This window comes from Mustela lutreola, chromosome 3, assembly GCF_030435805.1.
Source record: "Mustela lutreola isolate mMusLut2 chromosome 3, mMusLut2.pri, whole genome shotgun sequence".
Lineage (NCBI taxonomy): Eukaryota > Metazoa > Chordata > Mammalia > Carnivora > Mustelidae > Mustela > Mustela lutreola.
This window is the reverse complement of record NC_081292.1, coordinates 17,923,865-17,995,953: the sequence shown is the minus strand read 5'-3', so window position 1 is coordinate 17,995,953 and position 72,089 is coordinate 17,923,865. Positions and strand designations below refer to the sequence as shown.

At 38.0% G+C, this 72,089-nt stretch overlaps 1 long non-coding RNA gene and 1 pseudogene across 2 annotated transcripts; one reads left to right on the top strand and one right to left on the bottom strand.

Annotated features, from left to right (window-relative positions):
* Positions 1 to 38,303: 38,303 nt before the first annotated feature.
* LOC131827745 (metalloendopeptidase OMA1, mitochondrial-like) lies at positions 38,304 to 40,380 on the bottom strand (annotated as a pseudogene).
* Positions 40,381 to 55,814: 15,434 nt separating this feature from the next.
* On the top strand, positions 55,815 to 58,551 carry LOC131826447 (uncharacterized). Of its 2 annotated transcripts, none has more exons than XR_009351601.1 (3): positions 55,815 to 56,147; positions 56,800 to 56,958; positions 58,226 to 58,551. It is a non-coding gene; the product is annotated as an uncharacterized LOC131826447 (long non-coding RNA). The 2 variants fall into 2 exon arrangements; XR_009351600.1 differs by having other exon boundaries at positions 56,800 to 57,121.
* Positions 58,552 to 72,089: the final 13,538 nt, after the last annotated feature.

The window sequence follows — 72,089 nt, the reverse complement described above, 5'->3', positions numbered from 1 at the left end:
CGCCTGTAGCTAAAAAGTGAGAACAAAATTGTATTCATAGAGATTGTTGAGGATTAAAATATGGAGAAAGATGTTAAAATATGTCAAAATTACAAAGGCTTGCAACTCCCCATTTCCTGCTCTCTCCAGCCCTTGACAACACCATTCTTTTCTTTGCCTCTATGAATTCAACTTTCTTAGATACCTCATATAAAGTGGACACACACAGTGTTGATCTTTATGTGACAGACTTGTTTTCATCTAGCACAACACCCTAAAGATTCATCTGTGTCATCACACGTTACAGGATTTCTTTCCTTTTTTAAGGTTGCATGCTATTCCACTGATGTACAATGTGGTGTCTGCAGACAGCAATTCTGTACACTTAAAACTGTTGAGAGGGCAGATATTACAGTCAGCATTTTTACAAAAATATGTTTCTTAAAGGAAAAAGTCTCAAGGGCTTAAAGCTGGATACATAGACAATATTAAAGAAAAGGGGACATGCACAAATGGGAGATCCAAGAGGTTAGGAAGGGCAGATGCAGTGGCATTTTGAGTGGGCATTCCAAATCCATTTACCAACTGGGACATGGTATTGGTTTTGTAAATGATAAAATTAGAGTCAGTATTTAATCAGAATATTTTAATATTTTGAACCATATTCAGTTTTCAATAGCACATCGTTCAAGAAGTTTGCAAAGGAATTTTCTACTGAATTCAGAAAGGAAATTCATTTATGTTGGCCTTATAATAAGCATGCCTCCCACAAGATAGGGTAAAAAGGCAATAATCATCTGTGTAATTTTTAGACATTATATTACAGAAAAATATTTGTTGAGTGGTATGCACAGGGTTGAATCTTTGATAATTCTGCTTATGGTAGGAATGCAGTAGGAAAAGGAATTGTATTTTTTTGAATTTTAACAGAGGCTTTGCCCACACACAAGAAGCCTTTTTAAAAGTGTGAAACCCAGTCAGTCACTAAATATTTTGTAATTTTCCTTTTAGTTAAAAGTTTTGCTGAATCATCCACATTTTCCTCCAAATTTCAGGTTTTTTAAAATATTGTTTTTTTTAATTTTAAAGAGAACCCTCTAAATCATATTAAGTGAGAGGTACCATATTTTGCTGGATTTGTACTACTAGTCTGTAGTCTAGTCTACAGAGTGAAAATTTTAGATTTAGTTATTTTGTTTCTACTTGTCTGGTTGGTAGTGAACTCATCCATTAGCAACTTTCATGTTTTTTATCAGTTACCTGCACAGCTGCAAAATATGAGAATGCTGGATTTTCTTCTAATATACTAGAATTCAATGAGCTAACTCATATATAATAACTTAGGGTTATGTGCATTTGTATTGGCAATTGTGGAGGATGGAAAGTTAAGTCCAAGTGTGTGGACCTTCAGGCTTCTGGAGGCAAGAGGCGGTGGTAGGGAGACTGACCTACCAAAGAAGTGTACACATATAGGAACAGGATTCTCTCTTATTTGCAAAATTACATAAAGAAAATATTTTATATTTGGTAAATGAATGAAAGGTATTGTTTCATAATGAAGATTAAAGGAAAAAATTTACAAAGATGTTTGAGAATTACTAAGTAGTCTGTTAAAACCACTGTAGGTTAATAGGCTTAAAAATCAAATATTATATACAAGTTCCTGGTAGCCCTTCCTCTATGTCACTATAGGCATTCCTCTGTCATTTGCCTTGGCATGGATGGTTTATTTCTTTATTCTACATCTCTCTCCCACCATTTTAGCAAGTTGTACTGGATGAAAGCTGTGTTGGACAAGAGAACCATTAATCTCCTAAAGAAAACAAGTGCCCACCCACCCCACAGCATACCAGAAAACAGCCAAACTGTGGAGTGAGAAAACTCTGAGTCAATATCACAAATCCACAATCACAATTTTATTGCACTACGTTGGATAAGATTGACGACTAAATTGAAGGTAATTTTTTTGAGGATTCATGAGAAAACTATGGGAAAAGAGGTATGTGGGAGATCAATTTTCTTTGAAGTTTAATAAAGCATAGTTGTATTATTAGTAATAACAATACTACTAATATTATTACAGTAATAGAATAGGAATAACAGGAAGAGTAATAATGATAATTATTGTTCTCCACTGTTGAAGTCACCCTTGGCAATAGCTATTTTGGAAACCAAAAATCACAAGAATAAGCCAGTTAATTATGAAAATTTGAAGCAAATACACATTCTTTTCTCTTGAGGAAACCCTCAAGCAGCAAAGTAATCTACTATCAGGTGCTTCAATGTGAAATGTTTAATATTCTCTTCAGGAATATAATCTGGTGCATTAATGTAAACAGAACCAGACAGTTACAACTTTTTTCTCTTAGTTTTTCAATTTTCAAATACTCATTTTTGTTTGCTTTTGGGAGGTGTGTATGTGCGTGTGTGTGTGTGTGTGTGTGTGTGTAAGAGACAAATTCAAGACTGGTCCTTCCTTCACGGCAGAATGTCACAGGGCTCCAGGAACCAAATTCTTGGGCCTCACACATATTTAAGATCAAATTGCCCACTCTTTGAGATGTATAACAGGGGCTTCCTCAAGTGGTTGCAAGATCCATAAGTACAAAGACCAGGTTTGTTCTTGTTTGATTTTGTTATTATTTGTAGTCATGGACTACCACTATCTAGTGCATTGCCTGGTACTGGAAATTACTATACCTGTTGAATAAATAGATGACATAATTTCAAATGAGTGAATATTCACCAAAGCGTTCACCTTGAGTAAACAGATGTTGTCATCTACATCCATCCAGAGGGCAGAACTGATTTATTCCTAAGCTTATGGAAGGAAGTTCTACCATTTTGGGGGCTAAGAAGAAGTTGAGTCTGGACCCTAAGGAATAGAAATGAAAAGTGCTTCTTATTACTGGGAATTAGCTTACCTTCAGTTCATAGAAGTAACAGGGCTTGGGAAGGGACTGTGAGGGTGAATTTGGTCTTTATTTCTTAAGAGTATTCATTTGTAATAGCAAAGTGTTCAACCAATTAATTATTAGTCTGCTTTATATATGTATGAAATCAGATAACTATATAGTTATATATAATATATATATACATATATATGGTTACAGAATTATCTATGCTTTGAAGAAATCACCTTAAGATTTTTAAAAACATGATAATCTTGAGCTAGTAGCAATTAGCCTGAAGTCATCAGATTTTATGTGATTTTTGGAAAGTTAGCTCAAAGGAGGATAGCCAGCTGGAGAGACAAGTGAGACACAGGAAAAAGTTTCAGAGCACATACATGATTTCGAGGGGAAATATCAGACACATCTCCAGGAGAGGAGCCTGGTAGAACCAGGAAAGATAAAGATTTATATTAGTGGAAATCTAGGCAGGTGTGAAACAGAAATGTTACCTTCTTCCTTTTTTTTTTTTTTAAGGATTTAATTTATTTATTTATTTGACAGAGAGAGAGAGAGAGAGAGATCACAAGTAGGAGGAGAGGCAGGCAGAGAGAGAGGAGGAAGCAGGCTCTCTGCTGAGCAGAGAGCCTGATGTGGGGCTCGATCCTAGGACCCTGAGATCATGACCCGAGCCGAAGGCAGAGGCTTAACCAACTGAGCCACCCAGGTGTCCCAGAAATGTTACCTTATTTCTAAACAAAGGTTGGTAAGATCTGAGGGTACACCTGTGACATACATGGAAGGCATCCCTAGAAAAACAGCGTCTGGCGTGTAGCAGGTTCTCCTACACTGGTCATCATTGCCACTATTATCATGTTTGTACATATTACTCTGATTGGTGTTATTATTTTTTAACTATGACTCTGATTCACATTGTGTCCAGCCAAATAATATATATAAAAGCACTTACTCAATATCCTGTACTTCTGTAGTTGTGAACCAAAACTTGGTAATACCTGCAGTAAAAAATGTAAATTCATCCTTTCAGATAAGATGTGTGTTCTGAAAAGATCTCATCAACAAAGACATAAAGCATATAATAAAAGAGAAATGTATTTACTACTACAGGCTAGGGAAGCTCATTCTTTTTCAGAGTGCTCTGAGTCATGACTAATTCTGGAAAGAAGTGGTCATGGGCTCCCAGAGAGAACTCATCTTGTCTCCAGTTGTGGCTAAGTCAAAAATCAAAAGACTTATCCTATTAGTTTTGCAGCCCACAGAAACCCAAAGTTGAATGGACACTTAAGCAGGACATGGATTTCAGGTCTTACTGAATTTCAGGTCTACTTTGCCAAAGCAAACAAATGTCATTTTATTCCTCCTCCTCCCCAGCCGCCGCCTCCTTTTTTAACGGAGACATAAAAAATTGTAAGGAAGCTATTATTGCTGCAAAGGGATCCAGATAGTGAAAATCCATGGAAAAATGAGGCATCTTTTTCAAGGTCTATAAATTTCTGATTCCTTCCCCAAGAGCTGAGAACAAGTGTGGTTCTTCAATGTGCAGGGTGTTCTAATTAGGAAATGAGCTAACAATTTCCTTTCGAGTAGCCCTCTGTGCTGCTGACTGTCTGAAGCAGAAGTGTTCAGAGAGGCCAAATCTGTGTTCATGTGCAATGTGAAATGGCAACACAGGAGACAATATTTCAGCCAATAAATTCAGGCCAAACCAATTTTTTTGTTATGAATTATGCAAAGAGAATATAAATCTTCTGTTTTCCTTATATGTCAAGCCAGCGTTCCTTGAAAAACAATATTTTATAGCTTTCTTTTGGATCATAGACTTGTCAGTGGGAAGGCAGGAGAGGACTCTAGAGATATAAAGCTTAATATCTTTTCTCTCTGAAGATGTAATTAAAGGCTTTTTAAGTGTTTTTTTTTGAAGTTTTGTTTATGCTTATTATCATCCTAGTATAAAAGGGAAAAATGGATTGACTTTTTTTTTTTAAGATTTTATTTATTTATTTGACAGACAGAGATCACAAGTAGGCAGAGAGGCAGGCAGAGAGAGAGGGGGAAGCAGGCTCCCTGCTGAACAGGGAGCCCGATGCAGGGCTGGATGTGGGGCTCTATCCCAGGACCCTGAGATCATGACCTAAGCCGAAGGCAGAGGCTTCAACCCACTGAGCCATCCAGGCACCCCATGGATTGAGTTTCTTAAGGAATGTTTTAAGAACTGCAAACACGATAACTGGAAGCTTTAGTTTATAAGTTTCCAAGTGGAAAATGTATTGTTCTCTGGTTACCTAACAGGTGTTCATCATAAATGCTTACTATAAGCTAAAGAAAATAACTTGTATGGAACTGGAAATGGAAAAAGTGAACTGTAGTTAAGCGGCAGGAAAAAATTTAAAGGTAATCAAATTAGAAATTCGTGTAAGCAATTTGGAGGAGAATAGTGAGCTTCTCCTTCTGATTTGATAAGTAAGAACTGAAACAGGAAGGGTTTATTTAAGTAGTTAGTATGTGGAAAGTACATAATTAATAAATAAGAGGCTAAGGCAGACACCAAAAAAAGAAAAATGTCGCTTACAATAGGCTAAAGAGAGAAAACTGAGAATACATTATTTTTTTTTCTTTTAAAAAAAGATTCTTTATTTTTAAAACTTTTTAAAGATTTTATTTATTTATTTGACAGAGAGAGATGCAGCAAGAGAGGGAATGCGCCCGATCTCGTCTGATCTCGGAAGCTAAGCAGGGTCGGGCCTGGTTAGTACTTGGATGGGAGAATACATTATTAATTTATTTATTCAGTCACCAAATATAACTGGGCACCCACTAGTATTTAAAATTGCCCTAGGTTCTAGGAGGGGAAAACAAACAAACAAACAAACAAAAAGCCAGTGTGCCAAAATGGGGAAAAAAAAAAGTAACATTTAGAATTAATATCTAGGCAAAAATAAGCTTTCACAACTACCCAGGACCCCAACAGTAAAGAGAAAATCTGATGAACATGAGAAGATGTGTTGTATAAAGGCAGTCTGCCCTTCGCTTTCAAATTGGTGACCTTTGGGATATATTTTATGTGCAGTTTTTAGGGTTCTGTGATTCCAAGGATCTCAGAAGAATTGATAAGTCAAAACTGGACCAGATGCAAAGGACAAATGCAGTTTTCTCTTGGTCTAATGTATTCAAAGTATGCTATTGGGGATCTTTGACCTATTTCCGTCAATTCAGAGAACACAAGTATCATACAAGAAAACACACCATTATATAGTCTTCATAGCTACCCAAATATACTCCACATTACCTTATGGTTACAGGATTCTTGATCTTCTACTTTCTACTGTAGTGTTGATTTTATTGTTACCAGATGTTTGGCCCCATGCCTTGGGTTACCCAGGTTCACTGGCCCAACAAACAAAACAAAATTGGAATCATACTGAGTACATACATTTGATGAAATAATGATATGTAAGAGAAATGAGAAGGATAGTGCCAAAGGGGGAAAAATTGAAGTGCTGTCTTATGAGGGTAGAAACACAAATGCCAAGAAGCTTCAAGAAGAAACTTCGCATTCTAAAGAAAGCTTTAATGTGTGAGCAAATTCCAGTGGCTACCAGGACAAACTGTACTTTTATATGATTCACAAGGCTTTGTTTTAAGGCACTGGGAGAGGGAGTGACTGTGCAAGCAATGAAATGCACATTCCCTTCACGTCCAAAAACCCATTGCAGTAATCTTTGTCATAGCTTGCCCGCATGAAATTAGAGTTTTAATACATTTTTATATTTATGTTAGATTGATCTTGGCAGATGGTTCTTAGTAAATCCCAACATTCAGTAAATCATGCCGAACAACTTACCTTAGAGCACAGACTCTGCTGTTGCTCAAATAAACAATAGCTGTGTGTTTGGTAATTTAAGAGAAGAGTTTTCAGACAGTCCAGTTGAAATTGATCACCCGGCTTGCCACCTTTTCTGGATTCTACATGCTAGTCCTACTGAGCACTCTTCAGTTAGCCTCTTGGATTTCTACCTCCTGAAGGAGGACAGATTGGAGACATCAGGGACATATGTAGGGTAATGCATAAGAAAGGTGTCACTTGGAGCCAGAAAACAATAGGCAGAGGAAGAGCTCTGCCATTTCCAAGCTGTGTGACTTTGGAAAACCACTACCTCTCTGAGCTCCAGTTCTGATATTTTATCTATGAAAAAGGGATTGTAATATACTCCTTGTCTATCTAATAAGGGAGGTATTATGACTGAATGAGAACATGTGTGGAAAAGCTTTGTAAGTGAGAAAGGGCCTCACTATTGCTATCTACTTACAATGTGTGAAAATAATATTTAAATCTGAAACTTGAAATTGTGAACATTTGACAGGGTGCCGTTAATATGTCAATAAGTATTTTAGAGACATTTGAACACATCCTGTCTCATGTGCTTCAATTTATTTGATTCCATTTGATTTAAGAGAACCTTGCCCTACTTGTTAAAATGCCCGTGTAATTGTATATTCAGATATACGATGGGCTAACGACAAGTGTTAAGCTACCCCATGTTTCCACTGAGATGAATTTCTGGGAAACACAGTTTATAACAAAAGCCAGAACTGTGGCCTTCGACTTCCCAATTACAGCGACCATTTTCTTAGCCAAAACATGGAAAGGTGTTTAATCGTGTATGTGTGTGTGGCAAAAAAATAAATAAATAAACAACATTAAATCTCACCTTAACCATTTTTTAAGTGTACGATTCCAATAGAGTGAAGTATAGTCACATTGTTGTGCAAAAAATCCCTATAAATTTTATGTCTTGTAAAACTGAAACTGTATGTTGTTCATTAAACACTAATTTTCCTTCTTGTCTCCCCACATCCTTGTTTCTAAGATTCTAACTGCTTTAGATACTTAATATGTGTGGATCATATAGTATTTGCCCACCTATGACTAGTTTATTTTGTTTAGCATGATGTCCTTAAGGTCCATCTATATTGTAACATGGGACAGGGTTCCTTCTTTTTTAAAGTGACATAATATACCACTGTACATTCCACATGTTCTTATCCATCTGTCAAAGAACGTTTGGTTTGGTTTCCTTCTATCTCTTGCCTATTAGAATAATGTGGTGAATATTGGCGTGTTAAAATCTCTTTGAGATCCTGCTGTCAGTTCATTTGAATAGATCTTCATAAGTAGGGTTGTTAGATCATATGCTAATTCTATTTTTAATTTTTTGAGTAACCTCCATGATGCTCCCCATAAAGGTTACACCATTTCATATTCTCACTAACACTGTACAAGGGTGACCATTCCTCCACATCCTAGCCAACTCTTGTTATTTTCCGTTCTTTTGACAGTGGCCATACTAAAGGATATAAGGAGATATCTCATTTTGGTTTTGATTTGCATTTCTTTTGCAATTAGTAATGTTGAATATCTATTCATATGCTTGCTGGTCATTTGTATATCTTCTTTGGATAACTGTCTAGTTAAGTCCTTTGCTCATTTTTTAAATTGAGTTATTTGCTTTTCGGTTTTTTGTTTGCTTGGTGGTTTTTGTTTTTTTTTGTTTTTGTTTTTGTTTTTACTTTTGCTTTTGTTTTTGCTATTGAATTGTACAAGTGCCTTATACATTTCATGATATTAATTCATTATCAAATATAAGATATGCAAATGTTTTTACCCATTCCATAGATTGGCTTTTCACTCAATTGGTTGTTTCCTTTGGTGTACAGGTGTTTCTGAATTTAAGACTGTTAAAATATACATTCTATGGGTACTATATATAGATTCAATGCATTCCATATCAAAATCTCAAAGGCATTCTTTGCAGAAATAGAAAAATATTATCCTAAAATTCATATGGAATCTCAAGGGACCCTGAAGAGCAAAAACAATCTTGAAAGAGAACAAAGTTGAAGGACTCACACTTCCTGATTTCAAAACATATTATACTGTAATCAAGATGGTGTGGTTTTGGCATAAAGACAGATATATAAACCAATGGCACAGAATAGAGAGTCCATAAATAAACTCTTACAGATATGGCCAAATGATTTTCGACAGGATGACACAATGGTGAAAGCATGGTCTCTTTGACAAATGGAATTGAGAATTCTACCACTGGAATTGAAAAAACTGGAATATTTACATGCAAAAGATGAACTTGGACCTTCATACCCTACATAAAAGTTAATCCAAAATGTGTTAAAACCCTAAGTATAAGACCCAAAACTATAAAACCCTGAAGAAAACAGGCAAAATGTTTAGGACATTCGATTTGGCAATGGTTTCTTGGACATGACACCAAGAGTACAGGCAACAAAAGCAAAAACAGATAAATGGCATATCAAACTAATACACATTTTAAACTAACAAAAATACAGGGTAATGAAAATTATGGTATGAAACCTCATAATATGTCAAATAACCACAGTAGTTAACACTCTAAATCACATAGGGGCCTGTTGGCAAAGCATTGGGGAAAATGTTGGCATTGGCTAAGTGAAGTCAGAAGAGGTGGACACGTCCGGAACCATGTGTGATGGTTTAGAAACCTGAGACCATATGACCCAAGCAAGGAGGTTTAAGTAATCTGGTTTGGCTGGAGCAAAGCATACATGTAAGTGAAAGAGATTGCAACCTGCCTTATTTTCTAGGGGATGTCATATCGAGTTCCCATACTATTTATCTCCCAATTCATTATGGCCTGAAGTAAGTACAATTATTCTTGCTCAATTCCTCTCTATCTTCATTTATGACAGATAATATAAAATCTTTATTCATTTCAACATTTCGTGAGTACTTCTTATATAGGAGAGGGCTAGGACTGCACTAAGATATAAATCTTCTAAAATCCATATTCCCTGAAAGCCTCTTCATGTTCTTAAATCTAGTTCACTCATAGATTTATTGAGTTTCTGGTAACTATCAGGCCACATGAAAGGCACTGGGAGTACAAAGAGAAATAAATTTAAGTTCTTTTCATTTGTATCCATAGGTTCTACTTACAATGTTTTATCTTTTCTCTGAGTCAGGCCCAGATTGTTCACGAACATCCTAGATTATACAGCTCGGTCCTAGATGTAATGCTCTTCTCTGTGTCTGGCAAATGGAATTTGTTAGATACTTGCTTGTGTTGGATTCAGTAGACACTGAGCAACCTTACACATGAGGCATCGATGTGCACTAGACAAATGAAGATAAAGAAGGTGCTACCTCTCCCCTTGGAATATGAAAGGACAAAATGATGGCATAGGAATATCTAGCCCTTATCTTCCCAGAAACATCATTCTAAACAAGTATCTGCAGACTCCTGCAAAACCAGGCTCCCTTCGCCCAGTACTTGCAGGCTCTGGTAGTGCCAGGCAGTTCTTGGGACCCCAGGAAACGTCCTTGCTACCACATTCCCAGTGGCTTCTGCAAACCCATGCCGCTCGTTCACCCTAGCTCCTGCTATTTCCAGGGGTCCCAGGCAACTCTAACAGCCCAGGCAGCTCCTATGGCACCAAGCTCCTAGCTGGCTCCTGTGAATCCAGGCTTCCTGGGAGTGACTACCAACTCCAGGGGTTCCAGGAGGATCCTACAGCTCCAAGTGACTTCCTAGTTCCAGGCTCCCAGAGGGCCCTTATGGCTAGCTACCTCCAGGGGCCTCAGGAAGCTGGGGAAGCCCCAGTCAGCTTCCACGGCATGAGGCCCCCAGAGGCTTACACATACCCAGGCTACTGGCCATCCTAGTACCAGTTGGGCCCCAGGCCCAGGGCCGCTTCTATGATGACAAGCTCCCAATCAGCCCCCACACACCAGGTTCCCAGCCAGGCCCACCTCTAGGCCAAATACCATGGATACAGGTTTTTAATGTATCCCAGTATTGGGCTCGCCCCACGGACATAGATTTCAGACTGGCTCCTGCAGACTCAGGCTCCCACCTACTTCACTACCAGGTGAACCTTGTGGTCACAGCCTAGAGGTTGGTTCCCACAGATACAGGTTTCCAGCTATCCCAGCACAAGACTGGCCCTGCATATGCAGCCTCCAGGTTGACCCCTGAGGCCTCAAGTCACAGGCCTCACTTCCCTCATTTGTAAAAAGAAAGATGGTACAGAGCATTCTTCTCTCAGATAATCTGGTTGTACAACCAGCTACGATATGTAAGATTTCTGAGTGGTGCCTGGCACTGGTATGTACATGTTCAATAAATGTTTGCTGTTACCTTTAATTTGTCCTAAGTATGAACTGTGTTTTCTTTTTCTTTTTCAAATGTAAAGGCTTGCAAATGTAGGAGTGTGATTTATAAAGAAATACATTTCATCTTTGTTTTTATTGCTGTCAGATGTAACAGCTCACCCCATTTTCCTTATAAGAATAATAAACTTTTCTGCACCAGAGTGTGAAATTCCTTGGCCCAAAGATAGAGTAAAAGAACTTGGTACAATATGTGAATGATGGAATTCATTGTGAACCATACCATCTGAGAGGAGAATATCTGGGCCATGGATGTACACTGATGCACTTTACTCAGAGGAGACAGGAGTGGTACATTCCCTGAATGAAAAAGATGCATGATCACACAGGAGACATTAACTCAGATCACGTGACACAAGAATACCTGGGGGCACCCAACAGTTAGGAACTGGGCCTTGGACTCTGGCCCAGGGGCATGGAGAAAGTGGGTTCCACGGGTAGCATAGAAATTGTACGCTAATCCTCAAGCAGAAATGGACACCATTTCTGTATGACTAGAATGGATAAAAAACTATAGCTCTTTTCCCCCAAATGATCTACATGGCAAAAGCATTAGCATTTATGTGTTTTGTTGTGAATCATAGAGAGCATTTGGATTCCCAATGCATAGATGAACCACAATTTCCAGCCTAACTTGAGAAAGATTTATTTTGATAAAGCAAAATAAGGTGATTATTTTTTTATCTGATAATCATAGAGCATAAATATACCCATTATATTCAACAACCCGAGAAAAATATCATATTGAGCCCATGCCAATGTCATGTTATCCAGCATTGTCCTGCCTCTCTTCATGGGTCTGTTCTTTATTGTGGTGATGGAAATGAGTGGAAATGAAACTAGTAACATCAAATGTTCTTTCCACAAACACCAAAAATAAAGAGGCAATAAATTGGAACCATGTTGGATCTCAGGTCATGCTTACTTAGAATGAAGGGATGAGAAAGAGGTGGAGGCGCTGGAGGATGAGAAAGACCCCCCATTTGGATGAGCAACTCAAAAATTAAATGGTCACATGTTGGAAAAAAAAAAAAAAAAAGACGACAACACTAAGCAACACGTGGTCATTTTGCATCGGGGAAGTTTACCAGCCAGGCTGATTCAGAATCCTAGAGATGACACAGGGTACTTTATGCACAGGTGGAAGACTGTGTTGTTGAGTATCAGAATGTCAAGAAGGTGGCATGAGTTTGAAATCCAATTCTGTCATTTACTTGTTGCACATCTTTGGGTAAAATATTTTACCATTTGGCTCTTTTTTTTTTATGGTAAAACTTGAGATAATCATGGTCAATTGGGCAGAAATATTATAAGAGTTATATTATTGCAAGAGTTAATTCACATATGAGAGTCCCTCACTCTGTACACGGCACATTTTAGGAACTTAATTTAGTTGAGTTGAGTTGAGAGTCTTCCAATCAGGACTAATTTTTTAAAAATGTTGGTAAAACATCTGGTTGTTCTGGTGTTTTCTAGACATGTTGGATCGACTCTTACTTTCCAGCCAGATGTTGGATGTTTTACAGACACACTAGGATTATGTGTTTAACTACAAAAGGACAGCCAATAACACATTGTTCAAATAGATATGCATGCAGAGAGAAAAATAACAAATTGACCTAAAGCATTTTAGAAGCCCCGAATCTCTTTCTTATACATTTTGTGAAGTGTTTCAGGAATTTTAATTTATGGAGAAGCTGAAGAACATGGGTTTGATTTTAAGAGTTGCTTGTGTAGCATTCAATTTACTAAATGAGAGCAACAAGGCAAGGGGGCCAATCTGGAAAAGGACAAGGTGGAGCTACCAAGTGCTTGTTGTGCATTTTAGACTCATGATTGGAAAGAAAAAAAAAAGTATTAGCAGAAACTTATCAAAAAGATTGGTACTAGTATTTGGATGTTGGCTTGACAGAAGTCATTCAACAGCGGGGAGAGAAATACAAATAGCATCATACAAGTAAAATGTCATTTTACCTTTTCATGTCTCCTTCCTTTTTCCTGCTCCAGATTTAGAAGACTAGGGAAATGGTATGTGGAGAGTATAAAAGGCCAGGAAAGAAACTAGTCACATCCCACATTTCCACAGCAAGTGACTGAGCTTGGGTCGGACACGGAAATAAAAGTGGTGGGGGGCCCAGGAGGGTGTGAGGAAGGAGAATGAGAGGGAGAAAGAAAGGGAAAGAATAAACTAAATAGGAGGTTGAATTATAATGACTAGATCACTGTTTAGTAGTAATGTATTCCTTTTCTAAATCATAAAATGGAGCTGTTATAATAACACAAAGTGCCCCAAATTTATTACATTTTCCTGATATTCTGAACAGTGACAGGGATTAGTTAGGTAGGAAGGGCTATGGTGAAGAAAAATAGAACTATGGCTGATTAAGCCTCATTAAGACTTGTAACATCAATATGCCTTTTACAAATATATTCCAGAAAATTTCTAAGAAAACTCCAACTATGTTCACGATTATTCCCAAAGAACTCACATCTGCTCTCAACAACTTTGGCACATAAACACCTCTCTCTACTATGACATCAATTGGGACAAGCTCAATGGCATCTATAATATTATTTGCAGTGAGCCAAAGCTGGCTCATACTAGCTTACAAGAACCAATTGTTACATATTCAGAAATTTTGCAAGCCAGAAGTTAAATTTAGTAAAAATTAGATTATGCTAGGTATAAGCTTAAAATCAAATAAGTTATATTAAAAACAAAGGTAATAAACACTCAAAACTCAAAACTGAGTTTTGATATCACTATCATCCATGCTTAAGTTTATTTATGAATACTATATTTATATGCTTGAAGTACTGCATAACACAGTGCTACTGTGCATTTCTTTCCAATTCCATGTTCAATGGCATCATGTTGGTAGCTTGACATAAGTGAAACTATTTACACCACAGAAATTAGCACATGCTATAAATCAGATTCCTTCATTTTCTGTTTTGTTTTGTTTGTTTGTTCATTCTTTCCTGGAGAGCCATTTTTTAAGTCTTTACCAGTACATCACTGGTGATCCCTATTAAGAGATCTTTAATACCTCCGTATTAGTTTAAGAATTGCCTTCTCATTTTGTTCATTAGAAATCCTTACACCTCTTCCCATTCCAACATAGTAGGTCTCAACATTCCCTCCAAGAAATAGGTAAATATTCAGAAATTGTACAACCGTGAGGAAGTATTATGAACTAGTAATGTTGTGCTATTCTAAAAATATGTTTGAATGGTTCTTAAAGGAAAAACTCTTTTAATAAAAAAAGGATTGCTAGCCTGTGAAACTTCTTTTTGAAACAAAGAAAATATTTAATGCTAAAGATGTTTGTTATAATTTACCTTGTGAAAAGGGAGTAGGATATGTATGTCTATACATGTATCTCATTTTTTACATCACTGTCAAATGAATTAAAGCCAAATATAATTGGACAATCTTGAAAAAACAATAGAAAATGATTATCAGAAAAAAATAAGTAGCAGGAAAAAATCTAATGACATGTTCAAAGTGCTGAAAAAAAACTATCAATCTAGAATTCTACTCACAGTATTTTTATATCTATATCTATCTATGAATACATATTCATAGTTCACTTCTTTTCATTTTTAATTGCATAAAACAAAGTATATATACAGAATTTTGCTTGGTTTATTTTATACATAATGTAATATATACGAATACAAGAGCATAAAGGATGGAAGAGTAAATTGAACTATATTTTTAGGGTTCTTATATTAATACTGGTAGTAATTCATTATAATAAATATAATTTAATTATGATAATCTAAAGATGATCATTATAATTCTTAGAGCAACTTCTAAAAATAATTCAGACATAGGTATAAATCCAGTAGAGGAAATGAAATAGAATACAAAAATATCTGTTCAGTACAAAACATAGCAAGGGAAGAACAAAAGAAATAAATTTATGAGATGAATAGGAAAGACATAGCAAATGGCAGACTTAAGTCCATCAGTTTCAGTAATTACTTCAAATTTAAATAAATCAAGTACTCCAATCAAAAGCAAAGACTGACAATAAATTTAAAAGAAGACAGAGTTATATACATCCTAAAAAAATTCACTTCAAAACAGAACATTCATAATGATAAAAATGATCAATACATCAGGGAGATGTAGCAGTTATAGAGACGTATGCACTGAAAAACGAGAGTTCCAAAATATGTGAAGCAAAAACTGACAGATAAAGTGGGAGAAAGACAGGTACCTTGTTAGAAGAAGAATGAGATTAGAAATTATGTGATAAGGAGGTAGGTATAGAGGAGCGGGTGCTAATGGGAGTGGAGGGGTTACATCAGGACCACCTTACTACTGTCACTTTCATAGTGAACATGACTTGATAATGAATCTTGAAAGTCATTCATTTGTTCATGCATTCATTTAGCAAATATTTATTGAGCTTTTGTGTGTGGGACAATAAGCTTAGGGTGATTATACAGTAGGAAATAAAATAGACATAATCCCTGCCAAAATAGAATTTGGTGTTTCTTTTGTAGGAAGCTGATTTAATATAACAATTCTTCTTCAGAAGGAGAAATTCAAGTTTTCCTAACCAAAAGAGATGAGAAATGGAGAGAATGACACTAGGCTGGGATGAGACCCTATGAAACTACAAGTAGAAAATACTGAATTACATATACCAGAGGACAGGAAGCAGGATCAAAATAAGTGAAACATAATCTTGTTTAGTGAAGAAATGACAATAGGATCAAGAAGACATGTGACAGGACTATGGAGCTTAAAGTAATTTGTGCAATATGAATTCCTAAGAGGTAATAAGGCAGAATAGAATGGGGGGAAAAAAAGAAAAGAAATAGATGCATATAAATACAAATATGTAATATTCATGATAAATAAATAAATAAATCTAAATAAAATAGACATGTTTCAGAAATAGGCAAAGTTTTGAGAACTGCTTGGAAGAAGTGATAGAAGGCAAGAAGGCAAGAAGGCAAGAAGGCAAGTGTGGTTAGGTTTAAGGAAGGATATCACAAAGCAAGGCCATTTGTAATTTAGATAGAGCCCTCCCAAGGGGCAATGGTAGCAGATATGCTCTGTGTTGAACACAACAGAAAGTATTGAGAAATGAGGATGGAGGAGAAGGGGCTAGGGAAGAATGTTGATGAATGTTTGACAACCAAGTTTTAAATGAAAGATGGAAATGTGAACAAAAGAATAATCCAAATAAAAATGATGTTGGAGAAAAATTATCCTTGCTGCTCTGTCACAGATTTGGAAATGGATTACCATATCAATACAAGTTGATCAATGCCTCTTACTTTGTTCCTACTTAGTTGTAAAATTATACACATGCCATTGTGTCCCCAAACATGTGGGTCTAGACCAAATACAGTTAAGTCAGGAAGAGGAATAATTAATTACTCAATCTCTTTAGAATATTAGACACCTACATCATAGCAAGTTAGAAAGTCTGAGTTGTGCATATTTTCCATTAACTTAAAGAAATGAGGGAATTGAGTCCCTGAAAAAATGAGTCATTTAAAACTACATGTTGATTCTGGGGCTCAGCCCAGGACAAGGTTAAGCTTTCAGATTCTAGTTTAAAGCATTGGAATGGCCAAATTCCTCTAACTAAACTGAAGTGACACCACTGGCTATTGCATATTGAACGCCCATATTGTGGTGGCAACTGGGTAGATTGACAAAGAGAAGTTCGACAGGCTGTTAGAATATCTAATGACTGACTAACCACTAAAAGAGATTCAAGGAAAACAATGTCAAATACTCAGAAATACATAATTTGGACTATATTTTAAAGGCAAATTGTGGGCACATCTTACAGAACCAAAATGGCAGCTCATCAAAAGCATACTTATTTGGGCTTTAGCCATTGAGACAAATCTAGATTCCAAAGGCAGTTACGCTAAGCACATATGGTTTTTTGTTTGGGGGTTGGATTTTTTTTTTTTTTCATATTTCAAACCCTCTCTGCCTTCTGATTAGTTATCAAAAGTAGTCATGGGTAGTTGGGTTACAGACATTGAGGAGAGTATGTGATATGGTGAGTGCTGTGAAATGTGCAAGCCTGACGATTCACAGACCTGCACCCATGGGGCAAATAATATGTTATATGTTAATAAAAATAATTAATAGAAAAAGAAAAGACCAAAAAAAAATGTAGTCTCTATCAGCAAAATCAAGGGTGCAAATATAGCCTTACATAATAGGAAAACACCAGAATCATGTTTTCCAGGTTATTTAGTGATAGTGAAGGCAAAGACTATTTCTGTTTTACCAACAGTAATTAGTGCTTCAGCAGAATTCATGATTTCTGCTAAGAAAGTGACTTAATAATCATAATAATCTGAAAGCCTGGCAGAGACTTAAGTATTAATAGAAAGCACTTGCTCTTGATGTTTATGCAGATTTCAAAGGGTATTTGAAGTCACTGTACAAGGATTTCATATGTACTTGAAACAAAAAAATAAATAAATAAAAACAAAACAGAAAACTGGGCATTATGAAGAGCACTTCATTATTGAAAAGAGTGAGTTTTATTATATTATATTTTATTTTATTTTATTTTACTTTCACCACAAATGCATTTTCTTTTTTATTTCATTAAGTTTTTAAATTTTAATTCAAGTATAGTTAACATAGAGTGTTCTATTAGTTTCAGGTGTATAATATATAATTCAACAATTCTATACACCATTTCTCAGTGCTCATCTAAGTGTATTCTTAATCCCATTCACCTATTTTAAGGACTCCCCCACCCACCTCCCCTCTAAACACTTTATTTTAAATGAGTACCCTCAGTTAAAGTTTTTTTTTCTTTTTCAACAAGAACATTTTTTACTTGAAGCGTACTTCAGAATACATGGTTCTAAAAGATATATAGAAAACATTCCATCTAAGAAAATGGAATACACATTTTCTTCAAGTACACAGAGAAGAATCCCCTGGTTATTTCACATAAAAAGGGACATAACAAATATTACAAATTTAAGAAGATTGAAATCATGCCAAGTATATTTTATAATCATAATGGCACAAAATTAAAGATCAACAGTAAAAGAAAGCTAGAAAATCTACAACGTAAATATTAAATAACAGACTACTACACAAGCAATGGGCTGAATAAGAAATCAAACATCAAATCAAAATGTGTCTCAAAACAAAAAAAAGGAAGGTAAGGGAAGGGAGGAAGGGAGGAAGAAAGGATTAAAGGAAGGAAGGAAGAAAGAAAAAGAAAGAAAGAAAGAGAGAAAGAAAGAGAAAGGAAGGAAGGAAGGAAGGAAGGAAGGAAGGAAGGAAGGAAGGAAGGAAGGAAGGACACTATTCGAAACCCTATGGGATACAGCAAAAGCAGTTGTTAGATTAAGATTCATGCTATAAATGCTTGTATTAAGAATGAAACAAGATGGGATTGGGAGGGAGACAAACCATAAGTGACTCTTAATCTCACAAAACAAACTGAGGGTTGCTGGGGGGAAGGGGTTTGGGAGAAGAGGGTGGGATTATGGACATTGGGGAGGGTATGTGCTTTGGTGAGTGCTGTGAAGTGTGTAAACCTTGTGATTCACAGACCTGTACCCCTGGGGATAAAAATATATGTTTATAAAAAAAAAAGAAAAGAAAGAAAAGAAAGATAGAACACACTGAAATTTACGGGATGCAGCTAAAACCTCCTACATACCAAAAAAAAGAAAGAAGTTCAAATAAACAACATTATACCACAAGGAACTAGAAAAAGAAAAAAAAACAGTGAAATTTGGGAAGAAAAAAAAGAAAATAAAAAAGAAAAATTACAAATAAATAAGATAGAGACAAGAATAAACAATAACATAGCATTAAAAGCAATAGCCAAAAAAATGAACAAAATGGCAATGCTTTAACTACATTAACTAAGAAAAAAAAAGAAGACTCAAAAACCAAAATGAGAAATGGAAAACAATATAACTCTTAACTACAGAAATAGTGTTCTAACACATTATTATAAATAATCATATACTAACAAATCAGATAACTCAGAAAAATAATTCCTAAAAATGCAGTATACCAAGACTGAATCATGAATTTTTTTTATTTTATATATATATATATATATATATATATATATATATATATAAGATTTTATTTATTTATTTGACAGAGATCACAAGCAGGCAGAGAGGCAGGCAGAGAGAGAGAGAGGAGGAAAGGAAGCATGCTCCTTGCTGCCTGGGGCTCAATCCCAGGGCCCTGGGGTTATGACCTGAGCCGAAGTCAGACACTTAACCTATTGAGGTATCCAGGCAACCCGAATCATGAATCTTGAATCCAAGAAATAGGAAATCTCCTTAGATCAATAATAAGAATGAAAGTTGAATTAGGAATCAAAAATCTCCCAGCACAGAGGAGCCCAAGACCACATGGTTTCATTGGTGAATTGTACCAAGCACTTAGCAAAATAATTAATGACAGTCTTTATTCAAAATCTTACAAATAATGGAATAGAGTGAACATATTCAAAATCATTCCATGATTTTATTTTACTTTCACCACAAATGGTTTTCTTTTCTTTTTTCATTAAGTTTTAAAATTTTAGTTCAAGTATAGCTAACATACAGTGTTATATTAGTTTCAGTCCAGTACTGTCCAGTACTACCTGGACCGTAAAGCAGGATTAGAACAATACAATAACAAAAAAAGCCTAGTTTGTCTGATAACAATATTGCTATTCTGATTTTCCTTTGACATCTGTTTGAGTGATAAATGTTTCTCCAACATCTCACTTTCAATCTGCAGGTGTCTAAAATGAGTCTCTTGTAGGCAGCATACAGATGGGTCTTATTTTTTTATTTCATTATAAAAATAAGATACCTAGGGTATCTTATTTTTATGTAAAGATATCTTTACTTATAGGTAAAGATACCCTATATCTTTTGATTGGAGCATTTAGTCCACTTACATTCAAAGCAGTTCTCAAAAGATATGTGTTTATTGTCATGTTAATCCTTGCTTTGTCATCGTTTCTGGAGATTTTCTCTGATCCTTTCTTGTCTTTGTCACTTTTGTTCTCCCCTTTGCACTCAAAAAGTCCCCTTTAATATTTCTTGCAGGGCTGGTTTAGTGGTCATGAGCTCCTTTAGTTATTGTTTCTCTTGGAAACTCTTTATCTCTCCTATATTGAATGAGAGTCTCGCTTGATAGAGTATACTTGGCTGCAGATTTTTCCCACTCAGCGCTTCAAATGTATCATGTCACTTCCTCCTGGCTTGCCAAGTTTCTGTTGAGAAATCTCCAGCTGGCTTTACAGGTTTTCCCTTATAAGTTAAGGACTTCTTTCATCTTGCTGCTTTCAAGATTTTTTTAATCACTATATTTTGCAAATTGAATTACAATATATTCTGGTGTTGGTCTGCTTTTGTTGATTTTTATGGGAGTTCTCTGTGTCTCCTGCATCTACATGTTGGTTTCCTTCCCCAGATAAGGGAAGTTTTCTGTTATTATTTCTTGAAATAAATTTTCTGCCCCCTTTTCTCTCTCTTCTTCTCTGGGACTCCTATAATAAAAATGTAATAACATTTGATGGAGTCACTGGATTTCCTGTCTATTCTCCTGTTGCATAATTCTTTTTATTTTTTGTTCAGCGTCATTATTTTCCATTATTTTATCTTCTACGTCACTAATTTGTTCCTCTGCTTCTTCCAGCCTGCTGTTCATTGCATGAAGCCTGTATCCAATCTCATTTATTGTATTCTTCATCTCTGATTCTTTTATAACTCTTTTATCTCTGTTGTTAGGGTCTCACTGATATCTTTTATTCTTTTCTCAAACCCAGTGAGTATCCTTATGATTGTTGATTTAAATTCTCCATCAGGCATGTTATTTATATCTGTTTTGCTTAGATCTCTAGCCATGGCCTTATCTTGTTCTTTCCTTTGAAATAAATTCCTCCCTCTTGGAACCTTGTCTAAGTCTCTGCCTTCTTCTCTGTGTTAGAAAAGCTAGCTCTGTCTCCTGCTCCTAAGGGTAATGGCTTTATGAAGACAAGGTCTTGTACTTCCCAGGACCTGACACTTCAGGGACTGTCTCCAGTATGTGCTGCATGCACTCTCCTATTGTGTTTTGGCTATTCTTCTTCTTGTTTTCAGGCCAGTCTTCTGCAGAGGCTCCCCTCGCAGGCTGTGGGCAATGTCTGGTCTGGTATGACTATGGTGAGTTTTAACTAAGTGTGCTCTGGTCTCCTTGTGAAATATGATCTGACACCAACTCCACCAGTACTGAAGCCTTGAAGAACTCTGGTCCCCACCACGTGGTGTGGACAGAGGTTTGTGCCAGTCTTTTTTGGGAAGGAGCCTGCCACACTGGGACTGAGTCATGACTGACTGAGAAGGGCATTGCTGCCAGAGTACAGGGTAGTGGAGCTTGGTGTAAGCAAGTTAGGTAGGCAACCAGTGTCTGCCATCTCTATCAAGCATGTCTCTCAGGGAAGTTCACAGAGTCCTGAGTAGTCTCCTTATTGTGTGCCCCAGGCATTCACAGCTTCCTCACTGTCTGCCCTCAGGTTGTTTGCCTGCTTTCTCTCCAGCAATAGCACAATGCCCTCCAGTCCAGGCTCTATCCCAGCCAAACCTACTGACCTTTGAAACTCCAAGCTTTAAGTCCCGCTCCTTGTAAGCACTCCTGAAATTCAGCCCCTCTCATTTTCCAGACAATAGCTTTGGAGAAATGTTCTCCTTATGCGGTCCCTCGTATGTTCCTCCCTCTCACACTCTCTCTCCCTTCCCTGAGATCATGGGTTCCTCCCCTCCACTGCACTCTCAATCCATTTCTCCCCTAAACCACAACTCCATACTTGCTATTGTCTTCAATGTGGCCTCTTCTCACCCTTTAGTGGAGGAGTTTGTTATGTCAATCCTCAAACCAATTTCTGAGGTATTTAGGATGATTTGATAGTTACGTGGTTGTGCTCATGAGACGAATCAAACCTAGGGTACTCCTATTCAGTTACCATCTTGGGGCCCAAAGAGCAAGAGTTTTAAACTGAGGATATTTTTCTTGACTTGTTATCCCCAACAAGAAATATTCACAATTCCACTTTGAGCGCCTTAAAGGAAAGGACTGGAAGTGATCAACAAATGTACAGCTGACCTTTGAACAACATGGGAATTAAGGGCTCTGACACCCTGCACAGCCCAAATCTGTGTATAAATTTTGACTCTCCCAAAACTTAACTACTAATAGCCTAGTACTAACCAGAATCTTTACTGACAACAGTTAATTAACATATATTTTGTATTTTATATATATTACGTACTGTATTCTTACAATAAAGTAAGCTAGAGAAAAAAATATTAAGAAAATCATAAGGAAAAGAAAATACATTTATAGTATTGTATTATAAAAAAATCTGTGTCTACAAAAAATCTGTGTGTAAGTGGACCTGCAAAACTCAAATCCATATCGTTCAGTGATCAACGGTATATTTGGGTCTACTCTGTGTTTATTTGAGGGCCTATAACAAACTAAAATAAATTTGACTTAGTCTGTGTCTTTGGGAGTTTAAAGCCAAAAGAGAATTATGGACTCCTAAGAAGATACTTTGAATAAAATATGAACATGGGGATAATAGAGGCTTGCTGAGGTTGTCAATGAAACACAGAGGATAACACAGAGAAGTCAGGGAAGATTTCCTTGAAAAGCTATGTGTTAGCAAAATCTTGTTAATTTTTCCTCACTTGTTTTTATATGTGTGATATAAAGTAAGTTAAAATGAAATCATCACATCAATCTGTGTTTAGAATAGGAAAGAATCTTAAAAATCCTATATTATCCCAATCCAGGGAGGTTTAATTCATGATTCCAAGAGACTCAGTGACAATGGCCAAAACAAATGGAGGCATTACATGGCCCATGAGGTTCTAAGTACAGTTTCACAGGTTCCAGAACTTAACCAGGCTAATTGCCTAGTAATGTACTTTGTATGAATAAGTTTCCTTACTATTCCCTATTATTATATCACTATCATGAAACACCAGTGAAGATAGCAAGGAGAGAATAACTTTTCCCTCAACAAGGATGCTTCAAAATTTTACTAGGACACTTCGCTTTTTTTTTTTTTTTTTAATTAACATATAATGTATTATTAGCCCCAGGGGTACAGGTCTGTGAATCACCAGGTTTACACACTTCACAGCACTCACCATAGCACATACCTTCCCCAGTGTCTATAACCCAACCACCCTCTCCCTCCCCGCCCTTCCCCGGCAATCCTCAATTTGTCTTGTGAGATTAAGAGTCTCTTATGGTCTGTCTCTGTGCCAATCCCATCTTGTTTCATTTTCTCCTTCCTTACCCTCCAAACCCCCCATGTTGGCTCTCAACTTCCTCATATCAGGGAGATCATATGATAATTGTCTTTCTCTGACTGACTTATTTTGCTAAACACAATACCCTCTAGTTTCATCCACGTTATCACAAATGGCAAGATTTCATTTCTTTTGATGGCTGCATAGTATTCCAGTGTGTGTGTGTGTGTGTGTGCGCGCGCAAACACCCCATCTTCTTATTTTGCTTATTTTTAAAAAGTAGGAGTGTCTCTTCTGTCCCCTCAAGACTGTCTCTGTCTGTAGCCCACAGACAGAAGTTTGGTAAGAAGATGTGCATTTAGGTACACAAGCACCCTACTTTGATGTTAAAGGTACCATTTTAGGTTTTCAGCTAGGTTTCGATCTTGGAAACAATCAAAGAAAAAATCGTTTTTAGTATGTTGTATTAGTTTCACATTGTTGCTGTAACGAATTGCCAAAAACATAATGGCTTAAAGCAATACAAATTTATCCAACATTCTGGAAATCAGAAATCTGCAGTGAGTCTTACAGGGCTAAAATCAAGGTGTCATTAGACTGTTTCTTTTGGAGGCTTCAGGAGAGAATAAGTTCCTTTGCCTTTTCCAACTCCCAGCCTATATTCTTTGGCTCATGGCCTTTCTACCTGTAAACTCTCCTTCATCTGTCACATCTCTGTCTCTGCCTCTCCTGCCTTCCTCTTGTATGGGTGCTTGTGATTACATTGTGTTCACCCAGATAATCTGGGATAATTTCCCCATCTCGATATCCTTAATCACACTTATAAAGTCTTTTCTGGCCACCTTGTAAAAACACAGATTTGGAGGGTTAGAATGTGGCCTTCTTTGGGAGTCCATTATTTAGACTATTATGCCCATCCATAACTAAGTCAGAAAAAAAGGAAACAAAATAATTTTCAAGAAAGCAATACCTTTCAAAGCAATAGCTATAAGAGAATATCTTCTGGGTTTTTTTTCTCAAAAAAAGAGGCAAAAACACGAGTATCTCTATAACCAACATAATATGAACATAATAGAAATTAAATGCAAGATTTTAAGTTCCTTCCAGAAAGCAAATGAACGTTTGCCAAGTAAGCCATAGTTTCTGATTTCTAGTGTGGTCAAGGATAAACAAAATGTTACTCTGCTGTATGAGGAAACTATTTAATATGTACATAGGGAAAAACTCATTTAGAAACACATTATCTGCCAATATAAAATCGCAATTTTAAACTACCAACCTGAAATTACACAGAAATTCCAAAAGTAATATAAAATCATAAGCTGAGAGGGATTAGAGGCAACATAACCTCCTAAATGTGTTAGACAGATGCTTATTTGTGCCAGAGGTCAATATTTAATTATTCTCTGTGTGTCATCAGCTGAGCCAGACAAAGGGAGGATGTGTGGAGGGAAAAATGGAAGAGAAGAAGAAGATCAGATATTAAGATACACACAACAAAAAAGGGGGGAAATCAAATACATGAGAAGATGCACTATAGGAAACGAAAGAGGAAGAAAAACAAAACAACCTGCCAGTCATTTTCTGCACGGGCAATTCCTGAGTGTAGAAAAACAAGTAAGACACTGACCTTGGTTGAGCATTCTACCATGCATGTGACACAAATCCTGCATCACTGAATTTAATTCTTTTGGAAATTCTGTGGGGGAGACACACCTATAGTCATTTTATAGATAAGAATTCTAGAGAACAATATATTGATGGGGTGAAAGTCACATGGCAAACTTGGCAGCAGAGAGAACATTCTAAATTGGGCCCTTTGCACCTTCTTTCACACACTATTTCCTGCTGTCTTAAATTTTCTGGGGGCGGGACAGGGAATCTTCTGTGTTACACTTGGTTTTACATTAGAAGACACAAAGAAGACACAGTATTTTTCTCAAGGTAATGGAAGTGAATTTTTGTGATTGCTATTAGACATGATATTGTGTTGGATAGATAGGGTACATTATATGTGTAAAATGCTGACTCTTTTGCCTATATTCTCAAAACAGAACAAAAACTATTCAATAATACAACAAATAGAAAATCTCTACAAAATGCCAGACTCTGTTCTAGGAGTTAAGAAATCCAGTGATAATGGAGTTCCCATCCATGGGGAGCTCACTATTTAAGTGGGGAGCAAAGATATCGATTATGTTAACATTGATAATAAGGAGGGATAATTATTATGATAAGACAAGTTTAAGTTGTAGTGTGTACTCAGAGCAAGGGCAATGAGTTTGGTTTCTAGATATTCAGAGATGGCTTCCAAAAGAAAGGGCATTTGGACTGAGATTCAAAAGATAGGTGTTAGCTAGGAGTAAAGGTAAAGGTTGATTAAGGGATATTATCTAGTTAATGTCTATATTTCAAGCATTCTTAGCTCAGTGCCTGAAACATTTAGGTTGAAAATGAGGAATACCATTCATGTTGGCAGTTATAAGGGTATATGATTACAAGCTGTACAGATGCTGAAGCTTGAAGAGGGGAAGTGCCGAGTTCTTTCCCCTGACCTTGTATAACAGACCTTTGGAGAACCGGCTATAAGAAACTCTGGGAAAGGGGTGCCTGGGTGGCTCAGTGGGTTAAGCCGCTGCCTTCGGCTCAGGTCATGATCTCAGGGTCCTGGGATCGAGTCCCGCATCGGGCTCTCTGCTCAGCAGAGCTCTCAGCCTGCTTCCTCCTCTCTCTCTCTCTGCCTGCCTCTCTGCCTACTTGTGATCTCTCTCTGTCAAATAAATAAAAATAAAATCTTTAAAAAAAAAAAAAAAGAAAGAAACTCTGGGAAAGGGGTGCCTGGGTGGCTCAGTGGGTTAAGGCCTCTGCCTTTGGCTCAGGTCATGATCTCAGGGTCCTGGGATCAAGCCCTACCTCGGGCTCTCTTCTCGGCAGGGAGCCTGCTTCCCCCTCTCTCTCTGCCTGCCTCTCTGCCTACTTGTGATCTCTCTCTCTGTCAAATAAAAAAAAAAAAAAAAAGAAACTCTGGGAAAAAAATTTCTTAATGTTTTTAGTAACATAAAGGAACTATGAACTTTGAGACCCTTTAGACCTTAAACTCCATGAAACTTATTTTATTTCATTTTTATGTTCAGTGCATTCCCAACATGAAGCTGAGGACTTCGCTAATGTTACCATGGTCTTCTCATAGTGTTGTCCAGCTGAACGCTTTGCAATGACGGGAATATTCTGTACATCTGCGCTATTCAACATGGTATCCAACATAGGTGGCTACTGAGCCTTTGAAAAGTGGCTAGTGTGACAAGCTGAATTTTTATTTTTATTCAGTTTTAAGAAATTTAAACAAAACTAGCCTGTTGAACAGCACAGATCTACATCCACATCCCTGCAGGGGAAGATAAAACATATCATTTCTAAGAAGAGGCTTTGGTTAAAAATATTAAAGTGTTCACATGAGTTCATAGCTTTATTGTTAACATATCTGTGGCTGAGATCAAGAGAACTCTAGTGTGTTCTCACCATAGATTTTGAGGTGTTGGAGTCAAGGACCGGGTATTATCTGGGAGACAAAACATAGGAGTCTTGTGGTAACTTAAGAAGACTGACACATATCTCTAAGTGCAGGACGTCGAGTCATCCTGGATTAAACTCCACGCAGACCCTCTGCTTAGTAGCCATACATTTATGGCAAGTCTTTCCATTTCTTTGTCAGTGCCCTCACCGGAAAGATGGGACCATTAATGACCCCAAAACCCAGCATGTGTTATTTGACTAGTTCAGTATCTGTCACGTATTACGCACATAAGAGAAAGGAGTCGATTATCCTTTCCAGAAGTATTTAACGCATTTGGAAGGAGAATGAGTTGAACTCTGGGCCTCATTTCACACTGAGGATTCGTTTATGGGTACTTTCTGACAAGTCAACGAAACGCAAATAGGAGTGACTATTAAGATGTAGACTGTGAGGAAAGACCGAGACAACTGGTTAATTTCACACTCTCCGGAAGAGCCAGCATGAACAATAACTGCCTTTATCGATTACAAATCATGACTGGAGTTAAGCTGCTGCTAATCCTTGGAACCATTCAGACTTTCCAGAGGGGATGGGAGAAGAAAGAAAGAGCGAGCAAACCCACACGGCTCTAGGTAAATCTTCGCGACTGTTTACAAGACAAAAAGGAACTTCTCTATAGAAACCAAATATAAACAGCACATGTTATTAAACTCAAAACACATGAAAGAATAAAAGAAAGTCACATATATTTTCTCAATGTGACAGAGGCTGAGGCAAGCTTTGGGGGAAGTTGAAGAAGGCCACAAAAAAGGCCTTAGCTTCTTTCAAACATCATTAAAATATGCTCCCCCACCCCCAAAAAGGGATTTTGTCTCTTTAATATGGATGCCACTCAGAAGCCCATAGCATACATTACTTTCTTAGAGCATACATCCATTGTCATGTGGTAGAAAGCAACTATAGATGCATCATGTAAATTTATAATTGGATAATGAAGGTCTTTCCTGCTCAACCCCTTGAAACATCTTCTATATCTGCTTTTTACTGTTTTGTAATGAATTATCACAAATTTAGGGGTCTAAAACACGCCCACTTATTAGCTCACAGTTCCGTAGGATTCTCTGGTATCTCGCAGAGCTGAGGTCAAGATGTTGGCTGACTGTATTCTCATCTGGGGTGTGGGGTCCTCCTCCAAGTTTATTCCTGTTGTTGGCAGAATTCAGCCAATAGCTCGTAGCTAGGAGACTGAGTCTATTCCCTTCCTGACTGTCAGCTTCAGGTCTCTCTGTTTTTTTAAGTCACCCACATTCTTTCTCTTGTTGCACGCTCTCTCTCTTCATACCAGCATGGTGAGGCAAATTCTTCTCAAGTTTTGAATCCCTCTGATTCTCATCCCACCACCGGTCAGAGAAAATTCTCTGGTCTTAAAGTGGCTTGTATGATTAGATTAGACCCACCCCTATCTTCAGGTCAGCTTTGCCATATAACAGATCGTAAACACCAGAAAGAGATCTCATCCCATTTATAGATCCAAGGGATGAAGGCTTTAAATCGGGGGGGGGGGGGGCATTCCTGGAATTCCCTACCACGCTGTATATGGTACCCATAGGATGTCTTCTCTTTCATGCAAGTAATATCAGCAGCATTAAAATACTTCCCAGTTTTTTGCTCTTCTATTTAAATAAGCATTGCTAATGTAACCCATTTTCTGGTACCACACCACTCCCACAAAAGGGAAGATTGGTTTTTTCTGGGCTCGTTTCTCTAATTCTGAGTATATTCATTTAATAAAAATGTATTGAGTCACATGAGGGGCCAAGACACATGTTGGTTACTCTGGATAGCAACGCAAAGAAGAGGAGGTCTGCTGCGCATAAAAAAGTTGTAGTTATAGTTGTAGTTCCTTAGTGCAGGGAATGAATATGCAAACCACCGTGATAAATGACAAAACGTGATAAGTGTCGTGCTGAAGGCCTGTGTGAAGAGCCACCGACTGCAGCTCTTAGTCGGTTAACAGCACTTCTGATGTGATAAAACGTAAAATGCATACATCTTGGAGACCACGGAAGACATTCACCACCGAGTAGCTTTCAAACTTGGGATATTTGCTTAGCCTTTTCGAGCCTTGATTTATTTAGATATTTCATGGAAATAACCAGAGATACCTCTTGTGTTTGTTGGAAGATTATAAGTAAACCAATATGAAAGCACAAAGTATATCTTAGCATTTATATGTCTGTTTCTCTTTTAGAGGAAGTCTTCATAGCCTCTACCTCAATGCCAACCTCAGAAGTTCAGGCGGGAAGTGAGCCAAACCAATAGCTTTATTTTCAGGCTCCTGATAGTCAAGGGGAAGATCTACCCCAGAAACTGTCCTATCACTTGGCCCCTCAGGCTTCTGTTTGTAATATTTTGGCTAAAATGTAATGAAAGGTGCTCTACAAGTTGTTTTGCATATAGGTATAGAGCAGTAAATACTTATATTGTTTTGTCCTTCAGAAGCTTTTGGATCACTCACATAATAACCACCTAGCATGTGATGACAATTAAGTTGAAATAATAATGCACCAATGAATAACACAGATCTCCAAAAAAGGCTAACAACAGGTTGTCAGTTCTTGTATGTCAGCTATCTCTCTAGAACTTCTATTTGCACTGTCGATTGGCTTATTAGATTTTTTCTTTGTGGGTAGAGAAAAAGAGGTGTTTCACACATGTTTGAATGATTGCAGATTCTAAATGAGTGGGGCCTGAATCAATGAGATATTCATCAGTGTACATATTCTTTCAAATATTTCACTTTGGTTTGTTGGGAAATGGCAGAATTCATTCCACGGAAACAGGTTCCGCGTTAGGCTTAATTCTGAGAATTACGAACTTCCTGTGTTTATAGTAAACACTGGGAATTTGAGACAACTGGGCTCTTTGTCAATCTCATAATGAGTGACTTTGAAAAGGTGAACAGATCCAAATGTAAGATAAGGCCAGGATCATGTGTCCTAGTTGCCTAAACTTCATCAGTCTCCAAGATTTAACTGTAACAGTTATTAACAGCCACAGTGGGAAGCTCACAGTAATTTGTTGGTTATGGTTTTAAAGACGACCTCAGTTAGGGAAAAAAATCTAAGATTTCAATGTTTCTTCTTTCATTCTTAATCAAATTTAAAAAAACAACAGAATTTTAAAGCAGCATATACCTAATTCATGAATTCCACTCTTAGTCTTCAAGGATCTCTGCAACTTCATAGTGATAGTACTGATCTCTTTTGTTCTACTTAATAGTTGTTTAATAACAGTTTAAAAAAGACAACTTGAAGATAAGAATGCTCCCATCATTTTTATTACCTAAAGAAGAATAGAAATCTGCCCTTCATCTTTCCATAGAGAAGGTTAGATTTCTATCTATCTATCTATTATATATTAAACAGATCAATATATTAAAGAGATCTGTAATATATTTACATATATAATTAATTATATTACGTGTGTGTGTGTGTGTGTGTGTGTATAAAATAAAATGAACTTTAAAATATAGGGGTGCTGGGGTGGCTCAGTGGGTTAAAGCCTCTGCCTACGGCTCAGGTCGTGATCCCAGGGTCCTGGGATCGAGCTCCACATCGGGCTCTCTGCTCAGCAGGGAGCCTGCTTCCCTTCCCCTCTCTCTGTCTGCCTCTCTGCCTACTTGTGATCTCTGTCAAATAAATAAAATCTGTGGAAAAAAAATATATATATCTAACTCCCTCAGAAATTTGTCCCAGATTATACTAACACTTGGGTATAGCCACTCTCTGTTATCAGAGATTGAATACATCATTTGTGGTCTATATAGGCCAAGAGCTTCCTCCTTCTTTTGTGCAATTTCACGATTATAACCATTTCACTGATACGTACAACATTTTTCCATAAATACCAGTACCAGTAAATACAAATGTATAATGGTAAAAATTGTAAAATATCTTAGGAAGACAGTGCATCATGTAGAAAAACACAGGTGTTTTATGTGTGATACAATTATTTAGCAATGCTGCAGATTTTTTTTTATACAAACTCTATAGGCAGTATATTTTCTCATTGATAAGGTGTACAGCGATTGAGTTTTCTAATAAATTTCACATGAATTGCAATAACACGTTTAAATAATATTCTTTTTCAGAAAAAAATGTCATAACAGGACTCTTTGTCCTAAAACTGCAATTTCAACTCCTGGGTTTTTAAATAATACCTCATAGTTTTATCTTCTATACTCCAGAAAGATATAATCTATAATTATTCGCAAAACAGTTACAACAATTCTTTAATTATTATTAAATCTCCATTTTAGAGCTTAGGTATGAAAGAGGTGTGATTGAGAAATGTCTGCTCTGTATTTCTGCCTCCTCTCTTTCCCTGATAGTCAGCTAACACACAACAATATTTAAGTTGCTAAGTTACTCATAAATTAAGGTCCCAGACTTTTCAAAATTTAAAACCACATATATACACACTGCACACAAATCTGATTTTAGTTTCTTGGAGAAAGTGGCTTTTAGAAGTTTTCAAAGTTTATATTCATGTTAAGTAAGATGGATTAAACATCCATCCACTAAAATTTGAACTTGATAAGTTGTCATAAATTGCTGTGAATTTGTGTACATGTTTCAGTTTGAATTCTTAATTTTTAAATTTTATTTGAATTTTTATTTCCCATCTAATAAACAACCTTTCAGTGACTCGGAGACACTGATGATCAAGAACTACATTAACAAGAGTAAGAACATCGGTCAGGAAGTGCGTATTATCCTTTGAAATGAAATAAATAGAAGAGACCCTTTGTCAAAGCTCCTGTGTCTTCACAGGGCCCTTTTGTTACCATAGGACAGGAGATGAATCTTGTAGTTTCGAAAATGTGTGGGAGGTGGGCTCATTGACTCCAGAAAGAGGGGTAGGAATGGTAAAGAAAGAATCTCTTCATCCTCGAGTGTCAGGAATTTTGTCAACCCAGGTTGGGACTAGTTCATGAGAAGCTTTAAAGATAGGAGCAGGAAGAAATGGGCTTTTTTAGTGGGTAACTCTCTTCAGAGCAAAATAATTCCCCAGCTGGGTTAGGTGGAATAGTGGTTTGTTCCATAGATGGAAAACTTAGGGAACTTTTCTTTTTAAATACTTGTGATTTGTATGATAGTTATGAAATGAGTTACCATATTCTTGAACCAATTATATCAGCTTTCTTACCCAGCTTGTAGTGATTGAGCACTGTGGGGGAGGAGCTGCAACTGTGTCTCTCTTAACTCAGCCCAACTTCCCATTACTTATGTTTGAAAATGCCCTATGGACTCTCTAGTCATCAAATATTATTGAAACCCCATGTAAAATAACCAGAACATTTGTGTTGAGTTTCCATATGGATTATGCAGGGGTTTCCAAAATAATGCAACATATAATTGGTTTGCTGGGTCTGCACCATGTGAACGTAAGATTAAAACAAATCAACACAAACTAACCGTTTTTTTCACAAGATTATAAACCTAGTACACACCTGGTTTTGTCAATTAGGCCACTAATAAAGAAGAGATATGGAACCAAAAGCCCAAAGAATGGATCTTCATTAAAAAGGAAAAGTTCACCAAGCAAGGGGAGAGATGACGGTCAGCAAAGCACTTGTGAAACAACACCGTGTGATGAGGAAGGCCTTGCCTGGGGTCAGACAGACGGGGGCCTCAGAACTGCTCCGCCCTCGACCAGCCATACCCCTCACAAATTAGTTGTCCTTTCCAAGCTCCACTGTTATTTTTTTCCACATATAAAACAGTAATAATGGCAATTTTCATCCATTTATATTCATTTTCATCCATTTACGACATTGTGTTAAGTGCCTCTTATGAGCTACACCCTCTTTGGGTGCCAGGAAAATAGCAACGAAGACTATAAACAAGAGCGTCTGTCCTTGTGAAACTTAACTTTTCGTGGGGGTGAAGAAAAGATAAACAAAATGATTAATTTAATGATTAATGGTTAGTGCAGTGAAAGATGAACAAGAGGAAGATGGGAAATGCTATAGGTAAAGAGATTGTAGGTTGTGTGGTCACAAAAAGAATTACTATTATAGTGATGTTTGAGCTACTTTTTTTTTTTTTTAAAGATTTTATTTATTTGACAGAGAGAGATCACAAGTAGGCAGAGAGGCAGGCAGAGAGAAGAGGAAGCAGGCTCCCCGCTGAGCAGAGAGCCGGAAGCTGTTCTTGATCCCAGGACCCTGAGATCATGACCTGAGCTGAAGGCAGAGGCTTTAACCCACTGAGCTACCCAGGCACCCCTTGAGCTACTGTTTTAAAGATGAGGGAGTGAATAGACCTTACCTGGGTGAAGAGATTAGAGGGAAAGAGAATGTGGATCCACTTTTTTGGCCACCATGTTGCTCTTCTCCAAAATAAGAACACTTAGCTCTCACTGGCAATGTCCCTCCCGTTAGAATCACCGCCTCAGTGAACCTGGATTCAAGGTTGACCTTCCAGTAGGGGATGAAGTTGGGGGCTCTCTCTGTGAGAGACAGTGTGCTGGAGTTAGATGAAAAAGTCATGGCATGTGACCAATATCCATCTTATGCCTCATGTTAAAGAAATAGTGTATAATACTGTTTCAGAAATGGAAAAATGGGATTTGAATTCTTTGATTGGCATTTCTCCTAAGGTATGAATCAGCCATGAGAACAGGAAAAAGAAGAAGAAATGCAGTAATGTTATTCTAACTGACTATTTAAAATTAAACAGAATCACAAACACTGGACTCTGATGATACTTTTTCCAGATTTTTTTTCTTTTCGATGTGTGTGTGTGTGTGTGTGTATTTTTTCCATAAAAATTCATGCTAAGAAAGACCACATTCTAGAAAGTCTAGTTTAGTTTATGACTATTATGTTGAATATTAGGCCAATTATTAAATATGCCTACATGATCAAGTCATATTTCCATTTTTTTACCTCCATTTTTGATATGTAGAGAAAGCTTATAAATTATCCCCTGCCTTACTTATAAGTCTCCAATAAATGAATTTGACTATTTCTCCACTGGTTATTTAATGGGAAACTTCTGGGAACCATTTTGGAAAACAAATCAGTCTCAATTCCTCTGAATGCTTATATATTTACATGGGGCTTTTTTTCTAGTATGGGGAACCCCCGTTTCTTCAGCGGGAAGGACACTTCAGAGCTCCAGGAAATAAAAGCTAGTCATTTTCTTCCTTTTCTCCCTGTCTCCTGCCCAGGCTAATCTTGTGTCGCCCGGAGAGGAGCTGAACTGAAACACCCATTAGAATGCCCCGTATACATCACTGGGGAAGGGAGGGAAGGCTGATCTGTGGACTGCTTTGTTTTGGCATCGTCACAGACACTCTGCCGTCATGGGGAGGGCAGACAGGCAGCCCAAATTGACTGTGACCTTGGGAACACAGAGGAAGGCTGCTCCACCTCTCCATCACACATGAATGTGCAGCTGACCTTCGTATATAAGTGTTGAAAGCTTATGCTTTATGGAATTCACAGATGTCAATCCCAAATTCCCAGCAAATTAACTCTCTTTAACAGGTGAGCTCTCTGGCAGGGAAACTGAGGCATTAGGATACTATGTCATTACCCTGACACAATCTTCTCAGTATAGCTCTAAGACTTAAGAATAGCATTCATGCATGATGCTTATAACTTGGAGCTATAAATAAGCAAAAACTGGAGTAGTATCTTAAAGATCAGGCTAACAGAGGGGATGTGGCTTTCCTGTGGTGGCTCATTTAGGACCCAGAGGTAGAATGGATGGATGCTATTATTAAATATACAAATCTATTTCTATAAGTAATCCTTATTGCCTCTTTTTAAAAATTTTTATTTATTTATTTGAAAGAGAGAGAGAGAAAGCACAAGTAGTGGGAGAGGCAGAAGGAGAAGCAGGCTCCCCACTAAGCAGGGAACCCAATGCAGGGATAAATTCCAGGACCCTGGGATCACGACCCAAGCCAAAGGCAGATGCCCAACCGACTGAGCCACCCCGGTGCCCCTGCTTATTGCCTCTTTAATGACACTAGTATTAGAGTTTGCCTAAGGTCTTAGAGATATGTATTATTTCCTCACCTAACCGATACATGTCACAATAAAAAGTTAGAAACCAAGCCCTGATCCTGAATCTATTCATTGCTCTTCCTCAGCTCATCTTGAACACGGCCTCCAAGGAAAAACTGCAGGTGATTATGCGGATAATTACGTTGGATCCTCAGCAACCTCTAGTATCATCCTTCCCCTTCATATCCTATTGGTACTTATACATATGCCTTTGATCTTTGTGATGTGTTGTCTTGTGAGAGGAATTTGCAAACTATTCATGAAATTTAGTCAAAGCTGTGTTAAAAATGTAACCAGTACCAGGAATACTGATTTCAGAAAATATCTGGGAACCATAAAAGAGAGAGCACAGAGAAAATGGTAGGTGTCCATGTTTCTTTGCCTCTCTGTGTATTTAAAAGGAACAAGTATTTTCCTGGAGTGACAAGAGAAGAAAGATCATTTTTCAATTATGTTATTAATTTTGCATCATAATTCTGCTCATCACTTGGCTTTGTTTGTATGCATATGTGCGTGTGTTTTCTCTTTTGAAAGCAAGGAGAAAGGCCTGGAAACAGTAACACTGCCCAGGAAGGGGCGAAAAAAGTTTAAAGGAGTAGGTGATGCTTGGGTTGGAATCTAAGAGATGATGCTTCTAGTTGGTTGAAAATGGGGAAAGAAAAGCAAGGCAGAAAGAATAGAGTTTGCAAAGGCACAAATAGGGACATTCTGGGCTTGCTTTGAAAAACCATGTTAAGTTGAGCCTTAAAGCATGGCTTTTAGCTTGGCAGTGATGAGAGGAATAAGTTTCCATCTTAATTTGAGTTCCACCAAAAGAAGATTCTGAGGTAAGGATAGTATTGCACAGCATTGAGTTGGCAAGAGATCTCAGGAAACTCATTTAAGGAAATATAGGAGTAAATAGGGAAGGGGAAGAAACCACAATCTGGTAAGTTATGTAGATATTTATCACTGTGGACAACTGGAAGTCAATCCTGCAAGGATTGAATTGGGAAGAGTACAGAGAATATAGTTGAGAGTGTATCAAGACCTGAGTACGCTGAGGCATTAATTAACTAATCAGTTTGTCATCATTGGAAAATAGCACTAGCTCTGGTATGTGTGGCTTGTTACAGTTGAAGAAAATCTAAAATCATGTCCATGTCCATGACCTGCAGAGCTCTATGTGATTTGTGTGGCCCTTCTTGCTTGTCTGGCCTCATATCAACTTAGGCCAATTAGAACTCATTCTGGTCTGGCCATGCTGGTCTCCATCCTTTTCCTTCAACATGGCAAAGTCCTCAGGGATCTGGATGTTCACCTCACCATCCTAGACATTTCCTCCCTATGTTTCTGTTCATCTAATTTTTTCATTTTATTTATATCTCTATTTTGAATTCACTTTATCTGAGATGTTTCCTAACCTTCTGTTTTGAGATGCTGCCATGCTTTCACTTTATCTCCTCAGACTTCCTCATGGTTGGTTCCCTTTTTGTTTACAGATTCATCACTAGTGCCTGGTACATAAAAGCTGCTCAATAAACATACGTCAGATGAATAAATGACTTTGGGTCCTAAGCCGGGCATTTTTTTTTTTTTTTTGGTCCATCATATCTGAATACTTTTCCACTTCCCAAAACTGATTTTAATTTTGTGATTGCAACATGAAAGATGCCAGACAGTTTTCCTACAGATAAAATTGAAAGGAAAAAAGATCTTATATCGATTCCAAAGATTATAGAATTTATTCTTATGGAGAAAAACCAGCAATTATATGTGCACGATTGTCCTATCTGCAATAGATAGTTGTTTTCGTTAGGGAGATAGAAATTTATAGGAAAGGGGACAAGGTTGCATTTGTGTGAGGACTAGTGATGGACATAGTGATCCTTTTCTGTGTGCTTATTTTGTTTGCTTTACTTTGTTTTGGTTTGATCCAGAATGCAAGGGTTTCCCTCTCACTCTGTCACGTAGTTTGTAAGGTTATCCTGACTCCTAATGAGGGCAGGGCAAGATATTAGTTTCACTTGGGTTCAAGTTTTTGCCTTAAGGCAAGGATTTGACAGCACTTATTAACTTAACAATCTTCTGAATCACCTAGATTCATTTGGTGTTTTATTTGCCTGTTTATTTACATGAGCACAATAAGAGCTGCTGATTAACACACAAAGAACTTCTTAGTGTGTGGTTAATAAAATAGTCCTAAATTATATTAAGACTTAAAAAAAAAAAAAGCTTTATGTGGAGATTTTATATATCCTCGGGGGTTGTAATTTCAAGTTTTGTATGCCAGAAATATCTAATTGCCTTTATTAGCTTGCTTATAGATAGCATGAACCAATAAATATGGTTTACTTCTCTGGGTTTGGTCTGGCTTGCCTATCACTGCAGAAACATCTTTTTATTTTTTTCCCCTTTAATTCCGAGATCCCCTAGCTTGTCTCTGCTCCTGGCTTGCCAAAAGGAGACTTTTTATTTTGGCTTTTTGTAAAGCTGAGATCCCTTGAGTCATAGACCAGATAATGGCCAGTGACCATGGAAGACTTTTTAGGTACCAATTCTCACTTTTTATTATATTATCCAGAATTTCTAAAATAAACACGTTACTCCTGGGACAAAGGGGAAAATATATATAGATATAGATATAGATAAAGTAAAGGTGTGGGAATGATATTTCCCCCTGTGGGCACATTGAGAGAGAATAGCTACCATCCATTAAAAAGTCATGCAAAAGGAATTTGGCAAACAAAAGACATAAGGAAAAACAAGTTCTGGTAAGAACTCCCATTAAATGATAAATGTGGTCTTTTGAAGTAGTATGGTTTCAATGAGGTGTGTCTGATTATTGATTAAAAGAATAATCTTAAATGTTTTCTTAAATATCTAGCCAATACCCCAAGGTATCTTCAGCTTCTCCTTCATCCGTGTGCCAGGCCCATGGAGTACTCCTCCTGGAGGTTAAGGGCTCAACTCTTTGACTTTTTGCCACCACTGATTTCTGCAACAAGGGATGCCTTTCTGATTTACTTTTCCTCACAGCCTTAGTGTAATCACTTGCATACAATAGGGATGCAATTAGTGTTTTTTCAAAAACGTGTAATATAAATTTATTCAGTGACATTTTCCTTGTTGAAGATATTTTAAAAGAAGATAACTGATATTTTATAAAAATAAATATCTAGTAGAATGATTTAGATAATGAGAATATACATGATTTAGCTTCCAAATATCCATTTTTGTTTTCATTTCAAACATCTTTTTTTTTAAGAAAAGGAACATAAAAATGATAGATTGCTGCATTCCTCTTCTTTCCTGATTCTCAGAAATTTTAATTTAACTTCCAGTCATTTTCTCAACTATACTCCTACTTTTGAATGGGAAAGGTATCCATGTGATATTTAGGTCTTCTTTCTCTGATTCTTTAAGAAAATGGTTCATGTTGGTTTCAAATAGTAATCGAATCTGGTCCAGAAGGTAATGGGCAACTACAGATCTTTCTAATTTTGAGAGTCTGAGATGGGAATCTATTCAAAGCTTCAGTTCTATGAGCAGAGTGTGTGGATAACCATTTGGGCAACTTGGGATGAACTTGGAAGCTCTCTGCAAATCCCGTCTACCACCCAAACCCTGAAACTGGCCCTTCTACCCACACAGACCTTTCCAGCAAGCTGGAGTCGGATAGCATCAGCTTTAGCCTCCAGTGTCCTACTATATGGTCCATCAAAGATACATTCCTGCAATCGAGACTGTCATTACTGTCCCCCAAGTGCCAAGCCCAAATCACTGTGAGAAAAATCAGACCCAAGACTTCTAGTAAATCAAGGCAGCTAGCTTTTTCCACAGTGTGCCCAGGAGCCACATGCACTAGTTCTTAACCCAGAAGAAAGAGGCAGGTTGATGAACGTCAGTTACACTAGTCAAAACCCCAGTGAAGATGAACCCTTGTCCATTTGGAATCAGAAAGGCAGTGCTCCCCTTGGTAACATATACCCTAAAATGGGCATCACAGAAGTATTTGTATCTGAGGAATCAACCACTGGAGTAACCCAGGGGCTCTGAGAGACCCCCGGAGTATATTTCTTTGTGTTCAAAGAGATGATAATCCACTTCTTTTAAGTCTTCTCTTGGGCATCTTTCTCACTTAGCATATCACTTAAAAATTCTTCCATTCATGTTTCATATTCCAGTTCTGACTGTTATGCCCCAATAATGGGTCCGTGATTAAAGGAGCGACACTGATACAAAGCGAAGGTCAAGCAAAGCTTTATTTCGCGCCAAGCATCAAGAATCTAACCAAACGTTCAGGGACGCACCTCTTACAAGGGAGGGCGACCCTTCTCTGTTTCACAGACTAGCTTTTAAGGGCAAAGGCCATGCGGTCAGGCCTGGCCACGCACAGGTGGCCAATGAGGTTGTGACACACACAGGAAAATTCGCAGTGATGCTAGGTGACCAATTGAATTACAATTTACCCTAGTAGACATTTGAACTAGCCTATTACACTTTGATTGGGATTGGCGCCCAAAAGGCTCCCAAAGGGCGGGGCCCATACTCCTTGGTAACCGGGAAGACAGTATGCCCCCCCCACCCCCCCACTGATCGGATGTCTCCACCTGGCCTGACCCACCTTTGTATCTGGGCTTTGTTATCTGAAGCTGGTTTCTGGGACTTGTCTCCAAGTAAATCCCCTGGGGGAAGGGGAGCAGGGACAGTTTCTAAATAGATCCTTACACTGACAGAAGTCTGAAAAGTACTTTTGCCAATCAGAGTAGCTTGCTCCTTCCTGAGTTGGACTCACTTCCAGGGGAGTAAAATAAAACACCGCAAATACCAAACCACAACTACTCAACCCAAAGAATAATTTTAATTTTTTTTTCCCTTCCTTACCCTCTCATTAAATAGTTCCTTTTCCTTCAGAGGAAGTGCTCACCACCATTCCTGATGCCCCCACATATTTACAAGGATTGCAAGTAGTTTCTGCACTGGTTTAAGAATTATCAACAGGAGAGAAGCCAGAGCTGTTGAAAAGAAGTGTAGGAAACCCCACGCAACACTGATCAAGCAGGCATGATCTTTTATCAGTAGCTGCCTTGAAAAAGAGTCATTGCAGGGGGTGCATTTTTGGGTAAGCATCCAGATTTCCTTACTTTTGGTACTCCAGAAGCATCCTGTTCTTCTGTTACTGAAAGTCCTATAAAAATGAAAGTTTCCAGGCAGAAAAGTCAATGTTTTCTTGTAAAATGATTTACTTCCAGGCCCTGACACTTATTTACTATGTGGTTAATTTGTACTTGATGGCAGTCCAGTGAGGTTACAGCTAATGTGTTACATTTTCTCCAGTTGGTCACTGAATTAGAAAAAAAAAAAAGTACAACTTAGTAGCAGACTGCAGGTCATAGAGGAAGGTCATCTTTTTTTGCTTGTCCTAGCAGAGGCAAAAGTCAAAATGATTCCTTCCAGTTAGAGACTGTGTTTGTTTGCTTGCATTTTGGAGTTAGTAAGTATTGCAAATGCCTCTTTTTCCTCCCCGCCACAAACTCAATGAGGGAAAGAACAATGACTTGTTACTATTATAATACCAACACCAGGGACAATACTTACAAGTAATAGATCCTCCATAAATATGTTGAAGGAAAGAATGCACGAGCCATCAAAACCATTTCGTAAATGCTCATTAGAGCGCTGTGGTGAAATCAAGTAGACTTGACCTAGAAATCAAACAGGTTCAAGGCACAATCCCTCCCATTTTCATTATGTATCCTTTCCTAAATCTTTTTTTTTTTTTTTAAGATTTTATTTCTTCATTTGAGAAAGACAGACAGAGAGAATACAAGCAGGGGGAAAGGCAGAGGGAAAGGGAGAAGCAGGCTCCCCGCTGAGCTGGGAGCCCAACATGGGGCGCCATCCCAGGACCCTGGGATCATGATCTGAGGGGAAGGCAGATTCTTCACTATCTGAGCCACCCAGGTGCCCTGATCTTTCCCTAAATCTTGAAAGTTCTAAGCCTCAATTTCCCTAGCTAAAGAATGAACAGAAATCAGTCTGACCAGCCCTTCAAAGACTTGTGAGCTTCTCTGAAGACAATGCAGACAAAGGCACGGTGAGTTATAAGCTGCTGTATGAATGTATGTTCAGACATGGCCTGCCACCCTGACACCAATCAGGGAAATAAATAAATGTTGGAAGAAACATTTGATAAACCACTTGAAGTGTTGAGTGAGAGCGTTTAGCCCTCCTACACCAAGAGACATGCTTCTTTCAAATAATGCTGAATGAAGCTTTCTTCTAAGAAGAAGTTCTCCACTTACTAGCAGACTTTTAAATCTAGAGAGGGACAGAAGTATGGAGCCAGAGGCACATTGCCTGAGGCACAGAGGATGACTCCTCCACCCCCAACAGCTTTCCCTGAAAATTAAAAACACAAAAACTTATTTCTTTAAATTAAGGCTTTGAGATGACGTCTGCCTAACAAAGACAACAAAGTAGAAGTCTGCCTGGGATGTACACCTACTGTCTATCCAACCTCCTGTATAATCATGTCAGAGTCTTATTGGACTACATCAGACCTGAAGAAACTCCGGTATCATGAAGTCAGAATATATTATATTAATGTAGGAGGGACCAAGCTCAATCTTATTGGCCAAAAAGTTAATCTCACAAGGCAATGTTGGGACAGGCCTGGAGTGAGAACCTCCTGGTATACCAAATGTTTTAAAGGTGATTATATTTTAAGTATTGATTCAAAATCATTGAACAGACCGGTTATTTGGAGCACATTTTCCATTCTCTCTCTCTCGAAATGGATGGACTCCATTCCAACTAGGAAGATGAAAACTGGTAACAGCTTGCTAATGGATGTCAGAATCTTAGCTCATTTTATTCAAGTATTCTTTCCTTTATTCCTTAATTCATCAAACATGTATTAGATGCCTAAATTGTCCAAGCATCTGGAGTTGCATAGGGAATTATAGTAAATACAAACAAACATTGTGTGTATGTGTGATCTGAAATGTTTACTAGTTGTGGTGTGGGAGAAGAAACATACCATTAAAATAAAACATTTGGCTCTTGGGCTAATTTCCAAGGTGTTTGGAAAAAAAAAAGAATGTCCATTTTGTGTGTTCCCTCTTCATGACTGGGTTGAATCAGGAATACAAAGCCACTAGAGATTTGACTACAGTATTTCATTTCTCTTCTACAAGTTAATTTGAATACTGATATTCAAATTTTGTCTACTCTCATCTTGATGCTTTTGCAAGATTACCCCAAAACTTCAAAACAGTTTGAAATAAACTCCCCGACTCATTAGTGAATTCAACAAACATTTATAACACCTATCCTGTGCCAGGCACAGTGAACAAGAATGAGGGAGAAAACACAAATAAAGAGCTCCAAAAGAGCTCATTATTTGAAAATTAGCTGCTGTTGAAAGAGCTTACAATTCTGTGTGATGGTATAACTGTATCATTTCATACAAACTACAGAAGAGGCATAACGTGGAGAAGGGAAAGGTTGATTGGACCTAGGTGTTCAGAGGTTTTCTGGAAAATGTTAAGTTTAAGTTACATCTGGAAGGAAGGATGGGGGTGAAGGTAGAGACGGGCATGTCAGAAGGAAGGACCAACATTCACTGAGGAAGAGACACCTGCAACAAAATGTGTACCTGGGAAATATAACCAATTCATGACTGCTGGAGCAAAATGTGCTGAACAGTACTTATGATAAAGTTGTTTTTCAGATATTGAGACCTTGAGTATGATGATCTTTCTGATGCATTAGTTGAAAGCTGCATGGAGTCTTCCACATTCTCTGGCTGTCCTTCAGACTATGGTACCTTTGTGATCATATAGTTATGATATGGTTAAACCCAACAATGTCCTTGTGAAAATGGTCAACTCTTTGTAGAATTGACTACATGAGGGCAAAGATAAAATTGGGAGACCACTTTGAAATACTTGTCTATGGCCACAGAAAGATTTGTCCAAGATCTCTATCTTTCTTTGCCATCTCCTTCCTAGCAACTTTTATTTTCTAATAGGCTTTTTCATCCATCCCCTCCCCCTCTCCTCCCTTTACCCTCCCCTTTCTCCCACCTTCTCTTCCTCCTCTTCTTCCTCTTCCTCCCCCTCCCCCTTCTCTTCCTTCTTCTCCATACCCCAGACCCCTTTTCCTCTATGACCTTCTATGTTTATGACTACAAACCAAACCTGGCCTTCCATCTGTAAAGTGATTTTAAATCTATGCTTCCAGAATTCTTAAGAACTTCCTGTGGAGAATCCTTGGGGATGACTGAGTCAGTGACACTGTAGGCTTACTGTCTTCACAGACCTTTGACAGAGTCATATAGATCTACTATTTAAATTGGGGCTTTGGGAAATATTTCATTTGAAAAAAGAGTGCTTCTGGCTCTAGTTTTAAAATTAGTCCCCTTCTAGTTTAATTCTCATCTTTTGAGGATAAATGGAAGTAAACAGAGGAGCAGTGACAGTATCAATACCATATAGCTACCTAGAAGAACTACAGTCAGACATGGGTCTTTTATTCTCAGATGTTTTCAGCCCATAGGTTATTCTAGGCAAAGGGTCTCCTCTACCGCCTTGCCCCTTATAGCAGAAGAAATCCCTGTCTGGAAGCTGTCATGACAAAGAGGGTCACCATGTGCTCCATGTGTCCCTTCAACTTAATTATCTCCTAACCTCCTTTTGGCTTTAGTCAGAACCCCTCTGTCCAAAGCTTTCCATACTGAATTCAATTTGAACCATTTACTACATTTATTATGCTCAGCCTGGGAAACACAAGGTTAAAGGTGTATGTACAGTCTTTGAAATGGAGTTTCTCATGACTTCTCTGGGGATGGGGGACATAGACCTGCATACACCCGATTCCTTCGGTGAAACCAGTCTACATGAGAGGCATGTTGTTATGGGTTGAATTGTGTCCCTAAAAAGGTATGTTGAAGTCCCAAGTCCCAACACCTCAGAAAATGACTTTATTTGGCAATGAGGTGGTTGTTGATATGACTTGTTAAGTTAAATGGGGTCAGACTGGAGTGGGGTGGGGCCACATGATGCGCCCTTGTAAGAAGATGGCCATGAGAGACAGAGCACACCATGTGAAGATGGGGGAGAGAATGGAGTGATGGATTTGCAGCCCAAAGAACACCAAGGACTGCCAGCCATTATTAGAGCCTAGGAAAAAGGGATGGAACAGAGTCTCCCTCAGAACCCTCAGAAAGAACTGAACCTGATTTTATCTCTCTGATGTTGACTTCTAGCTTCCAGAACTATGAAACAGTAAACTATTGTTTTAGGCCGCCCAGTCTGTGATACTTTGTTAGGACAGCCCCGGGAAACTGAGACAGAAGCATAACATCCATAGGTGAACGGCCATTTTCAACTCGGCTGTGTGTCTGGCACACCTCTGGGAGTAGATGACATTCTATTTGGGTGGATAAGCTCACGGATAAGCTGAGGTTGTTCAGAGGGAAAGGGGAGGATGGGCATTCACAGCAAGGGAAGAAAAAGCAGAAGCAAAGGACAGGATATGGAAAGATCTTTTGACGTTTCAGCAATGCTGAGTAGCCCTGTACAGCCAGCCTGGGACATGAGGTGCTTTGGGTAAAGACTGTTGCAATGTCCTTTTGCAACAAGAGAGTTTACTTAAAAAAAAAAGGAAAAAGTCTTCAAGTTTTGAAATCACTGTGTGTTTTTGTCTGTGTGTGTGTGTGTGTGTGTGTTTAAATATGTATCTATCCCCAGATGGTTTTTCTTTCTTTCTTTTAATTTCTTTTTAATTATGGCAGCTATTCTCCAAACATGTTTTTGTTTATCTCAAACTAAGTATACAGTTTCCACATATGGAGCATATTTTGTTTTACTTCAGTTTATCTTAAGAAATCAGCTTTCCTAACTCTTGTTGGCAGTGGACCCAAATGATTTCTTACTTTTTATTTCCCTCTTTACTTTCTCCTCTTCCTTCTTTTCTTTCAGTTATGATTGGTCTCTCTCTCCCTCCCTCTTTCTTTCCCTTCCTCCTCCTTCCTTCTTTCTTTCCTTCCTTCCTTCTTTTCTTCCTTCCTAACTTCCTCCCTCTCTTCCTTCCTTCCTCCCTCCCTCTCCCCCACTTCCTCCCTCCCCCACTTCCTCCCTCCCCCACTTCCTCCCTCCCACACTTCCTCCCTCCCCCACTTCCTCCCTCTCCCCACTTCCTCCCTCCCACACTTCCTCCCTTCCACACTTCCTCCCTCCCTTCTCTTCTTTTTCCTTCTGGAACATTATAACAGATTTCCCATGTGGATGTATTGGCTCATTTAGTGGCAGGAACCAACTGTTCCTTGGCTTGTGCACATTTAGCCAGCCTAGAAAATACACAAACTGGAAATAATGGGAATAAACAAGTCAGGAGTAATATTTACTCTTTCATTTATAGTACCATGAACCTGGTATTCATGTCTGTTCATAATCTGGGCCCAAACTTTTTTATCAGCCCTGTTTTGCACGATGCTTTTCCAAAACTCGGTGTATTTGTCTCCCTTAGGCTTTCTCTCATTAGAAAGCTCATTTTCATCTTCTCAGCCTCCTGCATTCCACTGACCCTTCAAGAGCCAGTACAGATATCCCTCGCTTTCACCCATTTTATGATGCTCCTGGGCAGAATTAATCATATTCTCCTCTGGATTCTCCTAGAGCTTTGTTCATGCCTCTATCCTTGCTTTATTGTGATTGGTATTTACTTCCACATCACTCTGAGGTCAAAAGTGGTTTCTCACTGTTCTAAACTCTTCAGTCAACAGAGCAGTGGCACAGAGTGTGCGAACCATAAATTCTAACTGGAGACACGCCGCACTGCAAAGAGATCACAATCCTTGTACAAGGAGTGAAAAGCTTGTCTTTTATATCCTTGCAACTCCTAAAATCACTTATGTTCTTCCCAATTTGCAGAGTGCTGGGTACCTGAGGCAGAAAGCCACCTGGAAGGCTCAGTATGAGACTGTAGGGCAGCTTATGGTTTCTTGGTACGTATATCCGTGTAGCAGAAACTGGACGTCAAGCAAACTTTAAATGTAGCTTAGACGCACAGTCATACATTTGTGAGTATTTCTGCAGTGACACTAGACCAAAGTGTTGACCACTTAAGCTAACTCTGAAAACTGGAATCAGTTGCACTATTGCTGAGATGGCTTCTGAGGGTAAGTGTGCTGGCAATGACACATGAGGTCTGCCACAAGCATGAAAGGAGTAGTGGCATGTGTGATGACTACTTAGCACGTCTGTTCTCCCCTAAAGCAAAGCCAATGTCTTTGGTCCTAAGACCCCCAGCACATTACCTGACACATTGAATATGATCTACGCAGGGCTGCTAAGTGAATGAATGAATGAATGAATGAAGATTTTGTCTAATCTGATACATAGCAAAAATGCAAAATTGCCAGTTTCATCGGTACAGCTCTGCAGTTGCACTCCTCTATAATTATGAAGCCTTTTCAATGACCTTATGATATCTGAAATGTTAAAAATTATATTGCATGACCCCTAATTTCAGCAACTTAATTCCAGTATCAAAGAACTTATAATAGCCTTTTTCTTTCTGTCCTCCAAGCACTGTCCAATGGATATCGGTGCACTGAGTAGAGTTAGTGGTCTACAAGCTAAGCTTAGGTTCAAACCATGTTACTTACAATGACTGTGGTTCCCCTTCTTCTCTGACCACCTTTTTTCTTTTCTTTTCCTTTTTTTTTTTTTTTAAAGAAAGAACATGCAGTGGTGTGGGACAGAGATTGAGGGAGAGATTCTTAAGCAGGCTTCCCCTGTAGCACAGAGCCCAGCGCAGGACTCAATCCCATGAGGCTGAGATCATGGCCTGAGGCTAAATCAGGAGTCCGGCACTTAACCAGCTGAGCCAGCCACGCACCCCTGATCACCTCTTTCTAACAAGGGGCTTGGAAGTAGCAGTAATATAACATGGGAGAAAAATACAGAGAAGATGAAATGGATGAGGTGGGTTGTGAAGCCAGGGAGGAAGGCATATCACAGGTGGACGTGGGTGCTGGTGGGTGGGGTGGAGGAGGAAGACCAGAGGGCCAGTTGTGCAGTATGGCGACCCACGGGCGCCAGGACTCAGCCTCACCACCCAGGGCCTCTGGTTTTAACTGTGTTCCTCCCTCATGTCCTAACCTTCACTCCTTATGGGCAGAGCGAACAGCTTCGTGTGCTATTATACTAAGAGACTTCTCCATCTGTCTGGCAATTTCCACAGGAAAGTCACAGCCCTGGAGCCTGCCTTAGGGTATGTTTGTGCCACATCAGGACTTTGGGACTTTGTGACCCAGGAGAAATCCTACTGGCTTCTATCCATCCTCATTAAAAGGTGGTGCGCGAAGGAACTGAGATTGCAGATGAGAATTACAGAATGTCAAATGCTACAGACGCGTATCTGTGTTATTGTCTTTATATGGTCCTTATTGTGGGGTATTACTTCTCAGCTGAGGAAACTCGATCTCAGGCCCCAAACCAGAGCCTGAAAAAGCACACAGTTCCTTAGTGGCTGAGTTCTAGAACCCAGGCTTCGTGGCTTTCACTCCTGTCTGTTCCTGTTTTTGCTTCCCCCACCCTCTTCTCCAGAAGCCAGGTTGTCTCTGCTAGGACCTGGGTGAGTTTTTGTTTTTGTTTTTGTTGTTGTTTTTCATTACAAAAGCAAAGCCTCACTTATTATATTATTTAAGGACCTTGTTTCATTTTTCATTTAAGCTTGCAGTTAAACAATCAAAATAAGGAATTTATGTCTATCCTTGGAAGGGAATTTTCTAGTTGAACATCTCCCAGATCTGGATGCTGAGGTCCTGAGCGTTTGATAAATTGCCTACCTGGTGACTAACGAACTATAGTGGAGGGATTGGGGGGAGAGGGAAGGGGGCGGGGGGGGGGAGGGTGGTCCCTCACTGACGCATGTCTCCTGGCCCAGGGTTGCCTTTCGTGGAGAGCCGGGTTAATCGAGATAACACCTTTCCAAGAAACATTAAATATTTCAAGTAGTACCTGACAGTGGACTCCTAAACCAGCCGTGCCATCAAGTCAGGGGTCTTAAGAGATTTTCCACACCCATGTGGAACTTGGATCCAGAAGGCAATTGTTCTCGGGTGTCCTGAGTGAAAGAAAATAGTTTTGATGAGGAAGGAGCTGGGTCCCCATCCCCACCGCATGCTATGGAGAGAGGGAGTGGTCCAGTTCTCCTTAGGGATCAAATACGGAAGGAAGGTAGGCAGGATACCCACACGGGAATTGGTTATAGTTCACCACAAGACCACCCAGCTACCAACCCATCAGTCATCCACTGACAGGTTTCCCTCCCCTTCTTCCTCTGTTTTGCAGTGAGGAAAATCTTCCTCTGTTCTCTGTCCTGGGAGACATCCTGGGTTTCTCTGGCTCTTCCTGTCTTCAGCTAAGAAGAGCACACACGTATGATGAATCAGACTATGAATGCATATTGTCAGTCAGAGGATGGCTTCTTTAGAAACAGCCATGGGCTGCATATTTAATGCACGGAAGCACATTTTCACCCCAGGAGTTAAGCTAACTTCTGTTGAAAATTGTTTCCAACTCTGTCCATGAGGAAACAGAAGCTTCTCCGTAAACCCCCAATTTCATGCCATGAAAAGATTGCACTCTATGCTAAGACTTTAAGAATGGTTTGGGGGGGGGGGGATGTTATAGACTTTTAACACAGGAAACCAACGAAACTCCCACAAATCCTCACAGTCATATAGTGATTTCTAATGTATAAAGCACTTTCCACTGGCTGGCCTTGTCTGTCTTTGACTTTTAACCACAGAACAACCGCACTGGTTAGGAGGAGTCCGTCATGGAAATCTATCCCCCTACTCTCCGTCCAGCTCCATCGACAACACTTGGGCCCTTGAAAAAGCCATGATCCTCTCATCCCCCGGGTCTGTTCCCACTGTTTTCCTCTGTCAGCACTTCCCAAGGGAGTCCTGCCCATTCTCTCCCTGCTCCTTGTAAGGAGAGAGTTCCTCTTACCCTTGAGTTGTGAGCTCAAAGTAAGTTTTTCAGGGATCCCTGTTCTTTTCTCATCCGAACATCCCTTGTCTTTCTATTAGGTTACGTGTCATTTCTATGTTTCGCTCACTATTTTAACCATAGGACATGTTTAGCATAGAACAGCCCCGTAAGTAATGGAGAAGGAAGTGAATGACCACCATTCACTTCCTTTTTGCAGCTAAGAAATTTGAATCTAAAAGCAACATACCTCATAAAACCAAACATACTAATAAGAGTTTGGGGAGTCAGACTTGAAATTTCAAATTTCAGCATTGCCATGCTCTCACTTGGGGTTTTTTCTTTGAGTCCCTAGTTCTCCTTTCTTTTATTTGTTAAATTCAAATAATAGAAACTAAGAGGGTAGTTGTTAAGTTCTACAAGAGATAAATTTTATATATATATATATATATATATATATATATATATATATAGTGCTTCTGTACTCAATATACTCTGAATAAACTCGTTCATATCTTTTAAGTCTGTTAGCTGGACTCCTGATTTCACTCTACAAAATTATTTCTATCTTGCTCAAAGACATTGGTATCTCTTCCTAGACATGGAAAATCTGAAGCAAAAGCAAAGTGAGTGCTAATGCAATTTTTTTTCTCTTTTCTCCTTTAGCTCATAATATAGTGACAGAAGAGATTGTGATGAGACTTTTTGAGGCATAGAAGCAAGTAAAACTAATATTTATTTAGTTTCTTTACCATCTTCTTTAATGTCTGGTATAATGCTTGCTTTCTCATTTACTCCAATTAACAAGGACCGTTTAAAATATAGACCCAAGGTTGAGATGTGAATGTTCCAGAGAAAATGAAATGAAAGATTTCTCGTGGTGAAACCAGCCTGAACTCACAATGCTTGTACTGGTGGATTTGCTAATGAATGGAGCTGTGGAAACAGCCAAGATGGTAGTTCAGTCGTCTGAAAAGGAGAAAGGAAGGAAGGAACGAAGGAAGGAAGGAAAAAAAGAAGAAAAGAACTAGAAGAAAGAATAAGCATCAAAAAGGGATACTTCACCCCAGTTTCTCGACAATCTTGTGTTTGATCTGCCAGGCCACCTGGGGGTGCACTACAATATTATTATGTCCAATGTGGACCCCTGAGCTCAGTAGAAACTGCTTGTCCTTCTCCCCTCCCTGCAAACCACCCCCCACAATTCTTCCCTGCTTGCACCACTCATATCGCTCACACATTCTCTCTGTAAAATAAATAAATCTTTAAAAAATTGTTTTGGGAATTTATTTTCATGGAAGATAGAAGTCTCTAGCTTGTTTTTCTTCTAATTTTTTGGTCTGGTTTTGGTATCAGAAGAATGCTGATCTCATTGAATGATTTGGGATGTGATCTTCAAGTTTATGGAAGAATTTTTGCAAAATTGTGTTCTTTCTTTCTTAAATACTGGGTGTAATTCGCTATCAAAACAACTTAGCCTGGAGTTTTCTTTGTGGGAAGTTTTCTCACTACAACTCAATTTCTTTAATAAATACAATGCTATACAGGTTATCTGCATCTTCTTTTATGAATGTTGGTGTTTATTGTCTTTCAAATAGTTTTTCTATTTCACCTAAGTAGGTGGATTTACTGGCATAGAGTTGTATGTAATATTCCATTGATATTTTTTATATACATAACATCTGTATTGGTCACATCTGTCATTGTAATATTGGTAATATGTATCTTCTCCATTCCCCATTATATGTAATCTAATCAATTTTATTGATATCCTTAAATAAGCCTTTATTTTTTAAGATTTTATTTATTTATTTGAGAGAGAGAGTGAGAGAGAGCATGAGCAGGGAGAAGGTCAGAGGGAGAAGCGGACGCCCCCTGGAACTGGGAGCCCGATGCGGGACTTGATCCCTGGACTCCGGGATCATGATCTGAGCCAAAGGCAGATGCTTAACCAACTGAGCCACCCAGGTGCCCTAAAGAAGTCATTTTTTTTTAAACTATCTTTTTTTAAATTTATTTATTTGACAGACAGAGATCACAAATAGGCAGAGAGGCAGGCAGAGAGAGGAAGAGAAGCAGGCTTCCCGCTGAGCAGAGAGCCCGATGCGGGGCTCGATCCCAGGATCCTGGGATCGTGACCTGAGCCAAAGGCAGAGGCTTTAACCCATTAAGCCACCCAGGTGCCCCAAGAAGTCATTTTTAATTTTTGATTTGTTTTTGGAATTTTTTTCCTATCATTTGCTATTGTTTTTCTATTTTCTATTTCACTCATTTCCACTGTAGACTTTATTATTTCCTTTATTGCTGACTTTAGTTTTATTTGCTTTCATTCTAATTTCTTTTTTTTAATTAAATTAAAATTTTTTTCAGTGTCCCAAAATTCATTGTTTATGCACCACAGACAGTGCTCCATGCACTACATGCCCTCCTTAATACCCACCACCAGTCTCACCCATCTCCCCAACATTTTCCCTTCCAAAACCCTCAGTTTGTTTCTCAGAGTTCACAGTCTCTCATGGTTCATCTCCCCCTCTGATTTCCCTCCATTCACTTCTCTATCTCCCAATGTCCTCCGTGTTTTCCTTATGCTCCACAAGTAAGTGAAACCATATGATAATTGGCTCTCTCTGCTTGACTTATTTCACTCAACATAATCTGCAGTGCCATCCATATTGATACAAAAGTTGGGTATTTATCCTTTCTGATGGAGGCATAATAATACTCCATTGTATACACGGACCATATCTTCTTTATCCATTCATCTGTTGAAGGACACCTTGGCTCTTTCCACAGTTTGATGACTGAGGCCATTGCTGCTATTCATTCTAATTTCTTAAGATGGAAGCCTAGGTCATTGCTTTGAGAAGATTTTTTTCTTAGTAATAGATATTTAAGGCTACAAATTAATCTCTAATTCTGTTTTAGCAGCATCCTGCACATTTTGACATTTGGTGTTTTCATTTCATTGAGTTCAAAGTACCGAATTTAAAAAAAAAATGTTTTTTGATCTTCTTGTGATGCACAAGTTATTATTTGGGAGTGTATCATTTAATTTCCCATGTTTAGGGATTTTTCAGATATATTTGGTATTGATTTCTAATTTTTTTAAGATTTAAAATTTTTTTTAATTAATTAACTTTTAAAATATATTAGACACAGAGAGAGAGAGCACAAGTAAGCAGAACAGCAGGCAAAGGAAGAGGAAGAAGCAGGCTCTTGGCTGAGCAGGGAACCCGATGGAGGTCTCGATCCCAGGTCTCGATGCAGGTCTTGATCCCATGACCTGAGCTGAAAGTAGTAACCTAACCATCTGAGCCACACAGGACCCCCTCTAATCTGGTTTTATTGTTATGAAATAACATACTTTTTACTTGAATTACTTCACCTTTTCTGGGGGGACAATTCCCAGAATATAGTCTATCTTGGCAGATGTTTTGTGTGTACATCAATAGAAATATTACCAAACTGTTGTTGGGTAAAGTGGTCTGTAAATGTCTATTAAGTTGGTTAACAGAACTGTTCTAGTCTTACCTATCCTATTGATTTTCTGTGTACATTTTCTTTTTTTTTTTTTTAAAGATTTTATTTATTTATTTGACAGACAGAGATCACAAGTAGGCAGAGTGGCAGGCAGAGAGAGAGGAAGGGAAGCAGGCTCCCTGATGAGCAGAGAGCTTGATATGGGGCTTGATCCCAGGACCCTGGGATCATGACCTGAGCTGAAGGCAGAGGCTTTAACCCACTGAGCCACTCAGGTGCCCCTTCTGTGTACATTTTCTACCAATTAATGAGGAAATAATCTTGAAATCTCTGACTCTCATACTGGATTTGTTTATGTTTTCTTGAAGTTCTACTAATTTACCCTTCAATATTTGGAATTTCTATTGTTTGAGGCATAAACATTTTGGATTGTCATTAATTGTTCCATTTACCATGAGATGGCCCCTTCCTTCTCCATAGTAGGATTGTTTTGAAATCTATTTTGTTTGAAATTAATTAAGCTACTCTGCTTCCTTTGATTAGTGTTAACCTATTGTTTTCCATCTTTTTAATTTTTTTGTCTTTATATTTAAAGTTGTTTTATTAGAAAGAGTACATAACTGAGTCTTGCATTTAATGCAAATGTTGCTTTACTGTCTTCTATGCATTGTTCCAGTGACAATCAGCTGTCCTCCTTTTATTCCTTTGTATATAATGTCTTTTCTTTTCTTTAGCTACTTTAAGACTTCTTTTTTATCACTGATTTAAGCAATTTGATTATAATGGGCCATGTTACCACTTTCTTCGTGTTTGTGGCACTTGTGTTCATTGCACTTCTTAGATATATAGACTTATTTTCAACAAATTTGGAATACTTTCAGCCATTTTTCCTTCAAAAATTATTTCTCCTATCTTTCATTTGAGGACTCCAATTACTCATATACTAGGCTTCTTATAATTCCATAGCTCATTGATCCTAACAGTTTTTTCAGTCATTTCTTCTCTATTAGCTTCATTTTATAGTTTTTACTGGTCTACCTTCGAATTCAATAATCTCTTCTTCTACAGTGTCTACTATGCCCTTAATTCTGTTTAGTGTATTCATTTTAGACATTGTAGTTTTAATCTATAAAAATTCAATTTAAGTATTTTTTAAACCTTTTTATGTCTCTATATTTTAAATATCTCTTCTGGATTCTTGAACATACAGAACACTGTTACAATGTCCGATTTAATGTCCTTGTCCACCAATTTTATTCTGTGTTCATTTGTATCTGTTTCAACTGATTGAGTTTTTCCCCTCAGCATTCATTATATTCTCCTGTTGCCTTTATAAACTTTTAATGTTTTACTGGGTGCCACAATTGTGAAGATTTTGAGGGGTGGGTATTGGATTTTTGCTTTTCCAGAAATATTCTGGAGCTTTGTAGTGAAATGTGGTTAGGTTATATGAAAACAATTTGTTTCTCTGAGTCTTCCTTTTAAGGCATGTTTGGCCAGAAAAGGCAGTCATTAATATAGGGTTAACTTTCCCCTCTATAGAAGCATAATTATTCTGAGTATACTACTCAATGCCCAGTTCCTATGAGACTTTCTGCTGAGACTGGTTGGAACAGGTGCTATTAAAAGTACTATGTAACCTATGGGTATTGTTCCTCCTAATCTTTCAATATTTGGGGGGGGGTACTTTTCTCATGTGCATGTGCTAATTGGTATCCAGTGAGTACTCAAAGGGGACTCTTCACTAATCTCTAAGATTTTCTTTTTATTAAGCTTTCTCCTCTTTGGTATTTTGCCCTGTGAACCCTTGCTATCTTGTCTTCCCAGGACTTCCTCTTTCTTTTCCTCAACTCACGGAGACAGCAAAGCTCTGCCTGGGCTCCCTCTTCCTGCACTATAGCCTGGAAACTCTCTCCAAGCAATAATCTGAGGCGATCATAAGATTCATCATGTTTGTTTCCCATGTTTTTGGTTGTCATTGGGCTTTAATACGTGATGCCCAATAGACTGAGAACTGTAGTTTCATGTATTTTGACCAGTTTTCTATTTTTTTCCCTGGTGTTAAGGTAAATGATGTCTCTTTTATTCCATTTCTCAAGAAGTAGGAGCCATTAATCAGATCTAGCTTTTGGCTCCAGGTCTGTATTTTACTTAGTTGGAAAAGTCAGTAACCTCAATAGATACTTTACTGGTCCACCTGGAGATTAAATATCAGTTTACTTTCAAAACTTAAACATATTTTTTTTCAAATCAGATGTAGCATTTGTGTGAATGATGGGAACCAATTGTCAGGCAAATAATAATACGGTACCCTGTGATGATTCAATATAGTAATTCATTCTTCCTTTCTTCAGAAAATGCTCAACCACCTAGGAAAAATCATTTGAAACCTGAAAAAAAATTATACTATGCAAATGATTTAATTTGAAATTAAATTTAAAGTCTATACTCATTTTGTTTTTTTGTCTATTATTTCCTGGAGGGACATCAGAGCAGCCTACAGTGACAAGGAAGGACATAGAAAACTCTTTTTGCTGACTGCATGTCAAGTTCTATTTCTTATAGTTACTGCCCTTCATGTGAGCATTTTAAATTATCAAATATATAAGTGATGATAAAAATCAAACTGAAAGCCTGCTGTCTCAGGTGGAAGAGCATGCGACTCTTGATCTCGGGGTCATGAGTTTGAGCCCCACGCTGGGTGTAGAGATTACTTAAATAAACAAATAATTTTAAAAAATGAAACTGAAAGATTTTGAAATTTTGCGAAGAAATAGAGTGTGGTACTTCACTGCTTTAATCACTCTAATACGTTCTATTGAACTTTGAATTCAAATTTCACATGACTCATGTAATGCAGTCCTATTAATTATCTTAAAATTTGAAGACTGCATGACCTACAGATCTTTCATGATCTTATCTTTTTTGCCCTTGGCATTTGGGCCTTCTGTTTCTTGCACCCACAAAGTTACCTCCTACAGCAAAGCCTACATACACATGATTTCTTCTGCTGGAATTTTTTTTTTCCACAATTATTATACAGCTGGCTTCTTTTCAACATTCACATTTCAGCTCAAATATTACCTCCCTAAGAAATCTTTCTTGTCTATGCTAGTTAATGTGGGCTTACCCACTGTGGTAGTGGTTGGAATTTTAAGATGACCCACAATTACCTATAACTTTGCATTATCTACTGTCTTTGAGTATGCATGAGTCCTGTGAATATGTTGGGATATCACTGTCATCGTTATGCTATGTTATTTGGCACAATGAAGTATACAGATGTAATCGTGTTCCTAATAAGTTGACTAGAAATTAATCTAAAGGGCACTTATCTAGAGTGGCCCTGAGCTAAGCAGGCAGGCCCTTTGAAAGCAGATATTCTTCTGTTTATGTGGAAGAAGCAATCACTTTGTGAGAGCCTATGATGGGGGTCACATAGCATGGACCTGAGGGCAGCCTCAAGATGCTGATACTACTTTGGGCCAACAGCCAACTAGGAAATAACAACCTTTGTCCTACAATTGCAAGGAACTGAATTCTGCCATCAACATGAATGAGCTTGGAAGACTACCCTGAGCACCACAGGAGAATGTGACTTCAGTTCACACTCTGATAGCGGCCTGAGGAGACCTTGAGCAGATGGCTATATTATGCATGCCCAGACTCCTGACCTAGGAAAACTGTGAGTTGATAAATTGCGCTGCTTTAAATTGCTAAATTCTTGGCAATCTGTTTTGCAGAAATAGAGAATGAATACACTCCAGACCACTCTCTATCACACTGCTTTGTTTTATATTCTTCATGGCCTAAAACTCTTTGAAATTATCTCATATGTATTTCTTGTTTACTTCAGTTATCTACCCCTAGAATATACATTCTACTAGAAAAGCAGTTTTGGTTGTCATTCTGCCAGGTTGATTTTGGCTATATTGGCCATTTGGGAGGTAGATTGAAGAGAACTAGAAATCTGTTTTTGTTTTGCTGTTTAAAAAAAAAAAGAGAGAGAAGCTAATATAAACTGTATAATATTGACATTTTCTCAGTGGGACAAAATAATCTTTCTTTGGTATTCTTCAGTTTAGTAAATAATTAAATATGAAAGAAAGACTAAAAAATTCTTGAAAATGAGAGAAGCCCCAAGCCAAAATTTCACATAAAACAGAGGCATGCAGCTCTGTTATTTTTCAAATAATACAACTGTTATGGAAGCCATGCAATATTTCAGCACAGAATTTTATTTTGCATAATGAATTTTTTTTTCTTTCTTCTTCTTCTCCTTCTTCTTCTTCTTCTTCTTTTTTTTTTTTTTTTTTTTTTTTTTTTTTGGATTTCAGCCTCTGTCGTTATTGTGACCACGTGTGGTGCCGGTGCCAGAACATTCCTCCCTTGTGTGTTTCATGCCCAATGTGATCCTCATATTCAGAAGAGAAGATCCTCATATTCCAGAAGATTCTGTCTGTTTCATGAATTCTTGCTATTGCTATCCTGAAAAGGTAATCAGCAGCTGCTTGTGCCAAAGAGGAGGGAGAGAAGAAGCTATATCATCGTCCTTTGTTCTCTTAAAGGAAGAACTGAACTGTGGCGCACTCTTTACTTTTTATTGAACTAGCAAGCAAAAAATACATTGTTCATTGTTTTTAATCACCATATTTTCAGGTATCTATTCCCTTGAGTAAAAATTCTTTGAGCCTTTGTGGCCTCTTATACTCACGTTCTAAGTCTTAGAATTAAACAAATGTTGCATTCCTTATCACCTTGAATTCAAATGTATTGCAACATCCGGGCTATGTTCTTCCTGACTGCCTAATGTTTGCAGCTGTTAGCAACTGTAAATGTCTGTAATAAGCAAGCTCACCCTTAAATCATAGATCTTTACGATGTCACCAGTTATTTTGGATTAGCATGTGTCTCTTCAGCTAGTCAATCTGTTGATGAAAGTTCTAAATCCCAAACCCTCCATTTAAACCAGTTTCAATAAGATCATCTGAATCCATCCCAAGATTTCAAAACCTGGCAAACAGTTTCAGACATATGTGTGGAAGTATAAATCAGTATCTCTTTCATACGAGTTAAAGGATTCAAGAAATCACCCTCTTCAAAAGAAATATGTCTCCCACTGATCCTCATTGGTACCTAAAACTTTACCATCAAATAAAATAAGGCTCAAGATTTACTGCTTACAAAATGATGAAGCTAATACACAAAATCTCTAATATATTGCATTTTTGTTCCCTGAAACCCAAATTCAGTTTAATCTGGTAGGCAGAAAAACATTGGGAAGGGAACAGCCAGGGAGTCCTGGTTTAAGTCCTGCCTCTCTCTATTATCAGCACAATCTTGAAAACTTCTGGGACAGCGTATCCTTAAATATTAAAATCAAATACAACAATTCTTATCCTACTAGACTATCATAAATATATCAGACACCATAAGACAAAGACTAAAATCAAACACAATTATTAGTAGCTATTATTGTTATTATTTTAGGTGACCTGCTAGGGTATTTATTGAGTGTCTTCTAGATGCAGTTCCCTCGAGAGATATGAAAATGGGATGGGTTTATTTTACGTGTCTTCCAGGACAAAATTACGAATCGAATAAGGAAACTCTAGGAAGAAACAAAGTTCACTTCATTCAAAAGAAAGGAAGAAATAAATTACTATCTATCTGTGAAAATTAATACAGGGAAACGTCACTAAAATAGAGTTGGGGAGCCAGAAAGGAGAACTCTCTTGTACTACAATCTGTTGTTATTTACAGACCTCAGCTGGAGCAGACGTACCTTGTAAACGGATACTACTTGATGGCCCCGGCTAGAGCAAGAAAGGTTTTCTCCCCTGGCAGCAGCCCAGTGGATGGATGAGAGACTGTCGCAACTCAGCTAAAGGAAAGCCACTGTATTTCAAACTCTCACTTTAGTCCAATGGTCTTTTTGTTTATAACAGCCCTTCCAAACTCCTCCTTTCCCCTATAAAAGAGTGTTGCTCTCCTTTGTTCTCAGGCCTGCCTGTGGTTTTGCGATAGCTTGCTTATCCCTGACTGCAATTCTCTGCTATTCCTGAATAAACATTTTGCTGGTAAAATAACTGACAATTTTATTTTTAAGGTTAACAAATCATGTTAGTATTGGTATTACTATTATTTATTGACTGACTACTTCCTACAGGCAAGATAGCATGCTGATTGCTTTCACGTATTGTGTCTTTACATCTTCACAACCCTGTAGTTTTTTCTATTTTATGGCAAAACATACTGACCAAGGTCAAAAAGAGCTATAGAGCTATGATTTGACCTCAGATATGTGCGATTGCAGAGAGGATAACAGACAGGACCTATAGGATGGCCAACTTGTAAGTACATGTAATTCTCAGTTAGACTTTGTATAACTTCACTTAAATTGCTAAAGATTTATTAAAGTACATAGAGTCTGGATTAGTTATCACAGAGGTCTTATATGATACTGTGGCATTTATTTCACATGGACATTTGGAGAACTTTGAGCATGTCAAATAACACAGTTGTAAAATTTGAGAGTATTTTGGAATATTATGATTTGTGATATGAAATACATAGTCTTTGTCCCCTTTTCTGGCACAGAGCTCCCCAAACCCTTGTAATTTCCTAGGTGGTGGGAGAAATAAAGTGTCTTTTGTTATGTTAATGACGTGGCTTTGGGAAGGCACCTAAGGATGGGGTTGGTGCCAGTGGGTTCTGACCATGTGATTAGAGGGTTGGAACTTTTAGTCCCACCCCACTGACCTCCAGAAAGGGGAGGGGTGCTGGAGATCGAATCAGTTGCCATTGGCCAATTATAAAATCAATCACACCTGTGTAATGAAACCTCCAGTAAAAACCCCAAAGGAGGAGGTTCAAAGAGCTTGAACTGGTGAACACATGGAGATGGAAGACAATAGTGTGCCTAGAAGAGGGCATGGTATTTCTGTGCCTCTTCCCACATACCTTACTCTATGCATCTCTTCCATCTGGCTGTTCTGAGTCTCTTCCTTTTATAATAAACTGGCATAATAAGTAAACTGTTTCTCTGAATTCTGTGAGCTACTCCAGCAAATTAATCCAACCTAAAGGGGGTGGCATGGTCTTCTAGGCCTGAACCCTCAGTCTGTAGAATCTGATGCCATGTGGGGTAGTGTCAGAGTTGAATTGAATTCTCAGACATGTTGCTGGTCTCTGAGAATTGCTTGTTGGAGGTATTGGAAAACTCCCTCCCCTAGGCTGGAATTGGGTCTCAGACATCAAAAGAACTTGCAAAATTGAAAACACCAAGAGATGGGCTTAGTCGTAGATTAGAAGATAACCACAATACTACAAATAGTTATGAATCTACATTCAATAACATTTAAAGCATCCCATGAGGTTAGTTAAAATGACGTAGAAAGGTATGAAAGACTTTACAAGAATTATACCCATAATAAGCCTCTGATAGCTGCTGACGATAGTAGTAATGACTAAGCAATTTAAACCAAAATGACCCAATAAAACTAAATGCATTCATTTGCAAATTTATGTACCTATCTAATCGTCATCTCAGGATACAGCAATCCTATATGAATGGCAAAGACTGGGGCTGATTCTGTCAAGGAAGTATTTTAGTTAACCATCACTCAAACTTTATCCAAAGAGGACAAGATATCATCCAAAAAATCTCTTCTCATTTGTTATTCAAATTTGACCTGCCCAGTTTTGGCTACAAAGGTTAAACGTGAGTGAGACAGCTTGGGTACTTTTCTTAGTGGATCTCCTAAGGTTTTGCACACCAGAGTAGATTGGGCAACTGCCTGAGATGTGTGGCTTTCAGGACACTGACATGAACTCCTGTCCTGCAGACAGCTCTCCAGTCCTCTTAAATGGTGACACTGGGATTATATCAATGGAACTTTAATTTTTAGGTCAAGATGCTAATTCTAGTAAAGACAGATGGGCTGGATTGTTCTTCTGGTTACAAACAGAGATTTCATTGTGAGTTTCTGTTTCTTTTCTAAAAAAGAGTTTTGATAAGAAGAAATTAAGAAATTAGGACTTTCAGAATGTGAGTATAGGTTGCAAAAGAGGCATTTAGTAGAAAGAGGATACTTGAATCAGACAGCAATTTATTAAATTTAAGGATTCAGTAGAGCTAAAATCCTGGAATTTTAACATCGCTTTGAGCTAGATAACAATCTAACAAATGAAAATTTTCATACCTTTAAAATAAGTAATAATACATACTTCATTGAATTTGTGGAGATTAAGTGAGATAGTTTATAAAAATTTTCTTCTACAAATGTTGTTTATCCTACCTTAACAAAAATAATTTATTTTCTTCTTAAATTCGCTGCCAGAAATGATCTTTGTGGGTCTTATATTCTTTTTTATTATTCTTTTAAATTTTAATGAGATTATTGATTTTACAGTTATCATTTTATGGATGTGTTTATCATGTTTTCAATGTTAAAATTATTTTTATTGCTATCATTTAATTACTAAACATTTTTTGGTTCTACTACTAGGTATTATTGCAGTCGTATGTAAGCTTAGGAAATGTGAGAACAGCACACCAAACAACTGATGTTTTGAAAAAATATGTTTTGGTTTGATGATCGGGTATTGATTATAAGTGAGTAACCCCTTGAAACTTTACATTTGATACTTAACAAAAAATGAATCTAACATGTGTTGTTCTCCCAGTATGATTTTTTTTTTTGCATGATTTGTGAAAATTTATGAAGTCATGCAATTTTAGATAAATCTGAAAGACACTTGGGGAAATATTGATGTAACCCCTAGCTAAAGAGACTAAGGCCCCATATTTATATGATATTGTCTATTACCCAAGTTGCAAGATAGAATAAGTAGTATGATGTGTACTTACATACAAATAACCATATAAAAAAATCAGGAAGACAATATGCAACCTGTCAGTTCACCACAAGGCTGTCATTGGGAGCACTCTTCCCCACTTCTCCCTTGCACTCTTAAACAGTAAACCTTTCCTTATTTAAAATTTCTGCTCAGTTGCTTTTCCTTAGAGAAGCTGTCCCTATGTATGTCTAATACGCACTCCCTTACTTGGTTGAATGGAATGGAATGTATATAGAATGTTTTTAGTATTCATTTTCACACTTAAAAGATATTGTGGAAAAATCACTTACCTAGAAATCTACCCTCTTAGCAAATACATAGATGTACAATATATTATTGTTTACTGCAGGTATAATGTTGTACAGCAGATCCCTAGAGCTTAATCATTTTTGCTTCATTGAAACACTATGCCAATTGTTTATAACTTCACCTTTGTATGTATTATTCTCTCATTAACGTATGTATTACCCCAGCCCGTGGGTTCCAATACTGCAGTGGCACTCACTGCCAGATGTTTCTCACCATGGAATTCCCCGTGCTGAACATAAATATTGACTCATTACATATGCTCAATAAATATTTATTGAGTTAACAAGCAAAGTGTAACCCAATTCTATTTTGAAAATAATCCTTAAAAAATCCAGAATTTTGAGGGAGAGTTTTCTAACTACATTTGTTATCCTAGTGGTCTTTAGAATCATGTCAGTGCCCAGTTTATTCCTAATCATAGATATTTCTGGAAAAATTCTTAGAAACCTTTCCTGCCTGTATCATAGAGCAACTCTGTGTGTATGTGTGTGTGTGTGTGTGTGTGTGTGTGTGTGTGTTGAGAGAGAAAGAAAGAAGAAGGGAGGGAAAGAGATGGAGAGAAGTAAAGCATTAAGAAGCAGAGATCAACTTGTTACAAAGAAGGGGACAAGTTCAATAAGAGAGAAAATGAATAACTTTTGTAGTAAAATCCTAATATTAAAGACATTAAAATGTAAAGTATGGGCATTATGTGGAGGATAGTCCTTTTTCCTCTCACTGTATGAATCTGTATCTTTTATGACAGAAGATGGGATAATACCACTTTTCTAAATATAAAACAACAGTAACAACTGCATTACATTTGAAGTTCGTTCTGAGGTATGTCCACTCTGTGAACATCTCTATTCCTACTGTATTCATTTCAAAACCATAAAGTGAGGTTAATAATAATAACTTATATAGTACTTACTATATATTTGGTTACTCTTGCCAAAGCATATATGTGTATTAACTTATTCACAAAAACACTTATGATGTAGGTATACTTCTTTTCATTATCCTGAAGTAGAAACTGTGTATTTTTTTAAAGATTTTATTTATTTATTTGACAGAGAGAGAGAATGAGAGCTAGAAAGTGAATACAAGCAGAGAAGGGAGAGTGAGGGAGGGAGAAGCAGTCTTCCCACTGAGCAGGAAGCCTGATACAGGGCTCAGTCCCAAGACCCTAGGATCATGACCTTAGCTGAAGGGGGATGCCTAACTGACTGAGCCACCCAGGTGCCCTGGAACCGAGTCTTAAGTAAACCTATTGTAATGTCAGAAAACGACGTGGTTGCTCATCCTACATTTCCTCTCTTCCTCCTTCCCACTTACTGGGAAATGCAAAATGGGATCAACAGTTGAATCGGCCTCCTTGAATCCCGAAATACCAGCCACATTTTGAGGATGGCAGAGCCACGGCACAAGCCTGGATCCTTGGATAACTTTGTGGAGTAGAATGATTTACCTACATTGGACCACCCACCTAATTTCAGGTTGTTACATCTGAGGGAAAGAAATGTTTATCTTATTTAAACCACTGTAATTGGTAGTAAATTTATTACAGGACATTACCTTGTGCTCTAACAACAAAAAAACAAACAAATATGCCTTCTACCCAGTATTTTGGGGATGGGAAGAAAGTTCTTGAACTAGGTAGAACAGAACTAAAGTTTCAGAGAAAAGAAAACCCTCATGAGCAATATCCTGGTCTCATCACAATAGCAAAATAATGGCTCTTCTCATTTCTGCAACGAAGAGATATATACTCTATTAAATGTGCCATATCTCAGAATCTCAATGTTGCAAGCCAATATATCTACTATCGTCATCATGTGAACAGATCCATCTACTGAGATAGATTAAAATGGACCAACTTCTTGAGCCTGATGTGTAAAAACAATGCCAATTTTTGAATTTACAATAAGAAATCACTGTCACAAAATCAGAGATAGTCAAGTTCATGTAACCAATTTATTTTCTTCATGTAGTCAAGATGAACGGGATGCCAAATTATAATCAGAAGCTACTGCACAGTTTTATGAGAACTGGATATACTTAAAGCCTATATAATCAGCCCCTTGAGTCCCTGTAGGCAGATGTACACGGGAAGCCAAATCTTAATCAGAGGTTGCTTCATGACCATGGAATCAGATGTGAGGAGTTTGATGATTCAGATGTCACATGGTGCAACTTACAACCATGATTCTCTTGGCAGTGGGAACGGATATGCTCTTGCACATCTTTAGCTAAGACCACTCTCATAATGGTAAGCCATTTCCATCTGTGTTTCCAGATTTGGAGCGGCTTTATCGTGGGGATCAGAAAAACTCAAATTCAAAACAAAGGCTAAGGGTTCTATCCACTTTTACCCTATTTGTTTCCACTTCGTGTGTGTGCCTCATTTTCCTGTGATTCCTCTTCTGATTCACTTACTCTTCTTTTTTTTAATCTCTGTGCCTACATTGCTTTGAACTAACCTGCCCTACTTTTGTGGCAAATTAGTTGATTTACTGCTTAGTTTTCAAAAGGCAAACATTTCTGCATTGTGAGGGCCCATAATTAGAGCTCTCAGTTACTAACAATAGAAGAAACTTTTTCCAAAGTTACCTTTTAAAAGAGAAATATTAAGGTCAAGGACTATAGATTATCAAAATTTTATCACTTCTTTTCTCTCCTCTGAAATTTAACTTAACTTTTAGCTTCTTATGGCATTCAACCATGTATTGCTTTATAACTTAGTCATTTTTATACCTTTATAGTTCACGCTTCAGTTTGCAAAGTGACTTAGGGAAGTGACTATTTGTAATTCATCATTGTGGTCATTTCAAGACTCAGGACAATGTCTTATAAAGATAGGCTCAATCAGCATTTGAATAATTGATTCAATAAAAAACTTAATGACAACATTGAGCGAAAAGAGTGCTAAGGTCTTTTTTTTTTCATAGCTAGTGGAACTTGGCTAACACCCTGACAATATTTCTTAGTCAATACACATCCCTTTACATAAAACATTTTATATTCCTCAGAAGATAGTAAATTCATATCATTACATCATTACATCATCATATGCTAACATTACCACCATGATAATGACCTAAAAGGTGTGGTTAAAATATGCATTATTTCATTTATTGTCCTCAAATATTTTGAGGCATCAGTAGTAGTTATTCCTCTTTTCAGAGCTGGAAACCAAGGCGTAGAAGAAGTCACTCATGTCCCCTGTTATTTATGAAATCAAATTTCATACATGATGAGATGACATAGCCTATGCTCCTAACTCTGTGCCTTCCTGCCTCCTGAGTTCTCATGGATTATCTCGTTTACTTTCCTAACTTGCAGATATGGGGTAGATAAAGAGATAAAAAGGATGACAGCAGTCTCCCATAGTTATGGTTTAAGTAAAGTGTTTGGTGATTTGTGTGCGTAGGGAGGTATCATAGATTAGTTGGGTAGTTCTTCTGTTTAGTCTTTATTTTATTTTATTTTTAAGATTTCATTTATTTATTTGACAGACAGAGATCACAAGTAGGCAGAGAGGCAGGGGGAAGCAGGCTTCCTGCTGAGCAGAGAGCCCGATGCGGAACTCGATCCGAAGACCCTGGGATCATGACCTGAACCGAAGGCAGAGGCTCTAACCTCCTGAGCCACCCAGGCACCTCTCTGTTTAGTCTTTATATAATATTCTTCTACCTCTGCTCTGACTGCCCTTTATTATTATTCTGTTCTCTGTTCCTTGTTGTAAAATATCAGCATCTCCCATGGCTCAGTCTTCCATCACATCTTCTACTTAACATAACTGCCTTTGCCCCACTTGCCTGGCTTGTCTCTCTAACTCTCTCTCTGTTCACCATCTTTGGATTTATTGGTTCCTCGCTAGACACACACACACACACACACATACACATTTTCCATATAGTCTCAGCTCAAATTGGGTTTTTCCCAGGAAGCTCTTTCTGACCCTTCCCTGCCAAATGATCTCTCAGCATTTTCTTTTTCACACTAATTTCAGTGTAATGTAAGGTAAGGTGACTATTTATTTGTTTACAGGTGAAAGAGATGCCAGTTCCCTGGCAGTGCACAAGTCCTCTGGAATAATGGCATCATAATTTTCTCTAATATTTAAATATAAATGGATTGACCGTTCACTCTGCACACATGGAAGTCCAGACTATTCCAAATATTTTAGGAATTAATAGGGAACTTAAATTTCTCTTGATCATTGCTGTGTACAAATCCCTATGATAGTGGCATGCAAGTTATCTACCTCTTGCTACCTGCATCTTTGAACACGTTTTTAACACCTCCTTTCTCCCCATAGGATATGACCCCTAGTCTTTACCTGAACAGAGCACAAATATTTCAAACTTGCCTGAAAAGTTGGGGGCGCTGATAGTGGTGATGGTGGTGGATGGAGTGGTTTCACGTTCTAGCACAGCAAATTAATAGTACTCTTGGAATCGTCTGTTAGAAACACTCAGTGAGCATTACAAAAATCCCGTTTGGGTCTCAGCCAACCAATGAAATCAGATGTTCTGGTGGTGGAGCATCATCTTTTATTTTTATTGTTGTTTTAATTCATGTATTATTTTAATACGCAGCTGGGTTTGAGAATCACTGAATTAAAGTCCTTTAAATTACTCTAAGGACCTGAGTTTTTCATACTGAGACAATTCATCAAGATATTTTTGTAAATAAACATAGTCTCTTCACCAGACAAATACCCTCTTCCCCTGACTTTCTGGCTTTAATAAAAAGCATTCTTTCCACCATACTAGGTGGATTTATTATTTCATTTCTATTTCTTTTGCTAGATTCTAAGCTCCATGAGGACAGGATTAAAATAATTGTCCTGTCATTATAGTTTCCCAGGGAAGAAAAATCCCACAGTGCCTGAGACATATTAGTCACCCAATAAACATTTGTTGAATGAGTCAAAGAATTTACAGTTTCAGAAAATTTGTAACAGAAAGATTATTTATCTGTTTGAAAATTAATGTGTAAAGAATTAAAAAAAGTTATTTAACTACTGATATTATATTAGTAGTTAATATTTTTATTAGATGAATAATTCCTTAGAAGTTTAGAAACATAAATTTGCATTATGAGTAACTTTGATTTCTCATAAAATTATCATGCTAGCTTTCTAAATTTAATTGCAGGCAAAGAATTGGAGAGGAAATAAACTGCCTTTAATCTTCCAGTCTTTCAGACACTGACTCTAAAAGTGACTGGAATAAGAAAAAGAATTTCAGACAATGGGGGATTTTATCAAATGTATTTTCCCAACAGGAAACAAGGCAAAGAGATTTGCAGACTTCAGCAGGAAGCCTCAAGCAAAGGTTTGCTGCCATATGAGAGCTGAGAAAGAGGACAGTGGGCTAACCCCTGTCTGATATTTGTATGGGTGTTCTTAAAAGTGGGGGAAGGGAGTGGACTTTTTCCACAGCTGAATTCCAGATGTATCCAAAGGAACACATTTTACGCTCACTGATGTCAACTATCTCCTGACTCCTTCACTAATTATTACAGATTGGGCATTGTAAACTGATGTCAATTCAGGCAACAATTCTCAATGTTTTTGGTGTATGGTACCAGTCTGATCTCTGTTTCATAGCTTAATAATAACAGCAACAATAAAAAATAGTGCCATGTAGTGAGCACCTACTGTTTGGCATGTCGTTGCATACGTTATCTACTGTAACATCACTGCTAACCCCAGCAATTACCACCGACATTTTACAGACAAAACCAAGGACCAGAAAGTGTAAAGAGGTTGCTGGTGTTCAGTTAGTGAACAGCTCAATAGCTTCTTAGACTGAGGGTTTCTTTGTAGCAGTGTCTCCTTGCCAAACCTACAAGAGAAATCCTTAAAGAATGAAGGTCGAGATTAAATGTGAACATGTTAATTTCAGTTCTTCTTTCCAGTCCCTGGGTCAACATAATGACCAAATAGCAGCTCTATTCAGACCAGCCTTTGAATGACTGAGCTCCAGTTAGCTAACTGATGAGCCCACAAATAAATGTATTGTCAGTTTGATCTTTTAGAGTCAAAACATATGATTTATTAAAAATACTTCCATGGTTTTGTTGGTCTCAGCGATGTAGTTGAGTATAATTATTAAACAGATTGGTGCTCTCATGGCTTTTGTGACTTCTATAACTTACTTGGTCTACGTTAAGGTACTTCAGGGATTTAATGGTTAAAAAAAATGTATTTATCTTGTCCAGCCAAAAACGTGCTTCCTAACTTACTATCTAAGAAAGGTTTCAGACATACGAGGCAGGGTAATGGCCAATTCAAGCCTTCTTCCAGATGTTTGTGTTTTGAGACAGCCAATGCTATTTGCCAGCTGGAATGTAATTGGATTTGGGAAAGGATAATTTCCACCATGAAACTTGAATAACTCATTACTTTAGCCTTCAAGACAAGATCCCTGGTAGAGATCTAATCCCAAAACTCTAAAAGACAAAAAGAAAAAAACAAAAACAAAAACTAAACAACCCTCCCCCTAAGAGGAAGCCATAAGAGCTGTAGGACACTGGAGGTTTGATTTCTCAGAGACAGTGATTCTGAAGGGTCAATCAGTGAGACACAGAAAATGCTTCATGCTAGGGTGTACTCAAACAGTGATAGACAACTGTTATTTTCATACCATTATGTTCACAGCATGAGTCTCTGCTTGACTGCTAGTCTTTGCTTACACTACCTCCTCAAACCAGAGCATGTTCAGTCTAACTTTCAGGATTGACTTGGACCAAGTCCTCAGGGATCTTCTAACTCAAGACAGAACCAATGTAACTAGAATGCTAGGACTCAGCTTCAAGCACTAATTATGTACCCCGTTCAACCCTATTTCTGAGATGTGGACCACATTTGTACCTCCTATTTGGTAACCAGATCCCTGTTTTGTTCTTTGTCCTTGGCTTTTTTTTTTTTACTTGGGGTCCCCTACCTCTGAAACTGGGATCCAGAATTATTCTTTTCAAGTCAGTTTCTAGAAACTAACATTCTGGCCTTGACTACTTGCCTTCATGCTTGTGGCATTTTGACTCAATTGCAGAGTTTTGCTAATACTTACCTATTACCTAGATGCCTTGCTCTGAATTCCCATCCCCTCAGTAAGCCTCTATATCACGTCATCTAACTCCTATGTCATAATAAATGCTTCTGGAACACCATTTGGCATTAATTTTATTTATTTTTATTTTTTTTTTTTTTTTGCATTTGGGGTTATATGGAGGGACTGAACTTCCTTCTGGTACCTGTGGTTGCTCGTTCACTCATGTCTCCCAGAGCATTTCTGTTTGCCCAATTTCATTGCATTACTAAACTTGGTGCAGACCTATGACACACAGGATCCCATAAATCCTAGCTGCTGAATATGAACACAAATATCCCATTCTGGTCAGTGTGTGGGATTGCATAACCCCACATGCCATATAGCACTGCTGGCACATATTCTTGCAGGAACAATTCCTCTTCCTGGAAATAATCACAACCAGAAGTATTAAATTTTGCAACACCCTGGGAAACCACTTGAATTATTCTGGGAGAATGAGGAAGATATCAAGTGTCAGTTCTGGAGTCAACTTTTGTTAGAATAAGAAAACTGTGTTTGTGCTATCTTGATCACAAAAATTTCTCCCTGAATATTTTGAAAAAAAATACATGTGCTTATATTGCTTTATATATTTAGGTGCACACTGCCTAAATTCCCCCACTTCAAATTGTGAGTATATCTGAGCAATGGAGGTGCTTTTCCAGAGGTCTTTAAAATTAAGATAGGTTCTCATTATTTGGGGTTCAGCTCAAAAGCAAGAAATCTACCCAAATTTCTGGCTCCATATCAAACTCTGAATCTCTAGGCTGCATTTTGTGGTATCCATTTTGGTTCCTTGAGGTCCATTTTACATAATGCATTTATCACTAAAATTGTAAGAATTATAAATAAGTAAATATATCTGTATACAGACACATGTATGTATGCACATGTGTATATTCACATGACATTTTACAAAATGAATTGGCATGTGATGTTTCATTAAAAATCTCAATGTACATTGTAAATGAAATATTACCGCCATTTTACAGATACTGAAACAGAACTTCTATTTTTTTTTTTTTTTTTTGAGAGAGAGAGAGAGAGAGCAATTATGAGCTGAGGGAGGGTCCCAGGAGGAGGAAGAGAGCAGAGCAAACTCTCTGCTGAGCACAGAGCCCAATATGGCACTCAATCTCACAACACTAAAATCATGATCTGAGCTGAAACCAAGAGTCCGTTGCTCAACCAGCTGAGAGCCCCCGTGTCCCTGGAGGCAGAAATCTCAAATGAGTTGATTAAAACCTCTAGCAAAACCATGACTGAATTTAGGTCCTGTGGTTCCAAATCTCCTACTGTTTCACCAGGTCTCACTGAACAAGCCTTAGTCATCACTCCTCCCTGTGCTGGGTACCAGGATGGAGTATGCTCTTCTTTGGTACGTATGCCAAAAAAGGAAGACATACCTCGCAATTTCAACAAAGCATCCAGCCTGGTAAGTTGTAATATTTTATGTCACCTATTCTTGAGAAAAAATTGCTGACTCCCTAGATAACCTAGAATGGAAAATTGTATCATCCTCTTACCTAGAATGGGAGAGCAAACGAGCACAATCATCAAGATCTATCCTTGGAAATCAAGGATTTATATTTTGTTCCTATATTCATTTAGCCAAACAATACATTTTGATTAATGTAATGTAATAAGTATCAGCCACCATGATAGAAATTGAGAATACAAAGACTAAAAGGCAGTGCCTATTCTGAAGCTGATCAGTTTTGTGGAAAAGCTGTAAATGGTTTTTAATATAAGAATATACTGAAGATTATGCCAACTTAGGGAGGAAGATTCCACTCTACTTTTGAAAACATAAAAAGCCTTATTGAGTAAAAAGTCACTTAAAGAAGACAAAGGAGAAAAACATACAGCTGCTAAGTGAGGATTTCAGATTGAAGTAAGCCCATATAGTAAGGCTTAAAATCATGAAATTATAAAGCATATTCTGGAATTAATGTGTTTTGGAGAAAGAAGGGTTTTCATGAGTCTGGAGGTTAGCGTGGGATCATTCCAAGAAGAATCGCAGATGTCACTCTGAGATTTTTCTACTGATTCCATAGGCAATGGGGTACACCCCCAGGTTTGCAAATGGAAGCATAGAAGGAGATCCTGAAATCTCCTGCCGCCTCCCTGAATTGGATTTCCCTTAAAAGCAGAGGCTGAGACAAACATTTTGCTGCAAGCAAAATTTAGGATGCAAACTCAGGGATCAAGGTGAGAGAATGGGTAGGGAGTTAGGGAAAGGAGAAAAGCCAACAGCGGATGTCAAAATGAGCAGCTTCTTACTGTGATATCTTGGGCTCAGTTCAGCTTCTGATTCACTAGGAGATGCAGAGCACACCATAGTGCCACCCTACTGACTTGGAGGAACCCAAGATATTCATCCCCACACTCTGCGGTTGAGGATAAATCCTGGGGCATTAACTCCCCAGAACTTCTGGCCTAACCTACACCAGAGCATTGTGATGTGAAAAACTCTTTAAGTGGAGAGATGAATGCTAGCTCCTAGAGAAGGCTTACGTTGGCTTAGTTTGGTAGGATTACGAAGAAAATTATGTGGGGTTTTGTTTGTTTGTTTGTTTTTTCTTTTTTAATTTTTAAAATTTTATTTATTATTATTATTTTTTCTCCGGTTCTACAAAGTGTGAAACTAGCCTATTCTATCTGGGAGGCATCAGGGAAGACCCCCTTGAGGGGGCTGTGAATTTCAAGTCATTAGGGTTTCCTTTCTCATCATCTCCTTCCATGAGCCTGCCTCCATGGTAAATCTGAAACATGCCGGGGCTCCATGGCCCATGATAGAGTCTCACTGCCTGCTGAGAGGGTTGGCTTTTAAAAGCAGGGGTATCCTAATTGCAGTCAACAGGCTTCTTTTGAATGCCTGTGGGGCTTGGGAAAGCAAGCTGTGTGGTTGTTATTTGTCCTCTCTGGGATATACAGTATCAAGAAACAAGGCCTACCTTCCATCTCTTTTGTTGCTCCAGATTGCAAATGACATCCTTGTGTGGGATGCATTAAGATCCTTTGTGTCCTGGTATCAGCCGGAGGCCTGCTCAGTGTACACCCTGGCAGCTCTCATTATGAGGAATAATAAGCAACATGTTTCCTTAAGATTTGTTATCTTTTCTCACTCAGCCCCAGCCAGTGCGTCTGCTGGGCATTTTCTGGGCCCGGCTTTGCTACAGCAATGGAGAAGGCGAGATAGCAGAGCGGCGTTTGTTATGAGATCCCAGCTGTAAGTCTGACATCTGCTCAGTATTCTGTATCCTTCTTTGAACATAATTAAATACAATCACTAGCCACCCCCTTGGCCTCCCACCACAGACCCCATTAAGACAGGAGAAGAATCTGACATCAAACCTACGTGGAAAATGCTG